Source organism: Lolium perenne, chromosome 3 (genome assembly GCF_019359855.2).
Source record: "Lolium perenne isolate Kyuss_39 chromosome 3, Kyuss_2.0, whole genome shotgun sequence".
In the NCBI taxonomy this organism is placed as follows: domain Eukaryota; kingdom Viridiplantae; phylum Streptophyta; class Magnoliopsida; order Poales; family Poaceae; genus Lolium; species Lolium perenne.
The window spans coordinates 290,383,863-290,455,951 of record NC_067246.2 but is presented as its reverse complement, the minus strand read 5'-3'; the positions used below and the strand labels follow the sequence as shown (position 1 = coordinate 290,455,951).

The window sequence follows — 72,089 nt, the reverse complement described above, 5'->3', positions numbered from 1 at the left end:
GCGAGGATGAGAACTGCGGCTGCGCCAAGAAGATGCAGCAGGTAGGAGTGGGCGATGGTGTAAAAGGGACGTGAATCTATCTTGGTAATTAAGGATAACTGACCAGACTGCTCCGCATTTCGTTTTTGACAGGTTTGTTTCAGCCCTTTCCTCGAGATTCATCAGATTTCCCGTGAAAATCGGAAATCCAGAGTGCAATATTTGGAGGTATTTGCACTGACCATTGTCAACAATTCTTGCCCGCTGGTACCTCGCGTGCTTGCCCGGACACTACTGGAGTATGTTCTTTACTTTTTTTTGGTATGGAGTATGTTCTTTACTTTATAGTTATGAGTTGCCATTTTTTTTAAAGTGTCTATTATTTACCACATGACCACCACCTGCCAGTGACACATAAAATGGCAAATGATAGAAGTGTAAAGAAAGGTGTGACAAATTATAAAATCCTCCTAACTTTACGGTCATGCACTTGGCATGTTGGTTACTTTTGTTGTTGCTTCCCCCTGTGTATGTTTAGAGTCAGTCAATTTTTCTATATTACGAGTTAGAGATGCCTCATCTCTATCTCTACTACTTATAAAGGCACAAACTTGTGTAGGAAAATACGATCTCAGCCGTGCACTGGTTTAATCTAAGGGACATGGATGCTCCGTTCTCCCCACCCTTTTTCCTCAACCGCATCAGTTACAATGACGCATCCCCAAATCACGGGAAGGATTGCATGCATACCTTCCTTGGTTCCTCCAGCACTCAGCACGAATGCCCTCCCCGCCGCCTGGTGCCCTTCTCCTCTCCTGGACCTCCCCGCACCGGCGCGTCCCTAGCCTGCTGTGCTCCCTGCACCAACCCGAAGCGGAGGCGCTCGCCCGTCGTCCTCGCTCGCCGCCGCTACCGGAGGCGGAGTCGCTGCTGCCCCCACGCGATCCAGCGCTGATTTCGCCACCAATCCCCTCACTTTCCCCTCCCATCCTAGGGTTGCCGGTTGTCAACTGCCCAACCTCCTCGTCTTCCGCCGCTACCAGCTCTGCTGCTTTTCTCTCGATTTGCCGCCGACAAGGATCCTCACTGCCGCTAATGGGGCACATTCGGATTCAGCGCCGCCAAACAATTCGATTTGTCTGTATCATCACTTCCTTTAATATAATCGACGACGATGCAGAGACCCTATAGGTAATCGCGTTTCAGGTATAGATGATGACGAAGGACTTTAATTGCTAATTCACTGCAGGTTAATCACGTTTCAGGATGATGATTCATAGTAGGCGCGCATACATGTCTTTATCATCTGAAATCTGAATATTTCGAGTTTCCGCTTTCAGAGCGATTGTATATATAGTCATAATCATTGATCGGCAAACATGGCATGTGGATAGGTACAGAGTGTGTAACTTCATCAGCACTTGACTATTGGGTGATTTCATATTTTCATTACTCCATGAGTCCATTGGCTGATGTGGATAGGTATATTCCTTACTCTATGAGTTCATATTTTCATGCCAGATGCATGTACAGTCTGCCTATATTATGTATTTCAAGTCGAGCGCACTTTATGTTGTTGCTTGCATCACGTTTTCTAATACTTGCGCTAGATTAAATATCTTTTCTTATGTTTGTTTCAGGAGTTCATTGTCATGGCAGCTGCATCAGTTCTGCTTTCCACCACGGTTTCATACTGCCGGTAAACAAACCTGGACGGATTTTCTCCTGCCTTAGAGTACTTCTGATTTCTACAATGTGGGACAAAACCTGTGGATTGAGCTAAAAGGAAGATACAATTTTTTGAAGTATACTATTTGTGACGACCGGCTTTTAAGGTATGGATTCTGGGTGCTTCTTTCTGTTTGAACAACTGTGGAACTCGCTGCACAATGAATCATGCAATATTGTGTGCATATTTACAATAGTGAAACGTGCGAAAGCTTATCAAAGTTCTGATCCATGCCTAAAAGGGCGCGCCCGGATTGGTGCAGCCAAGCAATTTGATTTTTCTGCATCATCACTTCCTTCAAGGTACTCGATTCATCCCCTTTGCCTCAGTTCCGTCTCATGAACAATGTTGCGGACCCACCATTTGAGTCAGCTTAGTCTCTTGGTAGACAGTGTTGGAATCATTGAATTTTTTACTCATTGTTCTGAACAATAATGTGTTCCGTTCCAATAGTATGCTTCCATTGGTTGCTTTGACAAGACTCTTAAATCAACACTTGATTCATTAGGTTTCTCAAAGATTGTTACCCGGTTATTGTTTACTTTTCGGATAAAATTTTACTTTGTAAAAAGTGTGTAAAGCATTTGGACATTTTTAAAATATTATCATTTGGTGATTACACTTTGTCAATTCAGATTTCAACCTGAGCGCACTGATTATTCGCAGTGCCATTAAAATCTCAACTTTAATGTCATATCTTCGGCGTGATTAATATCTGATATGAAGCTCCATCACCCTAATTAGATATCCGTTTATTTACTTTGTCCAGTTTCATACATTATGTGTCATAACATGGAGCTATGGAATATCCAAATTTTATCATGCTAGAAGATATTTGGATCTCCTACAAACGAGTGGCTGCATGTATTTTATTTTGCCTTTTTGGTAGGGAGCATTGATTGTTTTGGGCTCAGGGCTTGTAATCAGAGAGGAAAGAGGGAAACTCTGGAGAATTTGTGTGTTTAGCTTTGCAATTTGTGTATTTAGCTTTGCAATTTTTTTGGATAATTTTTGCCTTTTTGGTATGTTGCTTGTCTGGTTTAGCTTTGCAATTTGTGTGTTTTAATTTATTGATGCCAAGAATTCACTGAGCATGTACAGTCTAAGAGCATCTTGATGGTGCACATAAAAGTTGATAAGGGACATGTATTACTGGTCCAAGATGTGCACATCATGTTGTTAGATCAGGGGTGAGCTACCAGGCATATTTAAGGCATACTGATTTAAGCAGCACAGATGCTCATGTGGACCGGCAAATCTGTTCAAGAAAAGGATGGTAGAGATTTTGGAGGGCAAGGACGCCTTTCATAAATGCATGATACCATCGTATTGACTGAGATGGTTACCTTTTCTATGCAGAAAGTCTTAGTATCTTGGAACAAAATACATCTGATGTATGACTTCTGTGTTGGGAAGACTGCTGCTTATAAAATGAGTTTCATCTACTGCTGCTCGTATTCAGATACCTCTCTGTGGTGTGTTCTATGTTCCAAGTGTAATCAACCGCTGAGAGGTTCTTGGATGACAAATGTAACAAGTATTTAAAGATTGAAGTTTTAGAACGACAGTACATAGTATTATTATCTTCGGTTAACACTAGGAAGTCCTTTCAGTTCATTTCATGTGGTGATTCTCCGGGTGCTCTTTGAGAATGTACACTGTTGTTTCGTTGTTTTTATTTTTTGTTACAGGTAAGTGCAAGTTTTGGGATGTTCTTGGCTAAAACCTAATTCCGCAAAGTGCATTCTGGAGCAAATCAGGTTAGGACTTTGGCTTCTGCATTCTATTTTCCAGAAATTTGGTTAGGACTTGACGCTCCCAAATCAGGAGCTGCCGCCACCAGCAAGAACTCCAGGGCTGCTGAAACTAGCTTGTTTCTGTGGACATGAATGTGAGAATTCAGTTTTTTCCAGGAGGAAGAGATATCTTGATATACGGTAGTGTAGTAAAATGGGTGAAATTTGACTGTTCATGTTCAGGTATACCAGTTCAGCGATGTATCATGTTGGCTGAGAGTTGTACAAAATTGCAGTATCCTAATAAAACTCTTGGCCATATTATGTGATTTTTTGGAAAGATTATAGAATTGATTAGTTGAGACGCGTGTGCGCGTGCATAGCTACTAGTTTGGTTTAACTTCACAAGGTCTTGAACGCATGTTTGCCCTATTTTGGCTGGCCTGCTCAGCAAAGGTTCCCTCATCAGCATCAACTTCCACCTTTGTTCTCACGTAAGCCTACTGGTCTAATCATTAATTCTCAATCTCTTCATATATACATGCCTCAGCTGCTATATTATCAGTTGATTAGATCATGTAACATCCGGTTATTTGCAAGTGAATATTATTTCGTTGGCACCTACATCATGTGTAATACGGAGTACTTATTTTTGGTTTGGACAAACGATTTTTTTTTCCGTCACGCTGCTGCTGTTTGAGTGTTCGCCATCCGCGCAGCTAAACATGAAGCTCCCTCTCACCATTCCTCTTACTGTGTATCTTAATCTGGATAGTTATATAGATTCTTGCCTAAATGTATGTTTTTGTTTTCCAGGTAAGCACTAGTACAAATGCCCGTGCGTTGCCACGGGTCCTCAATCTTTATGTTTCAATGCACATATATATTTCACAACTCACTATAAAAATTTAAAATAAATCAGGGATATCATAATGTACTACATCATGATAGTACCGAAATCAATAACAAGATAGTGTTATTGTGCATCTGCGTGGTACCAAGTTCTAGGACTTCTTGTTATTCTTCCGTGGTAAGTCCCACACCTATGTTCTGGGCCATCATAATTGTCAACTCAACAACATCTCCTTTTGAATGTATTATTGTCTCATAAAATGTAGGTGCTGCAAACACATGTATAAATAAAGGAATACTTGTTTTCTAGTTAGTCCAAAAAACATTTTGATGTTCATATAATATCTGGAGATAGCCCTGCACCGTAGCCTTCTGTGTCAAACATACAAAAGAGGTTTGGCAAATCTCCGTCGACGATGGTGCCGATGCTAATTTTTTTAGGCAGCTTCCTCAAACCTTTTCAGCACATGCAAGACAAAAAAAAGTGAAATATGGTTGCGATCAAGCACAATAGCACATCTTTACATACATCTTTAATTTTCAATCCACAAACTCAACAAATTAGATATTCAAAACATGCACCTCTCCGCCAAATAGATTAAGCTATGATTATGCCATAATACATGATATATTGACGCGAGTGTATTTAACCGTACGTGAAGTAATGTTGAGAGTGAATTTGGCAAACATGGACAACTGTTAAGGTTATAGAATTTTTTTTATTTAGAATGCAATTCTGCATTTTGTAAATTTTCGTAAATTAGCGATACTTAATATATATCAGATGGAGTAGTAAAGATTAAGATGGAGTAGTAAAGGTTAAGACGTTTTGTCACCCAATAGAATATGCTCTTGATTTTTAAATGAATTTTAAACGTATTACAAAATATTAGAATTTTTGACCGAAAATATGCCGCGTACATCTCCATGTTCTATGGTATCACCAAGTTGTTTCAAGAAAGGCAATATCTTATATGTGGAATGTAAAAAAGATAAAATTTAATTCTGAAAAACCTTTTCACGAGATATTTATTTATTTTACACATAACACAAAAATGTCAGATTGTCGTGAAATTTGACTTGCATAGGTTTAATATCGAGATGTACGTGCGGAAGTTTTTGTTCATAATTTATTCAACATTTAAAATGTATCTTTTGCGTGGCAGGTAGATATGCATGATTAAAAGTGAATATCCAGTGTTATATAGTTAAGATTCTAGAAGTCATTTATACGGTACTATATGGTTTCTTTTAACAATAGGACTACGGTTCTCAATGATACATCTCCTTGCAAAAAAATTCATCTAAAGAAACGGATATCTCCTTCTTCCTCGCTCGTTGCCCTCGCTCCCATCACTCCCGTCCAGGGACTTGCTGCCATCTTGTTCGTCTTCATACTGTTCCCCTCATCACATCCCCTTCAACGCGTTCAACTCTCTTGGTCTCCCCTCCCCGCCTTGTCCTCTCCCCACCCCCATCCGCTCCCCCACCTCCACCAGCCAGCTCCAATCATTAGCGCCGGCGCAACTCAGCCGTCGAGACGTAGTCTACTTGAGGCGCCGCAGCTCAGACGCGCGCAGCGCGCCTCCAAATCCCCCCATCTCTCGCAACTTCCTCCTCTGCCGACCAACCGCCACCCTCCTCCAAGGCTCACGACAAGGATACCAATGTCGCCGCTGACGCAGCCAAACTCCACGACCCTGCCCACGGCGACCAACATCGCTAACCCTCGCTCCAGGCTTCATGTCCAGCTCGGTTTATCATCTAGAGAGAAGCTCAAATCCTCCACTTTTTACTCTGTTTTCTTATTTCTTATTTCTTGCCAGAAGATGGAGAAGAATAGTGAAGTTGCTTGTATGTAACTGCCTATAATATCTTTTACCAATTACTTCTATAAGAATGGACATCCAGATCAAACTATTGATGTGTTGGAGAAGATGGTTAGCTACGAGTGTTCAGTTTTTCTGATGTAGTACCACCGCGCCATATGGTGGATGGTTCATGTTATTTTTTGGCGGTGGTAAATGTTTGCAGGTTCTAGCTGATATTTTATCCATTCAGAAACATGATAAATATAGAAAGGGAGGTAATACTTGATATTCCGGCAAATTGATTGTGTTGATACTTTCTACATCGGTAGGTAAAAGGATAACACATTACATGGTCTAACAAAATAGATGTCTCGAAGCAAATTGGGTGCTACTATTTGATTCCATTAGAGACCTAGAACTTGTTTCGGCAAGCATTTTGTAATCGACATATTACATGACTCCTGCAAGCATTGATATCCAATGCTCATCCATGTTTAAACATATGAACCAAGAAGCTCAGAAATTATGAGATATCTAAAATGAAAACACAACAGAGATCTTGTCATGCAAAACATGGTAACATGTTGACCTTGATGTTCCGTGGCACATACAACAGAAATCAATAAGCCCCACATAAACACACAATAAGCCTCATTGGACTGGTACTTGATGGAGCAGAAGATAGAGATTGCCTGCAGTCATGCCATCGTATGCACACATGTAGGAAGTCAAAATTCTTGGGATGGTTCACTCCATAAAAAATATCTAGACTATATTGTTCGCATGTAAAAATGAAATTGACTCAGAATACTCTCTGAGATTGAGTCTGAAAATGAGATCACATATACCCTATTTAAAGGAATAAAAGAAAACCTAGAAATATATCATGTTTAAATTGAATTACAGAGTTCCAGACGATGATAAATCAATTGTCTTATGATGTGCTTGTCTGAGAAACCAAGCCTGACTTGTATTCTATATGAGCATACCTTTGTCAGAGTAGGCTTACAGTTTCGTGGTACATACTACTGAATTAATATGTGTTAACCCTCTTCCCTTCCACCGTCTGCAGCCATAATCACAGAGATACCAAACATTGAAGCACGCAGCCACTAAATTTTGCAAAGAAACTTGTAACGTATGCATCAAGAATCAGGCACCTGCTGCAAATTTCTTTTATCTAATTGATTTTGTATCAATAGAATGTTCATGAGAATATAACATCAAATCATTATAATAGAAATAAGAATGGAGTGAACACTAAAGCGATAGGTCCCTAAACCGGAAGTTCTTTCACAGGAATGCACAGTCCTATCAAACAGGCTTTTGTTACTTGCAAGGGAAAAATGATACACTGGAATTGGTCAACCTCTGACAGGTGTAAAAAAATGCATGTCTCATTCATGTTCTTGGAAATAGAACTCATGACATGGTAAGTAAGCAAGTGTTAAGTAAGCATGTGTTCAAGAGGTAACTGAGAATAAGTATATATTATTTTCTTCCACCTCACAAAAACTACTCTGAACACACAAGAAAAGCTTGATTCATACATGACCTGGGAGAATGAACAACTTGAAGAATAATTACCTAGATTCATCACAGGAAGTACTGTCAAGATTAGATCCATCCAAATAAGTAAGCATGTGTTCAAGAGGTAACTGAGAATAAGTATATATTATTTTCTTCCACCTCACAAAAACTACTCTGAACACACAAGAAAAGCTTGATTCATACATGACCTGGGAGAATGAACAACTTGAAGAATAATTACCTAGATTCATCACAGGAAGTACTGTCAAGATTAGATCCATCCAAAAACAGCCAATCCAATTTACCGGCAAGAAGTAATCCCTCTCCATCACCAAATTGGTATAAATTAAGAAGATATAATATCCAGAAAAAACCCCGCAATCCCATGTACAGAAAACTATAAGGCCTTTTATGTTGGTGAAGAAAGCTAAAGAAACTGAATCTGAGAAGTTTGTTTCATCATCACAAAGGAATTCCAGCTTCTCTCGTGAATATATTGCCTGCAGATAAGATGAGCTACATCAATTAGTCCAAACTAACCTGAACGAATGCACCACTCTATGAACCGATATATGAATACAAAACGTTGCAAGGAAAAGAAATATAAACTATTTGCAGCCACTCAAAATACAAAAAACGGGTCATCTGGATGGTCATTGTTTTAGCGTGTCAATTGGCTGCCACCACTTCTTTTCCGATGAGATGAAGGTCGATGCCTGAATCACCGCCTAACACAAAGAATAAAAAAATAGTAGACTCGAAAATAGCAGCAATAGAACTGAGGAATTAAAAAAAATGACGACTACCTTATGCAATCCACAAAACGGAACATCCCAGAACATGGAGAAACTACTTCCGTCAGAACAAATTGCAGAAAACGATGTACAGAGCAGAAAACGAGTTAGGCAAAACAAATTGCAATGACCATTTTCGAGAAACCCATGTTAGTTCATATGTTTCTTCAGAACATGGAGAAACTACTTCCGTCAGAACAAATACACATAAGCCACTCTAAGATGTTGGAGCAAATCAAATTAAGGCTAATGTTCTGATGAGAAGTGGAGCACTTCCGGGAGTATCATAAAGTGTGTATTAGATGAAAGAAAAACTCCACATTAGTCTCTTCGCCACTGACATAGGCATCCCAAATGGGCCTGCCGAAGATGGTACCCGGGGTTTACTGGAGGCCCAATACCCGAAGAATAAGAAGATTCGGGAGCCCAAGATCTATTAAGGAAAGATAGAGTTGTAATAGGAAGTGTTATTTGTAATCTGGCGGAATGAGTTATAAACCGTTCCGGACTCTGTAAACTTGTATAGCACGAATCCCTCGGCTCCACCTCCTATATAAAGGGGGAGTCGAGGGACGACGAATCAATCGAATCATTGTCTGCAAACCCTAGTTTTCATAATCGTCGAGTACTTTTCGGCTGAAACCTTCGAGATCTACTTACCCTCTACTTCCAACTAAACCCTAGCCTACAATCCATAGGCATTGACAAGTTGATACCTTGTCAATTGGCGCCGTCTGTGGGAACTAGAGGCGTAAGGATCTGATCTCGATGGCACGCTCAAGATCTTCGACATCGTCAACCGCAAGCAACACAATGGATCGAGGTAAACAGATCGCTGCTAGTCTTGTCGATTTTGTTCCTCACCCACCCTCCCGTTTGGATGCATATGCGTATCTGGCGGAGCCCATGGAGATGACGTTCGGAAGGTTTCACTTTCGCGTCGAGAAGGAAGGATCGTATCGTGTCGAGATTCCGATTTCGTCGGGATCGTCGGTGGTCGATTCCGATTTTTCAAGCTATGCATCGTCTATCGAGTCAGGAGAAGAAGAAACCTCGGCGACACGCTACGTCAGCACCAGAGCAAGAGAGAAACTCGCCAAGATCTTCAACAACATGTCGTTTGAGTCATCTGCGGACTCATATATAAGCGATGGCTCAAGCGATGTCGACGCTACGACTTCATCGACAAATCTCTCACAAAGGCAAGGTCTTCATCAATCTCAACGATGATGTCACCAAACCCAACGTAGATCTGAGTACAAAGTATCATCAGATTTACGCCATTGAAGATCAAGAGGAGACATCTGAGGCTTTCGACAGTTTGGGAAATCCATACGTCGATCCCTCCAATCTGCGCCAAGGCCTGGGCAACAAATACGTCGGGCCAGAGCCGCGAGATAGAATTCAACTTTCGCAAGCAGCGTGGGACAGAGCCGCGAGAGCTATGAACGGTACAGAACCAATAGCTACCACGGCCACACCAGAGGAATTGCAAGCATATCAATATAGGCTCGCACGAGCTGCCAGGGAATTGGAAAAACAGACAAATTGAGTTGAACAGGAGAAAGGAGGCAGCTTCTGCATCCAGCAGAAGAAGGGCAGATCTAAGTCGACAATCTAGAACTACGGGTGATAGCCACCGGGAGGCGCGGAACAGAGCAAGATCAAGGCTGCAACATATACCCGAAGCAGAAAGAGAGCACTTGGTCCAAAACCTCGACATGTCCTTTATGTCGATAGATACAAGAGGAAACATCATCCCTAAGACACCAGAGGCTGGGTATATGGCGACACATGCTTTTATCCTTGCATCTAAACCACCTCCGTGTGATCCAAGGGAAACACCGTACAATATGGCGGTAGCAGGAGTTGGAGCTATGGGGACAAAGCGTTTGTATCAACGCCTCCCGAAGGAACGGCAAGACAAAATAGTCCACGACCCTGCAAGAAGAACAGCGGCAAAGACTGAAGGACCAAGTGGCGCAAGGGACACAGCAGCACAAGCAAGGGTCAACAGAGCGCGGCAAAGCAGAAGGGATCATCGGCAATCCCCAGAACTTAACGACGAAGATATGTGCGGCTTACCATGCTTCACAAGGAGAGTCCGAAAAACTCGAGTCCCCTCAGGATTCAAGTTACCCGATAATTTCAAGAAGTTCGACGGTCTTCAAGATCCAGAGGATTGGCTAGTCGACTATCTGGAGACGGTGAAGCTGACAGGAGGAACTAGGGCAACAGCCATGCAAAGCATCCAGGTGTATTTGAGTGGAGCCGCACGATCTTGGATAAAGAAACTCGCTCCAGATCCATCGACACTGGGAAAGTTTCGAGGATGTGTTCGTCAAGAACTTCGCATCCACGTGCAAAAAACCCGTCGTTAGAGGAGTTGAGAGCGTGTCGACAAAAGCCGATGAGCCAATGAGAAAGTACATCCAGAGGTGGAATATCATCAAAAACTCGGCAGAAAATATATCTCGACGAGAGAGCAATAGATGCGTTTGTCGCAGAGTCGCGTGGAGATTTTGTCGAGGACTTGGGAAGGACCAATCCAAAGACAAAGTATCCGCGTTAATGGAGATAGCAAATAAATGGGCAGATGAAGAAGACGCTGTCCATAACAAACGGCACAGGTCGCCGTAGGAGGACCGTGGTCGAAACTATCAACCGAGGCGACGATTTCCTCGGTCGTACTGTAACTATGACGCTCCAGACAAATTTCGGCAGGTTTTCGGACAAATACAGGAGGAAGCAACGAGAGATGATTACCGGAGAGGCAATGAACAGCGAGGTGATAACAGGGATGATTCACGCAACAGGCAAAGTAGCGGGCCTAGGTTCCCAAGACCTTTCGTGTCCCCCGAAGAGATGATGAATAGACCGTGCCGTATGCATTTTTCCTCGACAAAGAACGGTAAAAGACAGTCGGGGCACTTGCAGAAAGACTGTCGAAATTTTCAGGCAATGTTGCGGTATGCAGAGAACGCTAATGCGCGGGCAGCACAGAGAAATCCCCGAGAACCCAGAAGCGAGATTCACTTGCCGCCTCCTCCCGCGATTACAGAAGACAATCGGCATCAGCTCGTAATAGCGGCAGCAAGACTGCACCACCACCTTATGTTGATCCTAATTCCAATGGAGCAAAGTGTCGATGATTCGTAAGGGAAGGCCGTCCAATAGAGCTCGAAAGTAATCTCACGACAGGTGTTTATGGCAGAGAAAATGCCTCCACCAACGATTGAGTACCTTAATTGGTCAGGACAAGATATCGGCTTCACAATAGCAGATCATCCGCAGAAGTTCCTCGACCAGGGCGGTCGCACTTATTTTGCCGGCGATTATCGCGGGATTTGATGTCTCTCGAGTGTTCATAGACGGCGGCAGCAGCTTAAACCTTATGTATGCAGATACATTGAGGAAGATGAACATATCCTTAGCAAACTTGAAACCAACAGACACAAGGTTCCACGGCATCACACCAGAGAAACCAAGTTATCCATTGGGAAAGATCAATCTCGACGTTCAGTTTGGGACCCGAGAAAATTATAGAATCGAGAGGCTCGAGTTTGAAGTCGTGGATTTTCCGTCGCAATATCACGCTCTGTTGGGACGACCAGCATATGCTAGATTTATGGCGGTACCACACTATACATATCTGTTGTGGAGGATGCCTGGACCAAAGGGACCAATCACAGTCAAAGGAAGCTTTGCCTTAGCCGATAAGTGCGACAAGGATTTCCACCGGTTGTCAGAAACTTTCGGGATGCAAGCTGAGTACTTGGCGTCAAAAAGCATGACTGATTACGACGTACTGCCAGACGTTGGAAGGCCAAACAAAGAATCAACTTTCAGTACCGAGAAAAATTCAAAAGAGGTGCAGATTCACCCGACAGACCCGAAAAAGACGACATCTATCGCAAACGACATGGATATCGCATAGGAAAGCGCGCTCGTCGAGTTCCTCCGTGAGCACTGGAAAATCTTCGCATGGTGTCCAGCTGACATGCCAGGAGTACCCAGAGAACTTGCCGAGCACCACCTAAACTTGGATCCACTAGCGAGACCAATCAAACAACCTTTGCGGCGTTTTGAACCAAACCGCAAAGCCATGCTGTCAGAAATCAATCGACTACAAGAAGCTGGATTTATCAAAGAGATATTCACAGAAGCCACATGGGTAGCAAATCCCGTGCTGGTGCCAAAGAAAAACACTAAGGTCCTTCGCATGTGCGTCGACTTTACGTGTCTCAATAAACATTGTCCAAAGGATCACTTTCCCCTCCCGAGGATCGATCAAATTATCGACTCCACGGCTGGATGTGAACGTCTTTCCTTCCTGGATGCATACTCTGGTTATAACCAGATCAGATTGAAAGAAGAAGATGAAGTAAAGACTGCGTTTATTACACCTTACGGCGTGTTTTGCTACAGAACAATGCCCTTTGGTCTAAAAAATGCGGGAGCAACATATCAGAGGATGATGCAAAAGTGTTTGGCGACACAGATTGGGAAGAACGTGCAAGTATACATTGATGATGTCGTCATAACATCAAAAAAGGGGGCAACGCTGATCGAGGATCTCAAGGAAACCTTCGACAACCTTGATAAGTTCTGCCTCAAACTAAACCCGACGAAGTGTTCTTTCGAGCGTCCAGCGGAGAACTTCGGGGTTCCTAGTCTCAAGAAGAGGGATTGAAGCAAATCCCGACAAAATACAAGCTATCGTAACAATGAGGAAGCCAACAAAGTTGAAAGAAATACAACAGCCTAATCGGGCGAGTCGCAGCTTTGAGCAGATTCGTCGCGAGGTTGGGAGAAAAAGCGCTGCCGTTCTACGCTTTGATAAAACAAGGAGATAAATTCCAGTGGAACGAAGAAGCCGACAGAGCTTTCGAGGATTTGAAGCGCACAATTTCGACACCACCAATTTTGGTGGCGCCAAAAGAAAGGGAATCTCTCTTGCTGTATATCGCAGCCACACCCCAAGTAGTGAGCACGGTGCTAGTTGTCGAAAGGGAAGAAGAAGGAAAACTCCACGGCGTGCAGAGGCCAGTATACTTCGTTAGCGAAGTTTTATCGCCCTCAAAACAAAGGTATCCTCAGTACCAAAAGATAGCATATGGAGTGTTCACGACAAAGACGAAAATTGCGCCACTATTTTTCGGCACACCCGATCATAGTGGTCAATGAAGCTCCTTTGTCAAATATACCGAACAACCCAGAAGCTACGGGTCGTGTCTCCCTTTGGGGAATAGAACTTTCCCCTCGGGACATCACGTATGAAAAAGAAAAGCAATCAAGTCGCAAGTTCTGCCGGACTTCATCGCAGAGTGGATGGAGTTGCAAAACACAGGACCCCCAGACTTATCGAGAACCTGGACCATGAACTTTGATGGGTCCAAGAGACTAGAAGGGGCTGGCGCAGGAGTAGTACTCATATCACCTGAAGGCGACAAATTGAAGTATATCCTTCGGATGACGTTCCCTAACGCATCTAACAATGAAGCAGAATATGAGGCTCTCATACACGGGATGAAGATGGCGAAAGCCTGCGGTGCAACTCGACTAAAAATCTTTGGCGACTCACAGTTGGTGGCACAGCAAGTTATGAACCAATGTGACGCAGTCAATGATAGCATGATGGCATACAAGGAGGTATACAACGAGCTCGAGAAGTTGTTCGATGGATGCGAAGTAAATCATATTAGTAGATTGAGCAACGACGAAGCCGACGTTCTTGCAAACATCGGGTCGCAATGCCTTGCAGTCCCGCCAGTGTATTCTGGGAAGAGATAACGAGAGAGATCCACTAAGTCGACAAAATCAAAAAGAAGGAGAAGAAACCCTCGGGGGCTACCAAGGAAAAGCAAGAGGACGAAGAACAAGAACAGGACCTGGTCAGGGTGAGACCGATACCATGGATGCAGCCGTACATATCATACATCCTCAGGAAAGAAATACCCGACGATCCAGTTGAGGCAAGGCGAGTAATTCGACGCTCCAAAGCTTTCACGGTGATCAAGGGAGAATTGTATAAGCGAAGTATTTCAGGCGTCTTGCAAAGGTGCGTCACACCCGAAGAAGGAAGAATAATTCTAAAGGATGTACACGAAGGAATATGTGGCCACCACGCAAGTAGTCGAGCTATCGCAGCCAAGGTCTTTCGGGCAGGATTCTACTGGTTGACAAGCAATCGAGGACGCCAAAGACATAGTAAGAACTTGCGACGCGTGTCAAAGGTTTGCCGCAAAACCTCACTCTCCAGCAGCAGAGCTAGCACCAATACCATTGTCATGGCCCTTTGCTCAATGGGGACTTGATATGGTGGGCAAGTTACACAAATCCTGGCCAGGAGGAAAGGAGTACATGTTAGTAGTCACGACAAATTTACAAAGTGGATAGAAGCGAAGCCGATAAATTCACCAGACGGAGCATCCGCAGAAAATTCGTAAAAGGCCTCGTCTTCAGATTTGGAGTGCCCCACAAGATCGTCACGTACAACGGCAGAACTTCACATCCCATGAATTCAAAGATTATTGCGAAGAGGTGGGTATCAAGCTGAACTTTGCGTCAGTTGCACATCCTCAAACCAATGGGCAAGTCGAGAAAGCCAATGGCATCATCTGCAATGGCATCAAGAAGCGCTTGTTAGGATCACTGGAAAAAGCTCGACATACCTGGCCAGAAGAACTACCAAGCGTGTTGTGGAGCATCCGAACAACACCAAACACAGCAACGCAGGAAACTCCGTTTTTCCTGGTTCATGGAGCAGAGGCAGTACTACCAATCGAGATAGAGCACAACTCTCCACGTGTCGCTGAATATGATGAAGAAACGTCGAGAAGAGCGCTAGAAGACGACGTCGATGCACTTGATGAAGCTCGAGATGAAGTATTATCTCGGGTAACCAAATATCAACAGGACTTGAAGAATTACCACAGTCGACGTTTGCGGCCAAGATCTTTTCAGGTGGGAGACCTAGTTCTTCGGCTCACGCAAAAAAGTCATGAAAAACTCGAGTCACCATGGCTTGGCCCTTACATTGTCACGGAAGTGATCGGAGGAGGAGCATACAGATAAAGGACAAGAAGACAGGGGTGGAGGAGCCAAACCCCTGGAACGTGGCGCAACTTAGGCGGTTCTACGCCTAGAGTCGAAATATAGCCCTTGTAAAACTTCAATGTACTGAAACGCCCGCGAGTTTTCAGACGCACTCTTTTCCTTTTTCGGGGCACCGAGTGGGGTCGGAGAAGGTTTTTAATGAGGCGGGCTCGCGGTGCTGCAATATAATAAAGATAGTGACAATATAACTTTTCTTCTTTATCGACATGATCAAAGTCTTTCAATATAGTTCATCGACAAAAGAAAAGCCTTGCCTTGGTATTCAAATACCTCGTGAGTCAATAAAAATACAAAATAGTACTCAATAAAAAGCTCGGGGGCTCATATTCGCCATAAATATATAAATGCCTTGGTTCAAAACCTCGCAAATATACAAATACAGTAAAGAGTCACCGAAACACTCGGGGGCTAGACAAACAGAGAAATATAATGATTGCTTTACAATATAATCATGGATTACAAAGAAGAAACATCTATAAGAGGAAAATAACTAGTCTTGATTCAATATGTCATCAAGAGTAACTCTGTTTTCTTCAGGAGCAGCACCAAGAAAATCGGCATAATGGCCATCGGCAAAAAGTCGGCGTCCATCCGAAGAAGGTCCTCAATCATTTCTTCGGCTATAGGCGTAACCTTCGTGTTAATCCTGTCAACACCAACTCTCCGACGTTTTACCTTTTGATGAACTTTCGCGACAACTTGGGTAAGGTCAAGATTCGAGTGGCGTATCTCGGAGCATGATAAGAGCAAATCCGCGCCAGCTACCAGTTGAGCTTTGACAAAATCATGGATACTGCGAGCATCCTTGAACCTTTCCATCAATTCAGGAAGAGTTTTTGGTTGGACGTTCCGAGGAAACATGGAGTTGTAAACCATGGACAAGGTCTTGGTACAGAAGTCAAGGAAGTCGCGAGTTTGAGAAGTGCGATCTTGAAATCTGACAATTTGGCGGGTCCTCTCTGGGGTAGCCCAAAACAAAGAACCATGGTCCAGGGAAAGGTTAACAAGGAGGTTCGTCCTAGCATTTACCCTCTCTTCCTCGGCAGCAGCATCAGTAAAGGCACCTATCAAAACAACGAAGTGGAAACCTTTAAGAGACAATAGCATGAAGATGAAAGATATCAGAGGATGAAACAAGCATACCCGACATATCTGCACTGGCTTCATTCATTAATTCAAGCATGAAATTTTCTCGAGTAGTCGCCTTTTCAGCCTCGGAAGCAGCAATTTCCTTGGCAGCCACGGCCTCGCGAGCTTGCTGGAGAGCAACTTTTTCGGCTTCAGATGACTTACGAGATTGCTCCATCATTACAAGTGTTTGCTTCTTCGCATACTGAAGTTGTTGTCGAAGTTCATCCAGTTCTTGCGACAAGGTATCGTCGACAAAAGGTGCGATCGGCAAAGCTCTCTTCGCGCGCGAGAAGAAGAAGGCGAAACATTGGAAGGAGCGGAAGATGGAGTATAGTTATCAAATATCAACTGAAATTTAAACAAGACAACATCAAACAACAAGCAAAGATAGAAGTTTTCATTAATGTCTTGGAATAATTACAAGGGCATTACAGTGGAGCTAAGGAAGTACGTGTCGCCAAATGACTACTTTGGCGACAAGAGCAAAAGAAACAGAAAGAAAAACAGAGGCATGCAACTAGACCTCCGGCCTTGACGAGCTAGGAGTCGACGATGGCTTAATCCCGAGATAGGCCAAGATCTTCTTTGTGTTGGGCTTGGCCGCCTTAATCAGCGACTTCCACCTTGATTGCTCTATCTGCTCGGTGTCGCCAACTTTCATCCAGTCAATAGTCTGTCGACTATCAGCAACCAACGCGACAGTGTTCTCAACGGCAACCTTCATATTTTCTTGGCGCATCTTCAGTCCAAGGTCTTCCGGTGTATTGAACATCTTGGCAAGGTTGAGGAAAGTCGCAGGCTCCTCTTTCTTCGGGAAGAAGTAGGGGAACAGTGCCGACGATCGCGCTAGCATTCGACACACCTTCACGAATCTCGGACCCATGAAGCTCCAGATAGGAAAGTGCGTCAAGGAGCGGGTCATCGACAGGATTCGTCAGATCAAACTCCTGGTTTGTTTGGGCTATCAAGGAAACAAAGCATTAGTGAAAAGACAAGAAACAACAATTCTCAAAAAAATAGCAGGGATCAAAGAAATTACTGAAAGTGCGGCGACTACGAGTTTTCGGGCGCTTGAGGATTCCTTCTTCACGAGAAGCTTGCGCAGCTTTGTGCTCATCTAAGGCAGCTGTAGCATCCTCAAGTTTTTTCTGCAGTTCCTCGACGCTGACAGCTTTCGCCTTGGCTTCATCAGCTTCGGCCTTGGCTTTGCTAGCAGCGAGTTCGGCTTTCTTGCGAGCCGCCTCACTTTGCTCAAGTTTTCGAGCAAGTGCGTCGGCGCGTTCGTTGGCCTCTGCAAGTTTCTCTGTCGAGATATAGAAAAGAGAGAGAAGAAAGATCAACAATCGCGACAAGCAACAGGAGTAAAAAATCAAGGAAAAACAGCAAGTATAAAAGTCGTTACCTTCGGCTCTATTAGCATATTCACGGTACCCAATAAATTGGGAACCGATGCGAAGAAGATCCTTGATCATAGGCTGTTCAAGGTGAACACAAGAAGGAAAACATCGGCATGAAAAAGAGAAAAGGTGTGAAAAAAGCAAAATAAGGAAAATATAAATGTCGACAAGCTTACATCATCTAAGAGTAGAGTCGACGAATTGCCCAACTGAGGGGCAGGTTCAACAATCTTTTCAACCCTTGTCCTTTTTGGCGAAGGAGCAAGGGGGCTTGATGGTGGAGTAGTGGTGACGACGTTTTGTTGAGGAGGCGAGGTTTCTTCTCCTTCAACTAGCGTGTCCGAGGCAGGTACAGTACGTGACGTGCTTGTCCGAGGAGCCACGTCAGTGATTGGTACTTCTTCCTCGTCATCACTGTTGATCAAAAAATCGGCAGCATAAAAAGCAAGACAAGATAAATATTTCGAGTACAAAAATAGGGAGAAATAAAGATGACTTACGAGCTGACGAGGGATTCAACATAAGGATCGTAAGCTGCCTTCGGATGAGAAGGAACAACTTTTTCAGCCTTAGAGGTGCCAGAATCCTCGGCATCAGTCCTTTTCCTTTTGTTCCTTGGAGAAACAGCAGGAGGAAGGGATTGCGTCGACTCACTGGCTTCAGACTCAACTTCTTTTTCATGAGAAGCCGCAGATTTGTGAGAACCCGCGACTTCACTTTCAGGAATAGAAGAACCTTGAGTATCTTCGGCAACGATGGCCTGTTCTTCGACTTCTCCACCCTCCGGAAGAGGAGGAAGGGAAGTCATAGTAGGATGGTTCTCAGAAAAATAGTGACCAAAGGAAAATTAAAGAGATGACAATACAATGAGATACAGAGAAAGTGCGGAACAAGATAAAAACTCGGGAAGAGAAAATACCTCGGGGAGTGGATTGGCGGAGCTGTACGGTTCCACGCGACAAGAGGAAGGAATTGGGTCTTTACCCAGGCGAGAAAGTCTTCGAATCAACTTCTCCAAGTCCTTGGTGGAAAGGTCACCGGAGATTACGTTGGCGTCATTTTTACCAGAATACGTCCAAAGGGGATTTTTGCGAGCTGAAGAGGCTGCACTCTAATCCTAAGGAAGTAGGCAGTGATTTGAACACCAGACAGCTCTTTGCCTCGAGTGTTTTGAAGCTGACGAATACGAGACATGAGTGCCTCTGTCGCCTTTTTCTCTTCCTCGGAAGCTTCGGCATCCCAGGAGCGGCGGCGCTGAATTCTGGCACTTCCGTCGAAAGGAATTATGTTGTGCTCAACGGAGTTGGCGCTCTCTTCGTGAATGTAGAGCCACTTTTTGCGCCATCCTTGGACAGAATCAGGAAATTTGACGTCGAAATAGTCGACATCAGTACGAACACAGATAACAACGCCACCTATGTTATAAGTGACGTTGTGGGAGCCATTGCGGCGGAGGCAGAAAATGCGTTTCCACAGAGCCCAATTGGGAGGGATTCCGAGGAAGCATTCGCAAAGTGTGATGAAAATAGAAATGTGAAGGATGGAATTGGGGGTCAACTGGTGCAGTTGAATCCCGTAAACGAAAAGAAGGCCGCGGAGGAAATCGTGGATTGGGGTCGAAAGGCCGCGGATGAGGTGATCAACAAAACTAACCCGGTACTCCATTGGAGGCTTGGGGTAGCTTTCTTCGCTGGGAAAGCGGATGGCGTCCTCCTTCTTCATGAGGCCAAGCCTCTTCAGCATGTTGGTGTCTTGGTTGGAGATTTTGGATCTCTCCCACTCAGGATCCTCGGCGGCCATCTTGGACTCCGGAGTGCTGTGGCGAGTCAGACGCGCGCGCGGTGGCATCAACGGCAATGGGCAGAGCAATGCAGGTGAGTGCGGAAGATCAGAGAGAGTTGGGCGCAGGGGAAGTTTTGTGAAGAGGAACAGATGAGCGGCGCAAGCGAGGGGATGAACGGAGGTGGAAGAAAGGTTTATATAAGAATTGGGTGAAGCAGCGTGCCGTTGGATGAAGAAATCGTGTGGTGAGAATAGATCTTCTAGATACAAGGGCAAAAAGGTATTTTTACTGAGGTAGGCGTTACCGTACGTGCGCCAGAAAAAGCGGAGGACGTGTGTCCCCCACTTGCACGACGTGTCAACGTGGTGGAAGCAATGGACCCACAGGGCAGAAAAATCACGACTATTCAACAGGGATGAAGTAAATTTGATTAAGGGAAGCATGTCGACAAGAAAAATAAAAAGAAGATTGGCGACAGGAAGAATTATTCAATACTTCGGGAGCCTTTGATCAAATACAAGTTTTTGCCCAAATGCTCGGGGGCTACTCCCATCGGGAGCGCTGTTCGCGCATCCGAGAGATAAAAAAATATAGCGACAAGGTGGACTAAAATGTTGAGCCTACAACCAAGCACAAGTTCTTGGTTGTAGCCTCGGGGGCTACTCCCATCGGGAACGCTGTTCGCGTGCCCGATGAAATTAACAAAGGAAAAATAGAAAAGCAAGAGAGTATATTTCGAGTTATAATTAACTCTACATATACTCCCATCGGGAGAGCAATATAAGTCATATTTGACTCGATAAAATGTGCCATTCCAACAGCCGGAAAAGCACTCGACAATATATTCTCGTAACGCCGGTTGCGATCAATTTCTCGAATGCCGCAAATTTGCGAAGGTAAGACCCAGATCCGTTCTGCTGGGCGTGGCATCGCCAAAGACTGCGCTACGCTACTTTTATCCGTATCAACAGATACGAAGAAAAATCCTAACGGACGCGTTAGGTACCCGATAAATTTGACTGGGACTCGACAGAATGGTAAGACCTTAAGCGGCACCTGTCGAAGTTTACACCAGTATCCCGAGATCATGTCCAGGGACGTGATTTTGAAGTAGGTTTTTGCGGATTGCCACTAGAGCAGTTAACTAGTACCTGATCCGTCAGATGAACTAGCCCCAACTACCATTATCCCTGTACAATATAGAATTTTATGTGAAGAAGTATAAAAAAGTTAAAGCTTTCGAATAAAAATAAACAGTGGAGATTTTCCCTGATTCTACGATTCAAGCAAAATCTCGGGGGCTACTGACATAGGCATCCCAAATGGGCCTGCCGAAGATGGTACCCGGGGTTTACTGGAGGCCCAATACCCGAAGAATAAGAAGATTCGGGAGCCCAAGATCTATTAAGGAAAGATAGAGTTGTAATAGGAAGTGTTATTTGTAATCTGGCGGAATGAGTTATAAACCGTTCCGGACTCTGTAAACTTGTATAGCACGAATCCCTCGGCTCCACCTCCTATATAAAGGGGGAGTCGAGGGACGACGAATCAATCGAATCATTGTCTGCAAACCCTAGTTTTCATAATCGTCGAGTACTTTTCGGCTGAAACCTTCGAGATCTACTTACCCTCTACTTCCAACTAAACCCTAGCCTACAATCCATAGGCATTGACAAGTTGATACCTTGTCAGCCACGCCTACGCAAAACTCGATGGGCGTGCGGTAAAACAATGCGATTTGCAGCAGTTCGAGATCACTACATCGAAAGAAGAGATAGATCAGAGAGTATAATACGATTTCTTTCCTGTTCTCTTGGGCTTGCCGTCGTCGTCGAAGTAGTCTCATGGTACGGCGCCGCTGGCAGTCCACCGAACTCGGCATCGACGTCCGCTCGGGCCATCTCGCTTCTAGACAGGGTGGGGAGAACAGCGGTGCAGCAGCCGATCTTTTATGGCCGTGATATTAACTCCTCCCCTTCTCGAATCGAGTGAGCCGGTGTGGGGGCGGTTGATTCGTGGAGTTCCATGATCCGGTCTCCTTGATCTGCAGCTCGGTGGCGCCACCGCTATGTTGACCGGTGCCGCCGGCCGCTCGCAATGCAGTGAATGGGGACGACACCACAAGTTGATATGAAGGCTTCTCGCGATGCGGGGGGTGAGGAGGCCTTCCCTGGCCGCGCTTGGAAGAAACTGGCGAGATCGCACGGCGGAGCGATTAACACGCCGGCGACCTCCGGGTCGACGAGATCAAGTTGGGGCTTCCCTTGCCACGCGTGGAGGACGCCGATGGTTGTAGGAAGGAGATCGTCCGCGGGTGAGTAGACATGGCGGCTAGGGTTGGATAGGGAGGGATTGCAACTTTGCCAGGGGGAGAGAAGAGCTAGGGGTGACCGGGTGAGACGTACGTGTATTGGATTGTGATGGGCCTGGACCAGTTGGTGCGTCCGAGGCAGAACCATCGAAGGGGACGACCTAGTGCGGGACGACCAAAGTTTGACGTATTGATACGTGGGCAGAATAAGGAACAAGTTCCTTCTTTTTAAGTAGTGTAGATTGGTTTCAGATACCACCAAATGATGCTAAATTTTGTGGGGCTGAAGCATATCATTGATTTCCTTTTGTTGGGTCAAATAAATATTTTCTTGCTGAAAAGCAGGCTAACAACATAGACAAAGCGTGTGTAGCTAAAATGAATTGTGTGGTGTTCATCACATAAATGTGTGTATATATATGTCATGTTGAGTAGGAAAAAAAGGTTCTCTAATATAATTTTGGTAATAGGAGTATAATTGAACTGTATTTGTACTTCATACTATTTGATTCATTGATTCACAAAGAAAATGAACAAGGTACTTAGCAAGTATTATTTCCTTGAACACTGATATTATGTCGATTAATACCCAATGCCTCTTTCATTCTGGTAATTACATATATATACTTATATATTTCCGCAGCAACGCGCGGGGTATCATCTAGTTTAGTAAGTTGTGATAAATATACTTTGAATATACACTTACAGTGAATTTCACGTTTTTACATCCTAGTTGTGTATTTGTGACAACAATCATCCTGTCCGGTTCAAATCTAATGTGCGCTAAGCCTTCAATGTGTGGCCCGATCTCACGAATTGACCTAGAAATGTAGGAGGTGAGGGATGCACACAAAGAACGGCGAAGAACACGATGAACACACGCAAACACTACCCGATACAATTTCGGTTTGATCTCAACGGCCAGAACCACCGTTCCGATAAAATCTCTCGGAAAGCAACATGAGGTCGAATCCTAGAGAGGGAGATCGGTATGCAACCGGTAGAATCATTCAGATGAGAGACCGTAGTAGAATCATACGAGTGAAGGACTGATAACATAAAGATGCCTTGATACAACTTGGTAGTGATAGCTACAAAGAGGTATTCCACGACCTCGGTCTTGAGTCCTCGAGCATCTAGGGTGTCCTCGTACTTGGCGATGTATTCTTATCATGGTCATACGACGGAGGATGAAGTAGCATACCATTCCACATAGGCATTTGTAGGTACGTATAAAGAAGAAGATTCACCTTTGTGTGACGTCGACATTGACACACATGATGTGGCGAGGATCGAAGATTGGGCTACATCAAATTTTCTCCATAGTTTAGCCATTTTATAAACTTAGTATATCCACTTTTTCTCCATAGTTCATTAACGTTGAAGGAACGGCAAGGAATAGAGTACATGGGCAAAAGAAGGCTGGACATAATCCTTGATGACGCTATCTGAGATTTAAACATTGTTATGCATGGCACCGACCTAATATCTCGGTTCTGACATAACGTGCAAGATGCTAAAATAGGGTATAACCAGGGTTTTTTCTGGAGGGGGTATAACCAGGTTACTCACGTAATCTTTTGATTAGTAAGGTAATACTCTCCTCCGTCCATAAAAAAACATCCCAGAATTTCTAAAATTCGAATGTATCAGTGTTTAGATACAACTCAATTTAAATAAACTTACAACATTTTTTATAGACAGAAGTATATATCATAGCAACATAACTGGGAGCTAAAAAAAAAGGAGTTCCCTCAACTCTTTAGGTATGTTTTCACACGGGGCTCCATGGAAGCCGGGAACCTAACTGCCACGGTCGTTTTTCTGCGCCACGAAACACAAGCCAAAAGTAGTATATGTTGGGACAGAGATTTGATGCACATGAGCACGAGTGATCCTTTTTCAGGAGAGTAATTAAAGATTATATTTTTAAGTTTTAGAAAAATCTAAAAATAAATCATGATGTAATCAGGATTGTATCTTACAAATGTGTAAATTTTGAACTGGAAATAATATGTATTTTGGGCTGCACAACAATAATTTAGATTTTGTCATTTTTATGTAGCCCTCAAAAATAAAATAATTGTAATTGAGATTTTATACGTTAGTGGAATACATCATTAGCTACTTTTAGAATTTTGTTACATAAAATTTTAAAATATATAAATATATTTTTTGTATTTTTAATATAATAAAAGCACTGGTGCCCATGATCCAAAAGGACTTTTGCTATACGTTGCTGATATTTGTGCTATCATATTTGGACTCACACACACTCTGATGCGTATTTTTATTGGACAAAGAGTAAACATAAAAAACTAAAAGGCTCCACACAACACCTATAAACTCGAAAATGGGCGATGATCATATCAATGACGCCTTATGTCTGGAAAGCAGCCAAATCCTTCACCAACTAGAAATAAAAAAATTCGCAAATCTGCCATGCTCTCTAGCCAAAATGAGAGCACTCAAACTCTTAGCGAGCACCTCATGTACACGCTACAGTCAAATCACCGATCAACTTCCATGGTTTAATATTCGCATAAACTTCATCTATCCTACCGATGACACCACCATAGCAGCAGACTGCACCTTCTCCCACGGGCGGACGCAACGCCCCTCCAGCTCGGACGCGTGTCCGGGCTTCGCTGCCGTTCACCTCCTGGGTGAGTGCATTTGGAGTGACAAAATCAGATTTGACTAGGGGCACAATCCATGGCCTCATGGGCACATCTGCTGGTGAGGGCATGGGCCGTGTTCGAAGTGAAAAAAGAGGCCGTGGACGACTTAATTTATCATGGGAAAACAACGCACGGATGAGCACGTCTGCGACGGGATGGCCACGAGTCCACGAAAACTCATTATTGCTCTCTGCTTCTTTCCGCATGTGTCTGCTTGGTTCATTTCTTATCCTTTGATCTTTTTAGCTCAAAATTTTTCTATTTTGCAAATTTCCCGACAAAATTTGAGTCATCCGTTACAGCGAATTCACATTGTGTATTTGTGCTCGTCTTTCCCCTAGTTGGCCTAGCGCTGCAACACCTCGTTTTTGCGATTCTCCCTCGCAGCAACCCAGGCTTCCATGAAGACCTGCAATGACTTTCAACAGCAGTACATCGCCAGAAACATCATGTTGTTGATGAGGTCCTGTAACACCCCGACCACCCCCGGTCGGGCATGACACCCCTGGCAGCTCTCTAGGATCTCTAGACAAATTGCAACTTGTTGGTATGAGTATCCTATCTATCCTATTGAGCCCTGGGCTAGGATGTCACAGGCCCCACCCGGGTTCTTGCCATGATCGCGGGTTTCGACATATGGCACAAAGGACAGGAACCTGGCGCAAGCGCCACGGCTCCGCGGTGCGGGATATAACTTTCCTGAGGCGCGCCAGGCTTCGACAAATTCCTGGATCCGCCTCTACCTCATCCCTATGGCGCACCTTATCACGCGCCCTCCATCGAGACTCCGTGGCGCCACGCCGCTGAGACCCATCGACGCGGTAAGAACCACACATTTCACCTTAGAACATCTCCAGCTAGCATCTGCTCCAAACGCGTTGTCCTACAGAAGAGAACGCCGCCGCCCGTCGTCATCGTCCGATCCAAGTGACTCTGAGCAACCTGAGCGAGGAGACGAAGACTGCAGCAATAACACACTGCGATGCTTTTTTCCTTTGAGAACCACTGTAGACATTTTAAGTAAGCAGTTGACTTTGACCAGTGGTATGTACTTTCATCATGTCTCTCTGTCCGTTCGCGAGGAGAGGCATAATTTGTTTCACTGGCACACGACATGCAGTAAATCGCTACCTACGTGAATTCCCAAATCCGTGCCACCGACAACCAGCAAGGCAGCATAAAATGGGAGACAGCTGAACAAATACTCCCTGTATTTGCCGTGTTCTTGTGGGCGGCCGCCTGACAGAATTTATAGGCGCACAAAGTACTGCAGCGGCCAATGAACAAGACAGCGGTGATGTTCTTCAATTGTGGGCATCATTGCGTTTCTAGCCATAGTAAAAAATAATTTGACGGTAGCCACAGTAAAAGTTAGAGCCTCAAGACGAAAATGCAAAAAAGAAGATCGTCGACAGCAGGATTCGAACCTGCGCAGGCAAAGCCCAACAGATTTCGAGTCTGTCTCCTTAACCACTCGGACATATCGACCAACTTGCTGAGTTCGGTTAGTATAGCTTAATGACGATTACCGCACACAACCACGGAAAACCTAGGCTGTCCTGCCTCTGTTTTCCAGCCACCATCAGCTTGCCTACCAAAACTCCCGCGCCTCCACGACACACACGCCGCCGCCGCCATGGACGTCGCCACCGCACGGTAAGAGATCCTTTGCTCTGCTCCTCACCCTCCGGCACCCGACCCGACCCCCCTAACTCCGGCGCCCCCTTGTCCGCGCAGCCGCCGCCTCGGCGCCTTCCAGCGCTGGATGCGCAAGCACGGCGTCGTCTGCAGCGACGCGCTCTGCCTCGACGCCTCCGAGGCCGGCGGCGTCTACGTGCGCGCGGTCGCCGCGCTCCGGGAGGGCGACGTCGTCGCCACCATCCCGCGCCGCGCGTGCCTGACGCCGCGCACGTCGGGAGCCGCGGCGGCCATCGAGGCCGCGCAGCTCGGCGGCACCCTCGCTCTCGCCGTCGCCGTCATGTACGAGCGCGCGCGGGGTGCCGAATCGCCCTGGAAGGACTACCTCCGCCTGATCCCCGACCGTGAGCCCGTGCCGCTCGTCTGGCCCGACGACGAGGCAGACCGCCTCCTTGCCGGCACCGAGCTCGATAAGGTGAAACCTTCTCCTGTAATAAGTTGCAAACCGCATACGTATGTAGCCATTACACTGTATGTAGCTTAGTGTGTGATTGATGTTGCAATTAAGAAAAAGTTATCTGCCTTTAGGGACTGGGTTGATCTAGTATGATTTATCTTGCAACTGCTCAAGTAGTTTGAATTGCCAGGAAATGAGGCTTGTTTGCCCAAAGTATCTGTAACATGAACTACCGTGTCTAATAATGCATTCCACCTAGCTGTGGAATCATATGAGCTAATCTCATCATATCCTGTTTCACATTGTTCTTCTGCTATAATCATAGAGATTTCTCTAAAAACGGCAAATTTCTAGGCAGACAGTGAAACAAGACAGGGGATTCCTTTGTGAGGACTGGAAAGAATGTATCGAGCCACTCATTTCGTCTGGAGAACTGGGGGTTGAGCCAGAGGATCTTAGCCTGGAGAAATATTTTGCTGCTAAGAGTCTTCTCTCGTCAAGGAGCTTCCATATAGATAGATATCATGGATCTGGAATGGTTCCCCTGGCTGACCTGTAAGCTACAATCCACTTCTGTCATTTGATCATCTTACCTTTGTATCTTGCAAATGCTGCATAGGTTTTGCATGCATTTGGTCAGCTAGTCTTACATATAGTGGTGACTGCTGATTGTATAGTGGTGTGAATATTAACATGGATATACCCTTCACCCTATTTGGTTGTCAGTTTTAATCACAAGACTGATGGTGAACATGTACACTTCACTAAGTCAGAGGAGTCAGACTCAGATGAAGAAGAAGATGGCGATGGTCAAAGCAGTGCAGACTCAGATCAAGAAGAAGATGACGATGATCAGAGCAATGCAGTCCCAGATCAAGAAGAAGATGACGATGATCAGAGCAATGCTTCTGCTGAACAGTCAACTGTAGAAAATGCCACCGCCAAGCCTTCAGGTTATCTTTATTAAGATATCCATGTACATGGCTTTAAGTTATCAAGATTTATAGTTGACTGATGGATAGTTTTACTCATGATTATTGGTTGTACTTAAGGTGAGGGACATAATGATGAAGATTTGGAAATGATTATTGTGAGAGATGCCGACCCAGGGGAGGAGGTAATGCACAGCCACTAACTTGCCAATGATTTTGAGGTCCATGATTGCTTTATTTTGTTGTTTTCGACCTCCATTAGGTTCATATATTATTGGCCACAAGTGTTATCTGTTGTGGAGAAACGACTTCATAATACTCCCTCTGATTCATATTACTTGCCACTAGTATGGATGTACCTAGAACTAAAATATATCTAGATGCATCTATATTAGTTGCAACTAATATGGATCGGAGGAAGTAGGCAATATTTTAACTTTGCTTCTTCTCTCTTTTCAATTTTAGGTTTATAATACTTATGGTACCATGGGAAATGCGGCTTTGCTTCATCGGTATGGTTTTACAGAACCTGACAACCCATATGACATTGTCAACATCGATTTAACACTGGTCACAAAGTGGTGCTCATCCAAGTACTCCCGTCGATATGCAAAAGAAAGGGTAGCATTATGGCGGAAGCTGGGGTATTCAGGCTGCACTGGCGAAGATGCTGACTACTTTGAGATCTCATATGATGGAGAGCCCCAGCTTGAACTTTTAATCCTCCTTTACATCATCTCTTTGAAACCTGATGCTTATGACAAGTTGGTCTGCATAGCTCATGATCTGATCGGCGATGATGACCAGGAAGATGGGGAGGATACTATCAATAGTTTTGTTAAGGTTGTCAGAGTAACAAGACCCACTAAAAATTCAGAGCTTAACGGGGTTCAAAAACTAACTGATGTGAAGAAAATACTGCATAGTGAGAGCATTTGCTCTGCGCTTGCATCCCTTGCTGACATTAGGGAGAGCCTCTACGGTTCCAACACATTAAAAGATGACAAGGAACAGCTGAGAACATGCTCTCCTGTCAGCGAAAGGAATCGTTATCATTCTCTGGTGCTGCGGGTGTGCGAGAGGAAGATACTTGGCAGGTTGAGGAAACATGTCTCTATTTGGTCAAAGACCAAGAAGAGGAAGCATCTCTAGTAGTATTTGAAACATTATTGCAATCATCATGCAGATGTAATTTTGCCCTACTAAGATGAGTTTGATTCTGGAAATTTAGTATCGCCGATCGAATTTAAGCCTGGCATTTGTTGTTCCTCCTGTAATGTCGTGACTTGCAAAACCTTCTCACTTTTTGAAAGTTGACATCATTTTGAAATACCACCTTCAGAGTTTCGATAGCACGTGTGGTGTTTACCTTTTTTTATATGTGCAAGTTGATATGATTTTTTATATGTGCAAGTTGGTATGATTAGCTTGGTTCAGGATTTTGTTTATTCCGTCCTGCCGTCCTGGTGCTTACCGAATCCCCCTATTCTACAACCTGACCAGCAACGTGGAAAAGAAAAACAACGTGACCAGCAAACCAAACTGGGTGGGCAGAGGAACGATACTGACCACGGACCAGCCCAGCTCGCCGAACAACCTCTGGCCATGCCATCAGATCGAATCCAAGCAACAGCGGTCATGTGCAGCGTAGCGATGTGCATTACAGCGCAAGGAGAACATTTGAACAGGCAGGGAGGGAGTAAACAGATATGCTATGATCGAGCGTCAGTGGTGATGCGAACGGACGCGTTCTTCGTCCACACACGCTCTCCGTCGATGACTCGCCGCCGATCGGCGCACCCTACTGCAACCAAACCTAGAATGCTAGAAGGATAGAAGTGCCTGTTCGGGACTGAACTCCCGTGAGCAATTCAGAACAGGCTGCATTGCACGAGAACGTTTTAAACAAAATGGTCCGGAATGAGAGTGGCATGAGTATAATGGAAAGCCCGGCGATGTCGAAGGGGCAAACCAGACGCGTCACCATTGGCGCACGGATTGCAAAAACCAAATGCAATAGAATCATCGGACACGGTTTTGCTCTAATCATGTCTGACGGATAGGCAATTTCACACGGTTAGACACAAAAATCTTATGGAACGTTGAGAACGAGTAGGTTTGGCGTAATATTTTGGATGTATTATTGAGTATCTCGAGCGAGTTTATATAGAGCTACAAGGGACCATTTTGGAGTAGAAGATATCCTTCATGGTCTTCAACCCAAATGACCAAGGTAATAATCGTTTTCAGGTCACTCTTCGTGACAATGTGTCATTTTTTGTGGCATAAACATGCCTTCTAGCATACAATTTTCAATGTGGCTACAAGGGAGTGGTTTTTTTTTTAATAAAGAGCATATATTAATACCCCAGAGATACCAATTACACTCAGCCTCTGCACCAACGACCGCATCCACCAACCACCAGATCGAGATCCGTGGCTGGGGAGGTGAGACGGGCACACGGGGAGGAGCAACAATCTTCACATGATGCCAGAGGCCCAGCAGGGTGGCCTCCGCACCTCAACGACGCCCACCGCCTCCTCACTGCCCACACGCCCGAGAGCCTACCCGCCGCCAGGTCGACACCGTCTCCATCATGGCCTCCGCCCTTGCTTCCGTGGTCCTAGACCTGGACGAGAGGAGCAGCACCCTGCGGCCACCTAAGCACCGGCGAGGCCGAGCCGAGGGTGGGAGAGGAGGGCCCCCGCACCGCCAGATGCCGGGGCCATCCCCTGGCGCGGAGGCCTGCCTCCATTCCGCCGCCCAAGGGGACCCGTGAGCAGATCCCCGCCGTCCCCATCACCGGTTGTGCCAGGCTTCGCTGCGCGGCAGCCTCAGGGGACGGCAATGAGAGAGAGGGAGGGAGGGTGGGGGAGGCGGCCGTTGGTGTTAGGGTTTCCGCCCACTCGGTCGCCTAGAGGAGACGACCCTAGGGGCACCTTCTCGATCTCCCTACCATTGCCTCATTGCTTACGGCCTGCTTCCGTAACCAAAACATGGAAGGCACGAAGAAGTACGCGTTTTGGGCATCTCATACCAACTCTAAACTTCCAACCATACGACATGGTCTGCTAACTGCTTCTACCCCACCCGACACACGGACGATTCTTGTCTAAAAAGGAATGAGACGACTCCAGAACTCAGAAGGTCAGAGCTGCGACACCAACCACGATCGCTGCCGGCCCGCGCATAAGGAGAGGCCCTCCCCCGATGGGGCAGACACAGGGCAGGCACAAATCGCACGCGAAACACGCGACGCTGGGCGACGACCGGGAGCCAGAACCCACCGCAGCGAGGCGCCGCCCACCGAGCACCGCCGCCATGGACACCTTCTTCCTGTCGCACGGCTCGCCCACGCTCTCCATCGACGAGACGCTCCCGGCGCGGCACTTCTTCCAGTCGTGGCTGCCCGCGGCCGTCGCGGGGCCGGAGCGGCCGCGCGCCATCCTCATGGTGTCGGGCCACTGGGAGACGGCCACGCCGGCGGTCAACGTCATCCGCGGCAGCAACGACACCATCTACGACTTCTACGGCTTCCCAAAGTCCATGTACAAGGTCCGTCCCTCCCTCCCTTCCCTATTGCTCTCCTCTCTCGCGCGCGAGGGATTCCGTGGAGGGAATTCCCCGGCCGGCCCCTCGTTTTGGTTCGATTCAGATGTGGCCATAGCTGATTTGGTCGGTCAGAATTGGACCCTTATTTGGCAAGTACTAGATTGCCCTTGCCTGGTATAGGAGGGTAGTACCACTTTCAAATTTGGATAAACCTTCGACATTCTTTTATAGACGGATAGAGTACATCTTAAACTGGCATGCCAGTTAAGAGGATTTACGCTTTGAGTACTTGAATTTCGCGCGAGAGAAAAACAGTGTTATGTGGTTCCTGCAAAATAGTTAGCCGTTGAAATTGTGCATCTTTCATGGCTGCTACAGGGAAGTCACAAGACCGCTCCGTCCTGGTGCATTTTATTTCAGAGATTAGATTTTTGAGTAGTACTAGACAAATATCCTTTGTAAAAGCGGATCGTTTGCAGAATAGGGTTAGTCACGGTCTTGCAAACTTTGCAAGATCCGAAGCGCGAACTATGGTGTGGCTTGGTTCGGGTCGTGATTGTGTTGTTCAGGAGCTAAACCTTGACCTCGATGTAACCCCTACTGCTTAATATATCCTCTTTTGCCCGCAAAAAAAAAAAAAAAAGAAATTGTGCATCTTTCTGAAATCTGAATTGAGTTGACAGTACGTTCACCGTTCACCGCTAGGATACATTTCGGCTACAATTAACAAACGTCTGTACTCGGTTTCGATGGTTAAGGTGTTGACCTATCAGATCATCTTCCCTGCAGTTGCTAGGATCATGTTTATGCAGCAGATTATTCTATTATGTAAACTGCATTATAGTAGTGCCACCGAAGCATGATTTGGTCAACTAGAGACATCGAGTACCCGTGACACAACAAGCTGTATTGAACATCTCCCGCAAAAAAAGAAGCTAGATTGAACATCACTTATGATAGACAAGAAGGGGTTGTTGCATTACATGCGAGGAGACATGCATGGAAATTTGCAATTGCAACATCATAGGTGGTTGGAAAGTCTCCGGTTGGTCTGACTCCTGAGCTTGATCATTTGGTAGTCACCGCAAATGGAGTGGTACGCAACACCTTCCGAATCTGAGTATCACCATTCACCAACCCCCATGGCTGCATGTGGCCCCCATCGCCTCGTCTGCCTGCGAGAGAATCGATGACTTCACCAGAACAAGGTTGCTGAAAGGTGTGCTATGCACTATCATTTGCGGGTTGATTGACAAATAAACGCATCCATATATGGTTGCGGCTGCTCAGTCTTGCTGTGGCTTTTTTATGGTTTTCAGAACCACTACTGTGGTACAGCATCTGAGTTGTCCCATTCCCAAATACAGAAGTAAGATAGTTCTGTCGTGGTGGGTAACACAATAGATATGGCATGGAAGATTTGCCGTTCTGGATCTCATTCAATGGTATCGAATCCGTTTGTAGAACAGAAGATGCATACATTGCATTTCCACCGCATGTTTATTGCGGTTACATTATTCTCGGGTGATGATACACATTGATCGTAAAAGCTTGCACTCTGCAGTTCATTTTCCACCGCTGATTTAGCATTCGGATTTCAGTTTTCTCTAACTGAACTGTAATACTCTGAATAATCCAGCTAAAGTATCCTGCACCCGGCGCCCCTGATCTGGCCATGAGGACGAAAGAGCTCCTGGAGCAAGGCGGGTTCGGGCCTGTCAAGGAGGACCGCAGCCGCGGGCTCGACCACGGCGCGTGGGTGCCGCTGATGCTCATGTACCCGGACGCCGACATCCCGGTGTGCCAGCTCTCGGTGCAGACCGACCGCGACGGCACCTACCACTACAACCTCGGCAAGGCGCTGGCGCCCCTCAGGAACGAAGGCGTCCTCATCCTCGGCTCCGGCAGCGCCACCCACAACCTCCGCAAGATTGGGCCTACGCACTCGCCGGTGGCGGAGTGGGCCTCCGAGTTCGACAACTGGCTCAAGGACGCACTTCTCGGCGGGAGGTAATGTTAACGAGGTTACTACGAGACCTGCAAAGCCAAAAGCATCAACTCGATCATGCTCCTACATTGTTTTCTCTTTCTGAGAATCATTTGTTCTTTTTCGTTCTTGGCATTGTCAGGTACGACGACGTGAACCACTTCCAGGAGAAGGCACCCTACGGAAAGATGGCTCACCCGCAGGCGGACCATTTCTACCCGCTGCACGTCGCTATGGGCGCCGCCGGGGACGAGTCCAAGGCGGAGCAGATCCACCAGAGCTGGTCCAACGCCACCCTCTCCTACTCGTCGTACCGTTTCACCGCCAAGAACTGACGGCCTCGATCGGGCGGTGTCGGTCGAAAAGAACCTCGGTCGAAGCAGCTGCTTCAGACGCACGCGCGGCCGTGTTTCTGTATTTGTTTATACTACTTACCATTTTACTCCAGTGCCGTGGCATGTGTTGGTCAGCATAAATTGATTGGAATTGTGGCGTGGTTCTTGACAGTGTGTTGTCACTCATATCATATATCATACTCACTCCGTTCCATGAAAACTCGTCTTAGGTATGCATGGGACGGAGGGAGTACATTACATGTTTCACTTCTTTTCGTTAATATAGAAAAGCCCACAATTCCCAACTTTGATGTGGACATAATAGTACACACGAGAAACCTTTTTTAACAGGGGAAATTTCCATACCCAACAGCTACGAGAGGAAAAGGAGAAGACATAGGCGATCCCACATGCAACTAGGGTTTCCGTCCCCTACGCCGGTGCCGCTGCCGGTCTGCCCGTGTACGATGGCCTCTCAAGCCTAGGAGGTACGGCGGACCCTGGCCTCTTGTCGGTGGGAGGTTCTTATTTTTAGTTTTAGGTTTTTATGCATCTTCTTCGGGTAGTGAGGCGTCCATGACATTTCGAAATCAGAATAAGGTCCTCTCCACCCTATCCTCGCTACGGTTGTGCATCTAGCACCGACGTAGGGCGTGTGTAGTTGTGTGTGCGGCGGATCTCCTAGGATCCGGTCAGTTTTCGTGTTCGTTAGTGTGGTTTCATGTCACTCTCTTCCGATCTATGGTTGTCATTATTGCCGTTGGTTACTTTTGGTTCTTTGGGGTCTTAGCACGACGACTATCCGTCTGTCTACTACAACAAGCTCTTCTATGCAAAGCTTCCTCTAGTTTCGGTGATGGAGGGGCAAGGGCAGCTGCGCGCCTTTAGCTTGCGCTACTGGTTGTAGTCGTCACTAGGTGGTTCATTGACCTAGTTGTATTTTTGTTACTTCTAGGACTCTTTGTACTACCATTGATGTTTATTCTTAGAGCGGTGTAATGGACCAATATGAGAAGATGCTATTGGCTAGAAATAACTAGAGTTTAGTCTAGGGTTTTCTCTGTAATTTTTTATTTGATTAAGCTCCGTTGTAAATGACCTTGTAAATACTGTATGATGAGTAAGAATAAAATTATATTCCTTGTAAAAAAATTCTCACATTTTTATGAATTTTATTCTACTAGTTATGATTATTTGAAATTGAATTATTCAAACATCAATTTTGGATTCAAAACTTTATTGTTGTATTGTTTATGTCTAAGTGTGTTAGTTCAATTTAAATGACTTGTTCCCTTTGAAAATAGAAATGTCACTTTTGAAATTTGAATCCAATTCCTAGGGTTGACCTAGTCAAAATCAACTTTAGAGTTCAAATTTCAATCTATTTGCACTTCAAATCAAAAAGTTTGAAATTTCCATATTTTATGAATGCATCACATGAAAATGCACATATCACATTTCTACCCCTTTCCTCATCCTATTCCTAGATGTTACACAAATGTTGCTTCGTTGTTGAAGAAGACTAATAACTAATAAGACCTAAAAAAGAGGACTGGTACCATAGCCCTTCATAGAACTAATATGTAGTTGGATGGTTAGGAGGGCACCAGAGTTTAAACGCCAGCCATTCACAAAGATATGCTGAAGTGTTGGAAGGTCATTAGCATGGGTGGACACATGTTTAGGGTGTCGATTATTCTTAGACTTGGTTGGGTGGGGCACAATTTTCACAATTTTCCCACCCGCTACTTTGAAGTCTATGGCTGTCCAGATCCTATTTTGTGTGACCAACCAATCGAAAAACTTGCATTTTAGGGGAGCCCAAACTTACCAAACCATGGCACTGAGAGTGGTAGACTTAAATTGCATATTGTATGTTGTGGAGGTCTGAACCAATAGAGGATAAGAATTAAGCTTGAAAAGTCACTACAAGAAAACGATCACCTAGAGACGTTCGTTATGAGACGCATTTGATTTCGTCTCTAGAATGGGAGAGCACCCTCGTGGCGAGACGTTTTTTGAGACGTTCCATTGAGCGTCGAAAAATGTCTAGGTAAAAGTAAATGAATCTATAGGGCCTATACATGGACGTCTTCCCAAATTTGATTTTGGCGCTTACATTTTTTAGTTTTACCGCTTAAGAAAAACATGCGCTTCTGTTGAAAAAAAACCTAAAAATAAAAGCCGCTCACCTTTCCCTCCTCGCATCCATATCTTTGGCCGCCAGCCCAGATCTTCAACTGCTCATGGAAAGATCTATTCCGTCGTCCTTGTGCTTCAGCTCAGGTTATTTCTCCGTCAACTTCATCTCAATTAGATGTTGCAGTTTCTGGTACTAAATCAATCTAGGTTGTCTACTGCAATTTTCGATCCCTCTGGATCCGGTCAGCGAGACCGCCATGAGGTGAACGCCATCGCTGGATTGTCGGCCTGCCGCGTGTGGGACGGCGGCGTGAATCCCATCGCCTGGTAGCGGCACGCCTCCTCCGTGAGTGCTGTGCAGGACCGTGGAGTGAAGTCCATCGGCATGCCATTGATCTGTTTCCTCTATGCTCGTAGGCTGGAAAAAACACACCCAGGTGAGACCTTTTGAATCGTATTCTGCTACCGGTGCTAATGGCCAAAAACCTGATGAATTTTATGTTTCTTGTATCAGAAAAAGAATTATGGTCTGGATCGGATTTAATTGTCTTCAAACGTATATTTGGCTTTCGATGAGTGTAGTCACCGAGAATTGCACAGGTGCTTGTGCTATGTTGCTCTATTAATAAATTTTATCAACAATTGCCACTTTTATGTTTGATGTGTTGTTTTCTTTCCCAACGTCTGCTAGACATCTAAAATCTGCGGATCCATACTGTAATCAAGCTAGATCTACTTAGCTTCATGTATCAGTGTCACATTTACAGAACAAACGGGCTGACTAATTTGTCTTTCGTTAGGAAAACCTACCATGGTAGGTGTGCTCCGCCAGGCAGTGGCAACAGGTATGTACGGGTGCCAAGCCAGAGATGGAGTGCACCACGGTAGTAGAGTGATTAATTTGTGCCTCACATCTGGAGCTAATTCTGGTATGAGTTAGCCTGCTGTTCTGTAAGACAAGATTATCTTGATTTCGGTAGCTACCTCTCTGAATTAAATGAATATTTATACATTCCATTTAGTTTTCTTCTAATTTCTAGGCCCATTTAATCATATATACCATGAGCATTCCCTCAAAAAAAAATATACTCATTTATCTAACTGCATCCATGTATGTTATGTGCCCAAGACTTTCCTTATTTGATCAAGTACATAACCAAGTATCAGATACGATGTACATGCTTCACAATCTGAATCCATAGTGTGGTTTCTGAACTAAGTTCTAATTATCCTTTTGTTTTCTACACAAGTAAGCAATATGTTTTCTTCGGAACCAGGCTATACTTCTCTAATTTGATTTCTACACAAGTAAGCACTCTATGATTCTGCACGGATGCGTAGCATTCAGTAACTGTTTTTCCTGCAGCAGCCAATAGGTACGCAACATTATGCCAACAAGAGGCTGAAATATCAGTGTGAAGAGGTGGTGGTCCATGATCCATCATACGGATACTGCTCTGATGGTAAAACACCCATGGTATTTGCTTCATCCGTGCATGTGGAAAGTAGAACTTGCTATTAAATTTACTACCAATTTATTTATCTATGTTTCAGTTAACTTTTTCTACAGAGAACTTTTTTCTGAAGGTTTTCAAGCAACAACACACAACACTGCAAGTCAAATCAACACTAGTGGCGATGAAGAGCTGATGTACCATTTCTCCATGCGGAAGCTTGTAGCCATATTTCAACTACTAGAAGAAAATGAAAAAGATTTGGAGGAATTTTGCGTCATCAAGTCTGTAATTGTTTCAACAAAATGTACAGATCAATTGTAAAGTACTGTTGTTCTCAAGAAATAAAGTTATTTTTTCAAGGAATACACTATTTTTCTATTGGGTTATGGTCTCTGATAGCATGTATATGATTATTCTTATATGCGGCGGGAATTTGGCCACAAAAATAAAATAATCATATGTAAAAGAAGAAAACGTCTGAAGATTCGTTAGGACGCAAGAAAGTACTGCAAGGACGATATGTAGAGGAATATAGCTCAACGTCTCTAAAAGGATATACACGCTTTATGAACGTCTCATGCCATATAAACACATTTCTAATGCGTCTTTACAAAACTTGAGATGGTGCATAAGGAGACGTTCCTATGACGTTTTACACCAGCGTCTGTACATGCGCGTAGTGACGCTTTAAAGCGTTTTTAGCACCACAATTGAACGTCTCTATATGTCATTTATGTTGTAGTGAGTCCCAGGCACTGCCGGATAAAGTAACTAACGACCGCAAGCACAAACTGCGTCTACATACCGAAAACTATTTTCCAAAAGCTCAGCAGATAACCAGCAGTAAGGCATTCACAGATAACCAGAGCATCAGAAGCACGGCAGGAAAGGATCTACATGAAAGCACCCCGTCCTCCTCTCCTTGCAGTGGTTCTCTCATAAGTAGTGTTGAACTTCTCGACCAACTCATTCATTGTGCTGCAAGTCAACAGGGAGTATTATCACCATCAACATCAATACAGGTGTAAGTGCAGTCTGGAACCAGAACTATGATCTGAGTCTCTACTATCTAAAAAGGAGGAACTGGTTCTGTTTCCTCCGATCGGAGGTTTCGTCCAACATATTTTTAGTGTGACCTTTTTACCCTTCCACCAAATCTCCGGTTCCGTTTTCTTCCCAATCCTGCACTACGTCAAACTTTAGGCGCCCATCCAATTGGGCTGGTAGGGCACGGCCCACTCCACCAAGATTGCACACATGCGCTCTCACATGTGACGCGCACGCAGCCGTCGCCCATCTCCATGTCTCCCCGCTGCGCCGCCGCCCCTACCACCGCGTATCCGCACCAGCTTCCATTCGCGCGCCCCAAGCCTCCATCCTCTGGCTTCACCGACGGTAGGAGACCACGACCCGTGTCACGCGCTCGCCAATCTCGCCACCATCGGCGATCTGATGCGGTCTAAGGCCATCTGATACACCAATGGGAGGGAGTTCGTGGATAGGATCGACGGATCTGACCGCCATCCCTAGCTTCCTCCGCCCCGACAAGCCTCTACGGTGCTGCTACGGCCCCTTGGTCGTCGTCACTGGATGCACTTACGGGATTGGCCATGCCATCGCCCCCGCCTCGTGGCGACCAGAGCGAGGCACAATGGCGGTGGTGCTCGAGGACGGGCGGCTCCCCAGGAGGAGATTGCGGGCTTCTGGAGACCATCTAGAGTGGATGAGGTCGTGCCTTCACTCAATTTGCTGCAAATAACTCCGGGAAGGATAGGTTGCTGGAGGACAACACGCTAGCCGGTTCAGAGGAATGCACTGTCAAGGTGAACCCAGAAGAACCGGTATGGACAAAGAGGTTAGTGGAAAGGATGTGGATGTAGGATTTTGTGTCTACTCGTTAATAATGCCATGTACTGTTTTCCTGGCCTGATATTAAATCATATTCATGGGATTGCAAGAGAATTACTCCGTTCTTTAATTTTACTATATGATGCAATACATGTTAGGACAAATTCAGATGTCATCCCAGAAGAGGAATGGTAAGGAACAAGAAACACTTGCGGGAGATAGATATGAGTTATTTTGCATTGTGTGTGTGTGCTGCTCTGGGTGCTTGATTCTTTGTTGACATATAGCTAGCTACAAAATATTTGCACATTTTCCACATTTACATGTCAGTGGTGGCAAATTTGCATAGCCCCCGGCTACTGTGTGCTTACAATCTATATGATGGTTATAATTGTTGTATTGGAGTTGTTGTAAAAGCGGCATCCCAATATGGTCAGGTTACTGTGTATACTTTCTTAATATATGTTGCTATTGTTTAATATTTATTTTCATTGGTCTTATTTAAGTACCAGTAGGATCATTACCGGCCATTCTATTATTTGCAGGTTTTGACAAGCAAAATGAAGATATTTATAACCTTGGAGTTGTTCACTGGTGGTGACCTATTTGACAAAATTGTAAGACCCCACTCTTCTTAGTGATGTCTGTCATGGTCATTCCTGACTTCAATTTACAGTTAGAACTTTCATCTGTTTGTAGCTTGGATGTCTGAGCGTGTGGTGGCTCGGATGTACCTTGAAACATATTTTTAAAACTTCATTCTGTTGAATTTTACTTCGTAAGACACTCAAAATTAACAGATCTTTTTTATTTCATTGCACCAGTAACTCAATTATTTATTGGACCAGTAACTCAATTATTTATTGCACCAGTAACTCAATTATTGCTATTTGTAAATTGTAATCCATGTTGTATAGTGCAAATTGGAAGAGCATTGGATTAGACCTGATCATGGATGCTTTGCAATCACCTTCTAGATGGCCTTTGGAATTTGAGAAGAAACAACAAGAGATCATTGAGAAGAAACAACAAGAGAATTATTATTTCTTGCTATTCAAAGGACAATCAACTACTCCATTTACATGGAAGTTGAGCTTCAGAGTCTATCGTTCCTTAGATATACTTGCTCTATGGAAAGCACTCCCAGCAATGTGTTCATAGTCAGGCTCAGTTCTTCCCCAGTTTTGAAGTAAGAAATTCCTAACGCACTATTGGTCTGTACTTTTTTTTACATAACCTTGGTGAGAATGAGAAAAGCAACTCAGGGTGTCTGATCTATGCCACACAAGGAAGTTTCTGCGCAAGAGGGAGATTCCTAACGCACCTCTTTCAAGTGGAGCTGGAGCAGTTAATCTCTCTTTTTTCTGACGAAATATCCTGTTGGAATCATACGATGGCTACATTGTTAATAGATTAAAATACATTCATCTGATGATTTGCATTCACCTTAAACTTCCTTGCCTGCTTTAGGTATCTACAGACTAGATGAAGTAAGGTTCTACTATGGATGTTTCATAAATAATATGCATACAGAAGCTAAACATCGGATCAACTTCAGCACGAGGGCAAGAGTTTGGATGTTGCTTTAACTTATTCATATTGTTCACCTTTCAAATCAACTTCCGGGTAGATGTATTCTAACTGTTTTTTGCAATAAATAGCAGGCAAACCTGGATAAAAAAATTGTTCAAACCATTAGATATGTTACTATCAGTAATCATTAGATTTCTTTGTGGCTGGAGGTGTAAGCAAAGGAACTCCTATCCTTTATCAAGTTACACAACATGTCTGTGTATTTCTGTAGAGGTTGGAGTTAAGCTAGGAAGTTTTTATTCTTTTTGATCTGATGTGAAGTTGATGTATGTTGATTTCTTCTAGGAAGGGAGGTGATGGAAGAAAGAACAGTAACAAGATGTTTTAGGTGATGTGCAATCGTATAGTTTTGTAACAAGAGAACAGTAACACAGTATGACAATAGGTTATGATTTCAAGGTTACAAAATGTATTGGAGAAGAATCGTAGGATTTCTTTGACTACAAACAGGATAGTGCTTACATTGGTTAGGATTCCTTCTACTATTAGAAACCTGGACATGGCCAGTATAATAGCGGTAAGATATCAATATTCACTCGTATGACGGCAATTGGTGAAAAAACACCATATGTGGTAAGATATCAATATTCAGTCGTATTCACTCGTATGATGGCAATATTCACTCGTCGCCGCCTCCTTGCGGCACTGTGGCTGCTATAAGGATGACCCTCTAAACGCATCTGCGCGGCCCACGTGCCTCCACACCTGCTGCTCCAGTCCTGGTGAGGAATAGATTGTCTCATATTACTCATACTTCCTTGTGCTTCCTCTCGCCCAGGTTAACCGCCACCGCCCGTTCCATTGAAGCCTCCGACACTGTGGATGGCGCCACATGAGGCTGGATCGGCCTCCACTGCTTACACCAAATCTGTCGCAGTCCGAGGACCAAGCGACCAACGACCACACTCGCGGCTTCATCTGGGGACTGGAGGTGGAACCGCCGGGCAGGCTGTGGCGTCCGCAGTGTGACCATCGAGGGGCTCCCGACTACAGCGCAGTGATGTCGACGTGTTTCTGGCAAAACACCCAGCGAACTGTTGCCCTGTGCTGCCAGTAAACTGGTATGTCAACTAAACAGTGAGCTATTTTTTCTCTGGTTGCTTGGATAGTGGTATCAAATTAAGCTCAACAACTACCTTAAATGTCTAGAATAAATTTATATCTAGCACGATCTGATGATCGTAATATATCTGATTGCAGTTGTGTTCAAGGTGGAAGAATATGGCGATGATAAGATGGAGAGAGAGCCTGTGAAAGTACCGCTAAGTTTGAGCTTAGTATTGAAGAGTTGGAAATTCTTATTGAATCTTACTTTGTGCAGACGGCGTGATGAAAACTTATTTTGTGTACGTCCATCTCCTATTATTTACTACTTGTGATTGGCCTAAATGGGAGTCTCGAAAACTTGAGTTTTCATGATAAAATGTGTGCTACTATCAGGTTCATGTTAGATTTTGTCTATGGTTTGTCAGTAGGGCACTGCTATTTTCTACAGTTTAATTTCGGCATGGACTGAGTAATTCAACAACCATCTGTGCGTGCAAGCTTAATTAACCTTCTCTCCTTTTTTTGATGTTGGTAGTCAACCATAGTTGGTACGGTTGTGTAGGCAAAAGGGTCTTTGGATTCATTGTCTAATGGGCTCATCTTGTATTCCTCTTTACACAGATAGACAGATTGCAACTTTGTTTAACACTCTCTTTCACCACTTCATATATTTGTGATTATTCATCAGTTTGAATGCAAATCAGCGTGATAGAAGATTTGAATGTAAATCAGCATAATAGAAAGCAGTATGCTAGCTCTGTCTGCAATAAGTGGAACTTTTCCATTTGTTTCCAAAATTAGAGGTTGTAGTTTTGTGACTTTAGTGTGACAGAATCACGGAACACATGATTTTCTACTTATTTTGTTGTAAGGTCCCCATGTCTATTTTGAGCATTGCATGTGTTGAGCAAGTTTGTTCTATCCTCTCAGGAAGCTCCCAAATTCTGAATTTACAGGATATCGGTTTTGATCACTAGGAAGGATTAAGCTGGCCCATCTTTGATTTTAGTGTTGTTAGCTTCTCAGCGCTGATAGATTGGAAAGAAATATCCCTAACCAGATGTACTCGGCGCTGAAGATTGATTGAAGACAATATTTCCTGAATATGAGATCCTTGTGTGTATTTGTAGTTGCGGTGCTTCCCTTGACCACCTTACTGTAATGAAAATTGGGACGACTTTCGAGCTATTCAAAATATAACAGTAGTGCAGGCTTAGAAATAGATAGTGAATTAGTGATACACTACACCGTTCGTCCTAGCTTGTGACTTTTGATCATCTTCCAGCACCTTGAGATCTTCAGAAGGTAAGTCAACAAATGTGTGTATTCTTTCTTATTTTTCCTCCAAGCCATTGTTTTTAGAGATATGGCTATTATGTTAAAGATCAGGTGAAAAATATCTGGTTGTCAAGGTCCATGTGAATGTAATTGGCTTGGCAATAAGATGATAAGAGAATAAAAGTGATGAATATTTGTGCACCGCCCAAACATTCCCTGTGAATCATTTTTCGTGTCCATGTGTGGGTAGAGGAAGAACAATATTTTATATTCTCGAAGATATGATGGAGAGGAACAAGTGAATACCAATCTGAGAGAAAAATGGAAGGATTAGATGGAAGGAAGATTATGCCTTCGATGTCCATTAGCTCCAAGTTGAGCTCTAGAGATGGATGAAATCGAAAGGAGGGGAGATGAAGAAATAATGGACCATGTGTTCTGGTCTCATGCTAAGATATCTTCAACTATCTATTTTTTTCTGTGGAAACACAAGGGAGCTATTACTGTTTTAACTCCTTTTCTTATTGTTCTGGCATGAGTAGAGGGGCAGGATGGCCGATTGAAGAGAAATAAGAGGCAAGATTATCTTCCTCAAATGTTATGGCATGAAAAAGATATCACTAAAACGAGAATGTTGTTGTGGTAAATAAGAAATGTTTAGAAATGCCGCCAATTTATAGTGCTAGAAAATACCCTTTTGTTAAGAATCTGATTTTTTTTTTTACTATAGCAATGCATGGAGTGGAGGTGCAAAGATAAGTCTTCCAAGAGATGCGTTGGGAGGTCTAGCGATAACCATAGGGAAGCCAACTCTTTTTCAATCAACTAATCTCAAGGATGGGATGCCACGAGTGAGCAATTTAACAGAGGCAAAAACGGTGAGTGGCATGACCAGACCAAGCATAATGGGCTGACTAATAGGTCTAACACCGTCACACAAAATTGTACATTGCAGGGGTGATGTATGTAAAACCTATTTCTTGAAGTAATGTTCAAGGCAGGAGCTAAATACAATCTTAGTCAATAAGAGATAGATGTATAATGTTAAACTATAGATTTTTATCAAATTGTATTTTATGTAAAAAAAATATTCTTATTATTTTAAAATATTATGTGCCTTTATATGTGGGACAAGGAAATACTCGAGTACACCTAGCAACGCACGTGCATTTAACAACTGGATCTTGGATGGAATTGTTACCGGATTCATTTGGTGTCCTGATGGCTTCGATAAACCTTATGTATAATGATGCCACTTTGGATGGATACTGACCCCACGTCAACGCATTTTGTGAATCATATACTAGGTGTACAAATATCTAAGGAGTATTAAGGAGTAGATATTTTTATTAATACAAATGTATTAGTAGAATGCTTATTTCATATTTAAATGATGCCAATTATATCGGTTGTCAAAATATGCTTTAAACAAGATAGAATCTTATTAGTTTGTGGAATATATTATGGTTTTTTCAGACATGTGAAGTTTTGCATGTATTGTATTGACATGTTACAAGGAATAATAGTGGGCCACCCTTTTCGTCGATTCGCTGCATTTTAAATTTTCATAGTAAGTTGTGCATTATATATGTGTATTGAGAAATAAAATTTAAAGACCCGTGGCAAAGCATGGGCATTTGTACTAGTAAACATAAGAATACCAATATGCAGAAAAGGAACTGTATCTGACAGAACTTGAGATGTACAGGTAATTTCTTTTCATATTTTGTTGTACATGCAATATTCTTCCTTATGGACCTTATCAACAGGTTTCATTGAAGAAACAGAGGCATACCTTGAACAGAGCTCGGTTGGGTTGGGTGGGGGCTGATGTGGCGCGTCGCGTCGCGCTGTAACGTGGACGGCGGTCGGCGATGTGGCACGGACCCTCAAATGTATGCTGTTAGTTCAACCTCATTTATGTTGCTAAGCTAATTTGACAAAGATGATTCCGCTTGCTTAGAGCAATTCCAATAGTACAACCAACTGCTGGCTATAACAAGATGCCATGTCATTTGTAGTCATCATATAGCTAATATGTACAATAGTTGGCTATACTAATGAAGTACTTTACTAACATATGGCCCACATTTCACTCTCACATAGTGCCTAGGAGCACGTGCAAGAGCTGGCTATTGCATAGTAGCCCACCTCCCTTCTCTTTCCTCTTCTCTCTCTTCCAACTCATCTAAAATATATTATTTAATGTCTTATAGTCAGCTGACTGGACCCTATTGTACTTGCTCTTAATGCTACTCACCATGTCCCTTTAGCCTCTCTTTTTTGCGATGAATGTCTGTTTAGGTTGTCTGGTAATTACCGGTGAACGCTAGTTTAAACGCTTCGACGCAAATTCTTGCTCCGGGCGCTAATTGGCTTTTGACTTCGGCAGAATACTCTGGTTGTGTTAGAGCAACTCCAATAGTATAGCCGGTTGTTGACTATAAGCAAGATGTCATGTCATCTATAGCCAATATGTAGCCAACAAGTACAATAGTTGACTATAAAAATGTACTTTTTTAATGGATGGCCCATCTTTCATTCACACACCTTGCCTAGGAGCACGTGCTAGAGCTAGCTCTTGCATAAGAGCCCACTCACATTCTCTCTCCTCTTCTCTCTCCTCCAACTAGACACAGATATATTATTTTAATCCTTGTAGCCAGCTGACTAGGTCTTATTGTACTTGCTCTTACTTGGGGAACAGGCGCCTGGAAATTCGATCCGTGTGTTGGAGCTTCAGACTCTTATGCTGACGCTAGGATTTATTTTCCAAGCCATTCTCCACTCAAGCGTCTGGATAGGCTCTCTTTTTTGCGATGAATGTCTGTTTAGGTTGTCTGGTAAATTCTTGTCTACCAAGTAACGAATACCGTAGTAGGTCAGAAGATCCACTAGCAAATCTTCATAGAAGCCTTAAGTGTTTTTAACCCACATAGTCAATCTATTGATTCTTTTCATCGACGCTTTCTTCAATGGATTACGTAGAACATACTGTAGTATATTGGAGGTTCAACTCTTGAATGGTTACTTCTTTATTACATGTTTCTCGGTGCTCTTGTTACTCAGTATTCTTTTTATAGTACTAGCTCACATAGTTGATCTGGTGATATTTTTTTCCCTTGGACCAATTCGCGCTAAAAAGTCGAATCCGAACAGGACATTTTTCTTCGGTCTGCTCCAAACCACTCCTGCTCCACACGAGAATGTCAAAAGAAGAAGTGCTGGGACGAGCCAGAAGTCAGAACTAGACCCAACAACGACCATGCTCGCGCCTGCCCATAAGTAGTGTCGCCGCTGCTAGCGATGGGGCAGCACCACGCCAAAGGCCACCTCGCAGAGTGCAGACACCACAGTCGGATTAGCCATGGACACCTTCTTCCTGTCGCACGGCGCGGTCACGCTCTCCGTCGACGAGACGATCCCGGCGCGAGCCTTTTACAAGTCGTGGCTGCCGGCGGCCATCGCGGGCAAGCAGGCGCCGCGTGCTATCCTCGTCGTGTCCGCCCACTGGGATACGGAGGCCACGCCGACCGTCAACGTCGTCCACGGCACCAACGACACCATCTACGACTTCCATGGCTTCCCGGAGGCCATGTACAAGGTCGCCTTAATTCCACTTACTCGCTGAAATGTCCATGTCAAGAACACAATCTGACACAGTTCAGTCGCACGAATATGCAGCTGAAATACCCTGCGCCGGGCGCGCCTGACGTCGCCGAGAGGACCAAGAAGCTCCTGGAGGACGCCGGGTTCGGGCCGGTGAGCGAGGACCACGGCCGCGGGCTCGACCACGGCACCTGGGTGCCGCTGATGCTCATGTACCCGGACGCCGACATCCCGGTGTGCCAGCTCTCCGTGCAGAGCGGCCGCGACGGCACCTACCACTACAACCTCGGCAAGGCGCTTGCGCCGCTCAGAGACGAAGGGGTCCTCGTCATCGGCACCGGCACCGCCACGCACAACCTCAGCAAGATGGGGCCTCACGATGCGCCGGTGCCGCAGTGGGCATCCGAGTTTGACACCTGGCTCAAGGATTCGCTCCTGGACGGGAGGTAATATCATGGAAAAAAAATAGCGCTATTTCGGCGCTAAAAGCACGCTATAGTGTTTTTAGACATGCCACGCTACATATAGCGCGTCATTAGCACGCTATAGCACGCTAATAGCATATTTTTCGACCGACGTTTCTTTGTTATAGCGTGCTATTTTTTTCCTTGGATAATATAGACCACGATGACAACGAAGTTAATTGCAAAGCCGACCGCCGTGTCGATCGTGCTGTGAAGTTTTTATTGACAAGTTATCAATCGTTCTTGGCATCTCCAGGTACGACGACGTGAAGCAGTATGAAGAGAAGGCACCCTATGCCAAGGTGGCACACCCTACGCCGGATCATTTCTACCCACTGCACGTCGCGCTCGGCGCTGCCGGGGACGAGTCCAAGGCGGAGCTGATCCACCACAGTTGGACCAACGCCAGTATCTCCTACGCCTCGTACCGTTTCACCGCCAAGAACTGATGATCTCCGCATCAAGTTATTTGAGTTTGTAATAAATTGGATGCTGAAATTGTGGGATAAACTCGTTTATGTTGTATATCTTAATACAACAAACTACTGATGAGTAAGAACTTTTATTTTTTTATCCATAATTCATAAGATTGTACTCCGCAGATAGCCCAGAGGCCTGGTCCTCCCCTCATTCGTTTGGGGTGCGTGAAAGATCCAGCAAGATGCCCCAATTTGGTCCGCCCTAGCCATTTTGCCTTTTTTTTCTCATTCCACCCAATTAGCATATAGTATCATCAAAAAATGAATTTAATAGCTAATAAATTACAACTAATTAAAGAATCACATAGCTCACATGCATAGTAGCTCACATGCCATAGTACCGAACCGAAGTGCAAAATGGTAAGAGTTTCATACGGAATACACAAACTAAGATATATAGGTGTGATCACACATTCATTATCGAATGATCATTTGCTTCTTCTCAAACCAAGTCATGGTTTGCCACCTTCATGATGCTCAAGTCGGTGAACATGATCTAATTCTCCTGGACGGACCGGCATCGCTTTCCATCCTTGTTGGCATTATCCTCCTTATCGGCCATCAACCACCTCAACATCAGGCAAAGAAGCATCACCCTTGAGATCTTGATTTTTGACGTTGTGGCCCCTTGACTGAACCGCACAACCACCATTGCTTGGGCCACCCGTGCTTGGACCATTGTCTTCAACATCGATGACCGATGATTTATTGCCACACTTCTTCAGGCCTTCTAGACCCATTTTGTATGAAGTATAGGTTACTTCATTTGGGACACTTCTTGATCTCCATCCAACAATGGGTCAAGGTGAAGGGTTTGTTCTTATATTTCTCCTTGAACTAATCCAAAGTTTGAGGGCCCTACACATGGATGAGAATCCATTATATATACTCACATATGCAATGTACAATGACATATTTAGAATAATCGAGGTTTTATCATGTCCTAAACGCCGATGTCGCTCACATGTTGAGCTAGCACATGCTCGTATGCGCCGCAAAATCTGTTGCACTTCACTTGGATGGATGACTATCTCTTTCGAAGAGAGATGTCACATTGGTCACTATGAATGTTGTAGGGCTTGAATTTCCTACTTTCATGAAAGAACTTGCCAACATGCCGCCAATATATCCCTCTTTTTTTCTTAGTGCCGCAAATTGAATCTTGGATAATCATCATCCATGCCTCTCAAAGGCACTTGTCTTCCTTGACCGTGTATCCTCTAGTCCTTTGGTTTTCTTTTTGTGTTGCCACGTCAAGTGTGTCAGCATAATCCATAGCGGCATCATCAACCTCATCAATAGCTACCTCCGGAAATATTCCGATAACACTGAAAGGACTCTGATACTTCACCGAAACTATATTAATGTCCCCTTAACTATTCTGGGCATTCTCTCAACCACATACCATGTTTATAACAAATGCATCAAATACTAAAAAGAACAGAAAACACTTCAACATGTGACCCTGACATGCCCAACACGGACATGATTATGAAACTCTTTCGGATCTAACCACAAGTCCGGGACATCCATAATAGCTCATGTTCATGATTGAGTAACCTTCTGTGATATCTTCTAGTATCAATCCCATTGCTTCGCGATATTATGAATACGCGAGGTGAGACTTTGGTATCTTCTTGATTCAACTCTTGATCACTATACCATTAACCTCGACCAGGTTTCATCCCCTTTCTCGTACGGTAGTATGATATCCTTGTAGTTCACATTACAAAGTGCTGGCCGGATGATTGGGTGACATCGTAATACCGAGATGGCCCCTGAGTATATCTCTCCTTATTCTAGAGGAGCTATTCCCACTCTTGAGTCACTAAATCGTCGGACATTCTTTCCAACATATATGGCTACCACCTTTATCACCTCCTTTTACGGTAGACTTCTGATGGTAACCAATACACGCCTTTCGGAATGAGATCTCTTGATACTCTAATGGTATAATGATTTGTTTCATAAGATTACACATTAATTGTGGTGACCCGGCATACCACTGCATGGTGTAGTATGCAAGTCTGATATAACACCAATGAAACACCGTTCCACGAGTATTATATCGCTCAGAGTGGTACAACAGAAACATATGCGGGTCCAAGGCATGTCTATAGAATTACAACACAGACTCTTTACAAAAGATCAGCACAGCCTCCTACTTTACAATGAGGTAAATCTGCAAATAAACTCCAGAAGAACGACTCGTAGTCTAGTCCTATCACGAACTCTATTTGTAGAGTATTTAACTAGCTATAGAGGCTAAGAATAGATTCTAGCTAAATAGGAGCTAGGTTTAGGAAGCTAGTTCCTTTCTATGGCTAAACTAGGTTTTCTCTTTGTTGGATGTGGTATCTGACCATCTGACAGGTTCCTGTCTCTTGAAGAAGTTGTTGACTCCTCGGCCTTCGAGTTGCTCTGTAGATCCTCCTTCGATGCCTCCATACCTAAGCAGGGGATTTAAGAGTGGGATGAGTACGAGCGTACTCAACAAGTTCATTATAGGAAAGAGGTGTTTAATGCACTAGCTACGGCATTAGACCAGAAAGTCTAATACCAATGCAGGTTTTCATAATCATTTCTTCAAGAGGTTGCTTTTATTCAGAAGAACTATGCCCGTCAGCCTTCACCGGTTTACTAGAACTTCATGGAGCTCCTTTCCGGCCGCGTTCGCAGTTCCATATCCCGGAACAGGGAGTGACAGGTCACGGTTCTTTACACTCTGCAGAGGTGTGTTGCTTTACCCATAAGAGATCTTAACCTTGGTGCCAACCGGGCGCGCAACCCGTCCACACTTCCTATGGTGTGAGGCCCGGTATAAGGTCTAGCCAATCATGTTCCTCTGCTACCTCGAGCACCCACCCTTTGTTGCATGCCCCGACCCTGGGTCCTCGCCGGTCCCATTATTCCCACTCACGGGTGGACCCCGACCACGACGACAGTTTGGGATCGAACCAAACTCCTTCGCCGGTAGCTGCAACCCATCATAGACCACAATACCGTGGGGACTTAAGGCTTCCCCAGCCAACCGCTTGCACTTCGAGCGACAAGTGTCTACGGACTATGCCGTGGGGACTTAAGGCTTCCCCAGCCAACCGCTTGCCCTGGCAGATACAAGTGTCTATGGTAAAGCGCATCCATTGATGAACGAGAGGTGGAAACACTTTTGACTACTCCGTCCCACTCCGGATCTTATGGTTAACACGGGTATTACGGCACAAGAATCACTGGTGACATTTGTTGTTTAATCCTAGATGGATATAAGCCCGTGCAATGGAACCTCCACCATATCAACACAATCCATGGTTCCATTGCCCACCACATAGTCATATTCATAGTTATGAAAGTAGTGGTTTTGGTTTTTATGCAATAGTGATAACCATAGTACTTTGCAAGTAATTTGATAGAAATAATTAAATGACATGAGCAAGTGATGAACTTGCCTTTCTTGACTGCAAGATTATGCAGGCAAGGCCTTTGTTACGCAATAACTCCAAATTCTGAAATAGCATCATCATCCGGTAAGGACGATGTTTAAAAGATTGGTAAGGATGCAATAATGCATAAGAATGAGATGCAATCGCTCTAAGCGTGACCTAACCCCGATGATTTAGGATTAGTGAGTTGTAATAATTAGTTCAGGGTGTGTTGCACTTTTAGAGTGATTCACAAACAAGGTTCTTATTAGGGTTGAATACTTGGTATCATAAACATGTGCTGGAATATATCATAATAATAGCATTAACAGCACACAACAATAAGATTTGGTGTAATCCTAATATGTGATGAGTAGTGGTTGGTTTTAGCACTATATATCATGGTTAATGATTGATTATTATATACTTAAAAAGAATAACTTTTGAAGAACATGTTATTTAATAAAGAAAAAGTATAATAATCCGGGTTGTGGAGTTCCATGGGTTATTATGGTTCGAGTTGGTTTCTGGAGTGAGTAGTAGATGGATCACAACAACGTTGGATTCATCGACACCTAGGTTTGTAAGGTTGAGTTAAGTCTAGGCATCCTAAGCAATTTTTCATACAAGGTTGCTATCAGGACTGGTTCATCTTATTGGTGATAGCTAGCTAGGGTTTATAGGTCCTATAAAGCAGGGTTGATGATGATTCCTTATTTTCTTCAAAAGAATAACTTTTGAAGAACATATTTCTTAAATAATAAGAAGTATAGCAACTAGGGTTGAGGTTGTCTAGGGTTGGCTATTGGATCTATTAAGTAAGGAATGGTGATTTCCTAAATAGGATGATTCATAAGTATCTCACACTAGTAGGGTTTAGTGAAACAGGGTTATGTAATGTAAAATAGTAGGTATGGCTGCTATTAGGGTTCATCACAATGGTGTGATGCTAATTAAGGATGAGCAAGGATAAGATTCTTGGTAGTAAGGATTAGGGTTGATCCTAATTGATTATCTTGGTTGAATGGTATGTATACATGGAATACTAGTTTGCTGGTGATAGGGTTCTATATTATAAGTGGACATAGATATGTCTTTAGTTGCTAACCATGGCTCTGTGATTATGAAGTAACATGATCACATGTTAACTTGGGGTTTAGGTTGGGAAACAATTTTAGGGTTCACATGAAATAGTGGAGCTAGGGTTTCTAGTTGAATTAGGGTTTTGAGTTTACACATGAAATGATGAATTTCCTGTTTTTCTACCATGTGGAACTAGGGTTTTCTGGTTACCCTATACTTCTTTGATTAATAACTTCATTAAGGAAATTGAAGTTATTAATAACTTAGAAATAAAAATAATGTTGGATTTGGCATTTGATTATTTTTAATGAATTAATAATTAAGGTAATTATTAATTAGGGTTTAAATTTCCACTAATAAAGATTTATCAAAATAACAAATAAAGACAAATAGCTTTAATGTTTTCTTTATTTTCTTACTGGTTTTTATTTATTTTAGAAGGTTTTCCTAATTATTGAATTTTAATTCAATTTAGAATTAAAGAAAAGGCTTATTTAATAAGTACTAAATAATTAAATTTTTATTAAAAATAAAAATTTCATTTTATATTTTTATTGGGTAGATTTTTCTTTTATAGGAATTTTGATATTTCATTTGTATTTTTCGGAGCTTTTATGAATTTCCTATAATTATCTAAAGTTGCAGCAATTTATTGAATTGAATTTAAAACAAGGAAATCACTAAAGCTACCCGGTTAAACCTACCCACAGCCACTGGCTAGTGGGCCAGTGACCATGTCACGCGCCACGGTGGCCTTTGACCGAGGTCAAAATCACCGAGATGGCGTTGAGGTGGCCGATCGGCGGCCAGGAAAGGTTGCCGCCGGCGATTCGGCGCTCCCCCGGAGGCGTGCGTGTGCACAATCGAACGAGGGCGATGCGACTATGCTACTGGTGGTAGCGCCGATCCGGTTTGGTCACCGGAGCATGCTCTCCGGCGAGATACAGCGGCGGCGCCCGCAGACGTACGGCGCTACAACGATGCAGGGGGTTTGGGAGAGGCTTTTGATGCGCTATGGAGCCAGTGACTCACCGCGAGCACGCCGGGCGTGTCGGCGAGGCCAGAGGTGGACGGCATCGCCGGAATTCGTCACTCCCGGCGTCGGGGAAGACGAGCTCAACAGCGATGTTCTGGGACGCCCCACCTCGATTCCTCGCGCAGTAGTAGCAAGTAGAGCACGGCGACGTTGATGGTGTCTACGGCGGGGCTTGGGGAGGTTCCTACCGGCGGCGGGGCAGATGGCCGGTTGAGCTAGGGTTTCGGGATTTCCAGAGAATGAAGAAGAGAGAGGGGAAATTGGGCTTCCGCACGTTTTTATACTACCATCGGCGTGCGCTGGAGGTCAACAAAGCCGGCGACCGCGGGACGTGGCGTTGGGCGACGCGGTGGTGAGCTCCCGTGCGTGCACTGGAGGAGACGAAGACGAAGACCCCCTCCTCTTCGGTATTATCCATACAAAGGGGTACCTGGGCCACTTTGGGCTGTGCTGGGCTGGGGCGGTTGGGCCGTGGTGCTGGGCTCCTCTGCAGGCTGCTGCTGGGCTGTGGTAGCCCAATAGGTATGTCTCTCTTTTTCTTATTTTCTTTATTGTTTTCTGTTTTTTCTGTTTTGTATTTGCTATATTTGAATTCTGTTTTTAATTCGAATTTGTTTTGCAGGATTTTAAATGTATGGATCCTTTTGGGAGTATATAAAGATAATAACATAACTTCCTATAAAATCTTAAAAATATTTTATATGTATAATGACACCTTTGTTTAATAAATGGTATTAGGGATTGGAAATGAGCATCTATATAGTTATAATTTTCAATATCAATTTGGGTTGGTCCAAACTATTTTTAAATAGGCCCTTTTAAGTACCTATTGATAGTTAGGTTTAATTATAGCCCTATTTCAAGGTTAGCACTATTATTGTATTTTTAATGACACCCAAAAGATACTAGAGTAGATATTACTCTATTCAAGGTTAGGCTTGGTTTACAGATATGAGTGGTTGACCACCACACATGGATTTAATTGGGAGTTTAAGCACTAGATATTTCTTGGGTTTAATTAGTGAAGCATAGGATTTAGCTAATGAGCAATTCTAGGGTTCACATCATATTCCCCTAATGGCAATTGGTTTGAATTCTCAATTAGGGCCTAGCTTTATATTATGATCACCAGAGTGATAGATAAACTAAGGTTGAGATATAATTCTAGGTTGTAGAGATGAGATGACAACATATTGCATGTGCTAGGGTTTAATCTCCCCTAACCAAGACAAGATGGTTACTTGCTTAATATTTCATGTGCTCCTCTTGTTACTAAGGTTTGAGAATTAGATTTATCTTCTACCAATTGGCTTCTATTATTAACCTCAATTTATCATTTAAGTAACTACATTGGTTATAGTTCTTTTTATAGTTAACTTTGGTCATATGAATGGATGATTTCTCACCATATTAAGTATGGAGTTTTACACTTAGGTTTTCTTATGTTTCTTAGGTGAAGAATAAGTGGAATGCATATGTGGTAGAATACTACTTATGATCACCAAGTGATTCACAAGTGAAGGTTAGAATATAAGCCTATGGTTGCTTACTAGTTACCTATTAGGGTTTAACTTATCCTCACCTATCTCAAGAGCATGATCATGGATTAAGCATGATCAACTTGTTCTTAATATCTCTATCTCAAGTTCTTAGGGTTTATGATCATCACTCAATTTATAATGATCAAGGTTTGGCTTCCTAAGTTATCTCTCAAGAATTAGGGTTCTCACTTCTAAGATCAAGTGTTGCCTTAACTAACTTGAGTGTAACACCATAGCTTGAGCTCTCTTTCATAGGAATAATTATTCTAGGGTTTATGGTGTACTCCTAATATCTCAATAGGTATTAAATCTAAAACTCCACTTGGCTATCTTGATTGAGTTAATCTCCTCCTTACTTTATCAATTCATGGATATGATATTATTCCATGTGATATTAGGTTGTCTCACCACTCCAAGATGAAATTGTTAATCTCCTAATACTTTAGTTCAAGGGTTGTCCTTTATTCTTAAATAGGTAAATCTTGGATTAGTATGAATGGTCTCACTCATTTGGGAAGGACTTTAATACTAACCTAAGGTTAGGCTCTATAGAGATTGATGTGATCATCAAGGTTTATATATAAAGGGTTTATCTCACTAGGAATTGTCTTGGATAACATCCTAGGGTTTCTCTTGGAGATAATGTTTTGAATACTTGAATATATATCCAAGGTTTAACTCCAGGTTTGTTATTGCTTCTCTAATAAATAATATAGAACTCTCACCTCTCTGGGTTTGATGTATAATAATTTGGAATAGAGAAGATTTATATTCCTTAGTTGGACCTCCATGTCTTGTTTCCAAGGATGAAGTAAAATGAATACTATGAGGTTCATGGTAGGATCAAGGATTAGTTTAAGACATGGAAAAGATAAGTTAGGAATAGTTACTCCAATTATTGTTACTTGATTTCCAATTAAATGGATGTTCATATGTTGTGACAAGGATTACCATATTATAATACTTTATAAGATCAAGCAATTGATCAATGAGTAAAGTGTTGTTGAGTTAATTATTAGTTCCATTTGATCTAACCCCTTAGATCAAATCATCTCTACCCAAAACAAATTTTTAACTTAGTAACCTTGAGGTTTATAGCGCTTGACTTGATGAGCTACTTCAATTCCACCAAGGTCAAGTGAAACTTCAGTTACTGTGACTGTTTTACTTTAAAGCGCGAAAATTCCCCAGATTTTCTATGCATGAATGCAATGCACACATCTGTTTCCTCTATTTTTGTAACCCCATTACCTGGGATATTACAGTCTCTACCCCTTAAACTAAACTTCATCCTCGAAGTTTGAACTCTCTCACGTTTCCGAAGTGTGGGTCTGACTTGTGCAGACTACGACTTTTCTCGAACTCCGTGGTGATCTCACTGGATATAATTGAATATATCCCTTGTCCAGATTCTTCCTGGAATCCATTAGGGTTTGTCTCTGAACCATGGTTCTTACTTTGATTCTTTGATCTCTTCCAACTCTATAAGCTTGTTTCTTTTCTCATTGAAGATTCAACGATTGAGACTTCTTCTAGTGCTGCTAGTCTTAACTGAAGACTAATTTAACAGCATACTCCTAATTGGTAAATAGGTCTTTGTTTTCCCTTACTACCAAATATGCAATAATGGTACTAAGTAAGGTACTTAACATGGAAATGATCGCGATGGTTTATTCCTCTAAGAATGGATTAAACTCCTTTAGTCCATCCAATCATGGTTTATAGTTGATACCTATAACTATTTTGTGTTCTTTGGGTTCCATGAAAGGAATCATTCTATTAGTCTTTGATATTGGTATGTTCAATATTCTTCATTCTTTGACCATCTTGGGCTTTATTGGTCTACGGTATTTCCTTCGTCCAACTTCATTAAGCTTAGCTTACTTGAACTTTCGTACTTCTGAGTAATTATTTCTCACTTTCTCAAGTTATAGTCCACTTCTTGCTTCCTCGAGGTATAAATCTCGGCTTCTGGTCTGACATCCTTCTAGAAGTAGTGTTCAACAATCTTATGAAAATAAGATCGAACTTCCTCTCAGTTCAGACCTTCATCAACTATCTTGCTCTAAATATTGAGTTATTATACAGCCAACTCAATATTTACTCTACCCCTTAGGGTTTTCTTATGGTCTTCAACTCCTTTTCTTCCAACTATTGGATTGATGGTTAGAATATTGGTCTAGGTGTAGCTTATGGTTTATATTCTTCTAAGGTCTCGTGAAGAATATCTGTGGTATATCCACTCAATTTGTGGACATCCAACATGAATCCTTTGACTGAATGTTTTATAGGTCATTGTTATTTGGCTTACAAAATTTTATTTGTTCACAACTTCTTGGTACAAATAATCCAATAGTGGACTACTTGATACCAATTGTGGCTACTTGTTATCTAAAATGGATTCTATTATAGGTTCTGATCAACTGGACGAGACATCTTCTACTTTATCTCGCAGTGTTGATCCTATACCACAATTGTGGTCTTCTTATATCAACTATGGTCTTCTTATATCTGCTATGGTTTCATATAACATCTTCCTTCATTCAGGGTTTATTTTGCAAGAGAACCACTAACTGACACTATGAATATAGTATCCGAAGTGATTTCCCATGCATTCCCTTTTCCATAATGACTATGGTTCTACTTCTACTACTCACTAGTCACCGTATTTCTCACCTTCATGCTTCTCATGTACTAAAATACTCCTCTATTGAGGTAAAGCATGAGTTTTGATTGGTACTTCCTTCTGAATATTGTGGTTGCTTCCCACAACTTTGTTTCCTTTATTTGATGAACCTTCATCTTGTCTTTAGAATCTTCCGAATTCGTCACTTCCTCACACGAATACCATTACCCTCTAGATCTATAGCATCAAGTAAGGACTTGATATTGCAACATGCATTTGCATATCAACGTCAAACTTCATGTATGGATCTAGTCAAACAATGAAAATCCAAATAAAATCCAAGAAGATTCAGCTTTGTGCTTATAATACACATCATCATAAGCCTGAATATACTAGTTGAGTAAGACATCTCTAAACATCAGGTTGAGATGTGTAGTATATAACACCACTTAAGATAGGTTTGTATCGTGATACTTAGCACGAATATAGGGGACTCTACTATTTGTCTCAACATTTACCTTAATTGCACAATTGCAATGAGATAAACTTGACACAAAGTGGTCTGGAATAGTTGAAGTTAACCTAGTTTTGTTTGGAAGTACTAACAAAGTATTATACCATATATAATTGCTATTGAGGACTATTTTTATGATACCACTAGTTCTAATATGGATACTCTGAATACATATTTATTAGGATATAGTTCCTATACTTCTAAGTGTTTCTACCATAAGCATATGGTCATGATGTACTTGGCACACTTCCCATATTTTTGGAACACAGTACTTGCACTATATGTTTAGCACTTGGCTTCTTATTGTATTCTTCCTAAATACCTTAGAGGTTCCATTTCATCACATAATGATTCTCAAGTGAATCATATATGACTAGCAACTCTACCATGCAAGTACACAAGTTTTATTCCTATCACTCTTCCTTATGTTCCATGATTGACTCATCATGGTCTATACTACCTTAAATAACTTATATTTTTCACTTACTATCAGTTGTTTCACATGTCTAGATAATTTTACTTACTCATTACTTATCTGGGTCTACATCTTCTATTAGGATATCTTTATTATCTTTATTACTTGATATTAATCCTATTACATGTCTGGATAATTCTTACTTATTCATGACATGTGTTGGTACACCTCTTCCAATAGGATATCTTCCTTATGGTTGTATCCTCTCTTTGGACTACCATGTATTGTATACCAACTGTGATCTACTCATCTATTGTTTTAAGGACTTATTGATGTGCTACATGTTTTGGATTAGCTAACTAACTTCACTTAGGAAGGATAGGTAGGAAATGTTGACTCAAGTGTGTCAGGATTATTCTCAAGTGAATATCCATCTCAAGTCATAAGAATTATTTGGTTTACCTAGGACAACTTCCTATAGACACTACCAATCCTATAGGTCTCCTTTAAAGGGTTTTACTCCTAAGGTCAAAGCATTTGCTCTGATACCAACTGTGGTGACCCGGCATACCACTGCATGGTGTAGTATGCAAGTCTGATATAACACCAATGAAACACCGTTCCACTAGTATTATATCGCTCAGAGTGGTACAACAGAAACATATGCGGGTCCAAGGCATGTCTATAGAATTACAACACAGACTCTTTACAAAAGATCAGCACAGCCTCCTACTTTACAATGAGGTAAATCTGCAAATAAACTCCAGAAGAACGACTCGTAGTCTAGTCCTATCACGAACTCTATTTGTAGAGTATTTAACTAGCTATAGAGGCTAAGAATAGATTCTAGCTAAATAGGAGATAGGTTTAGGAAGCTAGTTCCTTTCTATGGCTAAACTAGGTTTTCTCTTTGTTGGATGTGGTATCTGACCATCTGACAGGTTCCTGTCTCTTGAAGAAGTTGTTGACTCCTCGGCCTTCGAGTTGCTCTGTAGATCCTCCTTCGATGCCTCCATACCTAAGCAGGGGATTTAAGAGTGGGATGAGTACGAGCGTACTCAACAAGTTCATTATAGGAAAGAGGTGTTTAATGCACTAGCTACGGCATTAGACCAGAAAGTCTAATACCAATGCAGGTTTTCATAATCATTTCTTCAAGAGGTTGCTTTTATTCAGATGAACTATGTCCGTCAGCCTTCACCGGTTTACTAGAACTTCATGGAGCTCCTTTCCGGCCGCGTTTGCAGTTCCATATCCCGGAACAGGGAGTGACAGGTCACGGTTCTTTACACTCTGCAGAGGTGTGTTGCTTTACCCATAAGAGATCTTAACCTTGGTGCCAACCGGGCGCGCAACCCGTCCACACTTCCTATGGTGTGAGGCCCGGTATAAGGTCTAGCCAATCATGTTCCTCCGCTACCTCGAGCACCCACCCTTTGTTGCATGCCCCGACCCTGGGTCCTCGCCGGTCCCATTATTCCCACTCACGGGTGGACCCCGACCACGACGACAGTTTGGGATCGAACCAAACTCCTTCGCTGGTAGCTGCAACCCATCATAGAACACAATACCGTGGGGACTTAAGGCTTCCCCAGCCAACCGCTTGCACTTCGAGCGACAAGTTTCTACGGACTATGCCGTGGGGACTTAATGCTTCCCCAGCCAACCGCTTGCCCTGACAGATACAAGTGTCTATGGTAAAGCGCATCCGTTGATGAACGAGAGGTGGAAACACTTTTGACTACTCCGTCCCACTCCGGATCTTATGGTTAACACGGGTATTACGGCACAAGAATCACTGGCGACATTTGTTGTTTAATCCTAGATGGATATAAGCCCGTGCAATGGAACCTCCACCATATCAACACAATCCATGGTTCCATTGCCCACCACATAGTCATATTCATAGTTATGAAAGTAGTGGTTTTGGTTTTTATGCAATAGTGATAACCATAGTACTTTGCAAGTAATTTGATAGAAATAATCAAATGACATGAGCAAGTGATGAACTTGCCTTTCTTGACTGCAAGATTATGCAGGCAAGGCCTTTGTTACGCAATAACTCCAAATTCTGAAATAGCATCATCGTCCGGTAAGGACGATGTTTAAAAGATTGGTAAGGATGCAATAATGCATAAGAATGAGATGCAATCGCTCTAAGCGTGACCTAACCCCGATGATTTAGGATTAGTGAGTTGTAATAATTAGTTCAGGGTGTGTTGCACTTTTAGAGTGATTCACAAACAAGGTTCTTATTAGGGTTGAATACTTGGTATCATAAACATGTGCTGGAATATATCATAATAATAGCATTAACAGCACACAACAATAAGATTTGGTGTAATCCTAATATGTGATGAGTAGTGGTTGGTTTTAGCACTATATATCATGGTTAATGATTGATTATTATATACTTAAAAAGAGTAACTTTTGAAGAACATGTTATTTAATAAAGAACAAGTATAATAATCCGGGTTGTGGAGTTCCATGGGTTATTATGGTTCGAGTTGGTTTCTGGAGTGAGTAGTAGATGGATCACAACAACGTTGGATTCATCGATACCTAGGTTTGTAAGGTTGAGTTAAGTCTAGGCATCCTAAGCAATTTTTCATACAAGGTTGCTATCAGGACTGGTTCATCTTATTGGTGATAGCTAGCTAGGGTTTATAGGTCCTATAAAGCAGGGTTGATGATGATTCCTTATTTTCTTCAAAAGAATAACTTTTGAAGAACATATTTCTTAAATAATAAGAAGTATAGCAACTAGGGTTGAGGTTGTCTAGGGTTGGCTATTGGATCTATTAAGTAAGGAATGGTGATTTCCTAAATAGGATGATTCATAAGTATCTCACACTAGTAGGGTTTAGTGAAACAGGGTTATGTAATGTAAAATAGTAGGTATGGCTGCTATTAGGGTTCATCACAATGGTGTGATGCTAATTAAGGATGAGCAAGGATAAGATTCTTGGTAGTAAGGATTAGGGTTGATCCTAATTGATTATCTTGGTTGAATGGTATGTATACATGGAATACTAGTTTGCTGGTGATAGGGTTCTATATTATAAGTGGACATAGATATGTCTTTAGTTGCTAACCATGGCTCTGTGATTATGAAGTAACATGATCACATGTTAACTTGGGGTTTAGGTTGGGAAACAATTTTAGGGTTCACATGAAATAGTGGAGCTAGGGTTTCTAGTTGAATTAGGGTTTTGAGTTTACACATGAAATGATGAATTTCCTGTTTTTCTACCATGTGGAACTAGGGTTTTCTGGTTACCCTATACTTCTTTGATTAATAACTTCATTAAGGAAATTGAAGTTATTAATAACTTAGAAATAAAAATAATGTTGGATTTGGCATTTGATTATTTTTAATGAATTAATAATTAAGGTAATTATTAATTAGGGTTTAAATTTCCACTAATAAAGATTTATCAAAATAACAAATAAAGAAAAATAGCTTTAATGTTTTCTTTATTTTCTTACTGGTTTTTATTTATTTTAGAAGGTTTTCCTAATTATTGAATTTTAATTCAATTTAGAATTAAAGAAAAGGCTTATTTAATAAGTACTAAATAATTAAATTTTTATTAAAAATAAAATTTTCATTTTATATTTTTATTGGGTAGATTTTTCTTTTATAGGAATTTTGATATTTCATTTGTATTTTTCGGAGCTTTTACGAATTTCCTATAATTATCTAAAGTTGCAGCAATTTATTGAATTGAATTTAAAACAAGGAAATCACTAAAGCTACCCGGTTAAACCTACCCACAGCCACTGGCTAGTGGGCCAGTGACCATGTCACGCGCCACGGTGGCCTTTGACCGAGGTCAAAATCACCGAGATGGCGTTGAGGTGGCCGACCGGCGGCCAGGCAAGGTTGCCGCCGGCGATTCGGCGCTCCCCCGGAGGCGTGCGTGTGCACAATCGAACGAGGGCGATGCGACTATGCTACTGGTGGTAGCGCCGCTCCGGTTTGGTCACCGGAGCATGCTCTCCGGCGAGATACCGCGGCGGCGCCCGCAGACGTACGGCGCTACAACGATGCAGGGGGTTTGGGAGAGGCTTTTGATGCGCTATGGAGCCAGTGACTCACCGCGAGCACGCCGGGCGTGTCGGCGAGGCCAGAGGTGGACGGCATCGCCGGAATTCGTCACTCCCGGCGTCGGGGAAGACGAGCTCAACGGCGATGTTCTGGGACGCCCCACCTCGATTCCTCGCGCAGTAGTAGCAAGTAGAGCACGGCGACGTTGATGGTGTCTACGGCGGGGCTTGGCGAGGTTCCTACCGGCGGCGGGGAAGATGGCCGGTTGAGCTAGGGTTTCGGGATTTCCGGAGAATGAAGAAGAGAGAGGGGAAATTGGGCTTCCGCACGTTTTTATACTACCATCGGCGTGCGCTGGAGGTCAACAAAGCCGGCGACCGTGGGACGTGGCGTTGGGCGACGCGGTGGCGAGCTCCCGTGCGTGCACTGGAGGAGAGGAAGACGAAGACCCCCTCCTCTTCGGTATTATCCATACGAAGGGGTACCTGGGCCACTTTGGGCTGTGCTGGGCTGGGGCGGTTGGGCCGTGGTGCTGGGCTCCTCTGCAGGCTGCTGCTGGGTTGTGGTAGCCCAATAGGTATGTCTCTCTTTTTCTTATTTTCTTTATTGTTTTCTGTTTTTTCTGTTTTGTATTTGCTATATTTGAATTCTATTTTTAATTCGAATTTGTTTTGCAGGATTTTAAATGTATGGATCCTTTTGGGAGTGTATAAAGATAATAACATAACTTCCTATAAAATCTTAAAAATATTTTATATGTATAATGACACCTTTGTTTAATAAATGGTATTAGGGATTGGAAATGAGCATCTATATAGTTATAATTTTCAATATCAATTTGGGTTGGTCCAAACTATTTTTAAATAGGCCCTTTTAAGTACCTATTGATAGTTAGGTTTAATTATAGCCCTATTTCAAGGTTAGCACTATTATTGTATTTTTAATGACACCCAAAAGATACTAGAGTAGATATTACTCTATTCAAGGTTAGGCTTGGTTTACAGATATGAGTGGTTGACCACCACACATGGATTTAATTGGGAGTTTAAGCACTAGATATTTCTTGGGTTTAATTAGTGAAGCATAGGATTTAGCTAATGAGCAATTCTAGGGTTCACATCATATTCCCCTAATGGCAATTGGTTTGAATTCTCAATTAGGGCCTAGCTTTATATTATGATCACCAGAGTGATAGATAAACTAAGGTTGAGATATAATTCTAGGTTGTAGAGATGAGATGACAACATATTGCATGTGCTAGGGTTTAATCTCCCCTAACCAAGACAAGATGGTTACTTGCTTAATATTTCATGTGCTCCTCTTGTTACTAAGGTTTGAGAATTAGATTTATCTTCTACCAATTGGCTTCTATTATTAACCTCAATTTATCATTTAAGTAACTACATTGGTTATAGTTCTTTTTATAGTTAACTTTGGTCATATGAATGGATGATTTCTCACCATATTAAGTATGGAGTTTTACACTTAGGTTTTCTTATGTTTCTTAGGTGAAGAATAAGTGGAATGCATATGTGGTAGAATACTACTTATGATCACCAAGTGATTCACAAGTGAAGGTTAGAATATAAGCCTATGGTTGCTTACTAGTTACCTATTAGGGTTTAACTTATCCTCACCTATCTCAAGAGCATGATCATGGATTAAGCATGATCAACTTGTTCTTAATATCTCTATCTCAAGTTCTTAGGGTTTATGATCATCACTCAATTTATAATGATCAAGGTTTGGCTTCCTAAGTTATCTCTCAAGAATTAGGGTTCTCACTTCTAAGATCAAGTGTTGCCTTAACTAACTTGAGTGTAACACCATAGCTTGAGCTCTCTTTCATAGGAATAATTATTCTAGGGTTTATGGTGTACTCCTAATATCTCAATAGGTATTAAATCTAAAACTCCACTTGGCTATCTTGATTGAGTTAATCTCCTCCTTACTTTATCAATTCATGGATATGATATTATTCCATGTGATATTAGGTTGTCTCACCACTCCAAGATGAAATTGTTAATCTCCTAATACTTTAGTTCAAGGGTTGTCCTTTATTCTTAAATAGGTAAATCTTGGATTAGTATGAATGGTCTCACTCATTTGGGAAGGACTTTAATACTAACCTAAGGTTAGGCTCTATAGAGATTGATGTGATCATCAAGGTTTATATATAAAGGGTTTATCTCACTAGGAATTGTCTTGGATAACATCCTAGGGTTTCTCTTGGAGATAATGTTTTGAATACTTGAATATATATCCAAGGTTTAACTCCAGGTTTGTTATTGCTTCTCTAATAAATAATATAGAACTCTCACCTCTCTGGGTTTGATGTATAATAATTTGGAATAGAGAAGATTTATATTCCTTAGTTGGACCTCCATGTCTTGTTTCCAAGGATGAAGTAAAATGAATACTATGAGGTTCATGGTAGGATCAAGGATTAGTTTAAGACATGGAAAAGATAAGTTAGGAATAGTTACTCCAATTATTGTTACTTGATTTCCAATTAAATGGATGTTCATATGTTGTGACAAGGATTACCATATTATAATACTTTATAAGATCAAGCAATTGATCAATGAGTAAAGTGTTGTTGAGTTAATTATTAGTTTCATTTGATCTAACCCCTTAGATCAAATCATCTCTACCCAGAACAAATTTTTAACTTAGTCACCTTGAGGTTTATAGCGCTTGACTTGATGAGCTACTTCAATTCCACCAAGGTCAAGTGAAACTTCAGTTACTGTGACTGTTTTACTTTAAAGCGCGAAAATTCCCCAGATTTTTTATGCATGAATGCAATGCACACATCTGTTTCCTCTATTTTTGTAACCCCATTACCTGGGATATTACATTAATATAATATCATTACCAAGGAATAATTTATCATAGTATATCTTATATTAATTGGGTCGGTTACCATTCTTCTTCCCAACAATCTACTCCCAATATTGTCAGTATTACCAATACTCATGATCATGAAAACATGATAATCAAGCAACACATGAGCTTGTCCTAGAGGCGTGACTAGGAACACTTGTTTGTTCATTCTTCTACACGTGCTCATGAGTTTTCCTTTGAATCTCGTATTCAAGAAATAGAGTCATTATAGCATATTAGAATAAAATTAATCACAAAACTTAGAGTCATAATAATAAGCACTTTATTATTACCACTCGGGCATAATTCTCACTTATGCATTGGGCAACACACTTCTGGGTCTTGAAGAGCACGCTCCATCGGTGCCAACTATTTTTGCGGCTTGACCAGGGCCTTGTCTTTGCGTCCAGCGGTGGTGATGGCGTTGTCTGTGCGAAATGGGTCGCCGTGGACTGCGCCCTTCGGTTCGTTTGAGTTGTACTGATGAGCGGTGTCATCTGTCCAGGCACCGTTTGGGTTGGCCTAGTGGAGACACCGTTAATGTGCATCCGGGTAAGATAAGAGCAACATTGCACTTTCTCCTTGTTCGGATACGATAACCTCCATCGCACACTCACACCCGATGGTGGCACGTCGTGTTGTTAGCATAACCTTTACACCGACCATGTCGGTGCTTACAACGCGTTGCACACCTCAGCGGTGGCATGGGCATGGCCCATATATATTGGGAATCCGCTTTCCGTCAAGATTTTCGCTTGTCTTACCGCTTTTTTTTGGGTTTTCCCGGTCGTTTTGTTTTATTTGCCTGGATTTTTGGTTTCAAAAATGTTCACATTCAAAAATTGTTCAAATTTGAAAAAAACATCAGTTTTTGAAATTTGTTAACATTAACAAATATCAAAATATTTGGATTCAAAAATTGTTCAAATTTAAAGTTCAGATTTAAATTTGTGGAACTTCGATTTTTTTGCATAATATTTAGATTCGAAATTGTCAAAGCTTAAAACAATTCAGATTCAAAAATTGTTCAAATTATGAAAAGGTTCGGATTCGAAATCTATTAAAATAAAAAAATTGTTCAAATTATGAAAAGGTTCCGATTCAGAATTTATTGAAATTCAAAAAAAAATTCAAAATTTCCAGATTCCAAAAAAAAGTAGAAATAACAAAAAAGCAAAAGAAGAATACTGGACCAGCCTAACACCCCCCCACCCCTTCCTGGGGTGTGCGACATGTAGTAAATGGTACCTCCGTTCCACTAGGTTAGGCCTAATATCCCTAGAATATTAATTTAATTAACATAATACAAGTTAGAAAGCTGAGATGTTATATTTTCTAATGATATAATTTCTACGTTCTACAATTTATGTTAATCAAATTGATAACCGAGAGATAGGCGTAGGGCTACTCCGGAGAGCATCTATATCGTGCAGACTGGCCCGAGCCTGATGTGGCCTGAGGCTACTGCTTTTTTTTTTTTTTGAGGCAACCTGAGGCTACTGCTAGGCAGGGCCGTGCTGTGCTAGCCTGATCCGTCCCAAGTCCCAGCACTAGTTCCAGCCCATGAAACTGTGGCCCAACTACCCGCTGGAAATTGGACCGATCTGTAGCTGTAGGACATCTTTTCTGCAACTAGGTGGCAACGTGGCATACTGGTCGCATCCACTGATCCACGTCAACATAATTGCGTGAACGCCTTGGCCAGCTTGGCAGCTGCGCCTCCGCACCGCACTACTAGTGAGCCGGACTACCTCCTGGCTCCCGGTTCCGAGCTTTGCTCGATCGGGTGCCCCACGGAATGAGCCAGCCAGAACTTATCCATAACAGCTTGCATCCATGACTCCATGAGCCACTGCGTATAACTGTATTTGTCACACGAACTGACGGACACACCGGCGGATACCGTGGCTGGCACACGGTGCGTGCGTACAAATTCTTGGTTTCGCGATTGCAGCGGCATGTCTGTGCTGTACGGATATGTGAGGATGCCTCGATGAGATAATGTACAGTCAGCAGAAAGAATGTGCAATCAGCAGAAACAATGTGCTGTCTGGACTGAAAACCCTTTTGATGGCGTCAAGGGATCCATGATCTCACGGTGATGGATCGGACAGCCGCTTCATCTGGGCTCTGCACTTGTGCCTAGCTACGTGCCATCCGAGTAATGAGCCAAAAGTAGCTTTCCTCATTTGCAACATCAAGCAAGACCCAAGTCTTCAAGAGAAAGTTGTTTTCCTTCTTTTGAACAAGAGTGAGATAACGCTTGGATGCTCCCTTTTTCCATACGAATGGATTAAAGTAGCACAATATGGTTTTAGTTTTGTGAACTGCTAAGAGCATCTCCACTCGTGACCTCCAAATAGTAGCCGGCAACACACATACCAGCTACGTATTGAAGTCGCCGGCCACACATGCCAGTTTTTTTTAGATTGCCACACCGGTTGTGCCCAAATCAATTCCCAAAATGAGGAGAGAGATGGTAGGTGGGAGATGTGAGTGTGACGGGTGGGCCAGGCTAGGAGAGAGAGTGGAAATACAACGTGGAGTTGTTGTCGGCGCGCCCGATAGCATCCCTTCCCACATGGTTCCTTTTGTGTCCGCCGACTCTTGTATTAGATTTGGGATGACGTGGATTTTTATTGGGAGTGCCGGTGTGAGCAGTTTCTCTCTCTAAAATCCTCAAATCGTTGCCGACTATGATTTGGGGCTCGCCAGTGTAGATGCTCTAAAGGCATGTACAATGGGGTGACGTCAGTCTTCCCTACACTTACCACATCAATTTTTTTGCTTAGTTGGAGGAGAGAGATTGAAGAAAGAGAAAATTGTCTTTCCTTAGCTAAGGAATGATCTCTTATGAAATAAGATAAAGCTATTTTCTTCATTGTACGACTTGCAAGGCATAACAATAAGAGATAATGAATTGTACCATTTATACGTGGACTACTAAGAGAAGACATGTCCTCCCTACCATTGTACATGCCCTAAGAGCATCTCCACCGCCTCACATAGGCCTGTAACTATATCTAGCAATGGCGCCGACAAACGTGGTAGCAGCATTGGGAGCCAACTGCCCACAACTAAGCCCCGTAAATGGTCGGTCCCGAACACAAAATATTAGCTATTTGAAAAAAATCGATCACACCATAATTCATATTTGCAAACAACAATTCGACCAAATAAAATTATATAACCAAATAAATAACATTATTCAACCATAGCACTAGAATTGCTCATGCTTCCTTTCCTATCATCATCCACAAATGTTTCACTAGATCATCTTGAAGTTGTTGATGAACCAGTTCATCATGGATTTCGTGATGTATGTGATGTATGGACAGAAAAGCTCGAAAGTCGGCTCACAGTTGGTGATCAACTTCGTCGAGAGAGCCCTGGCAATCATATGGATGATCATCTTTCACCAAAGATGTGTGCTCACTCTCGACGATCATGTTGTGCATGGTCACACAAGAATTCATGAACTCCCACATCCGGTTGATGACCATTGGAGAGTAGGGTCCGGAGATAATAAAAATTGGTTGTAGCACACCAAAAGCCCACTCAATATCCTTCCTACAACTTTCCTGGCACTTGGCAAACCAAGAGTTCTTCTCCACAATTGTCGTCAATTTTGGGAAATGCCGTCGGCTAGATAGTATTTGTTGTTGTATGAATGGCCGTTGAACTCATAGTTGACCTCGGGAGCATGAACTTCAGCAAGTCTAGCAAACACCATAGAGCACTGCAACATGTTGATGCTATTGTGAGATCCAGCCATTTATAAGAAAGCGTTCCAAATCTACAGATCATATATGATCCTCCACAGCTTCATGAACAACACTGATGTGTAGTATGACCTTTGTACATCCCCTGCGAAGCGAATGGGGAGTTCTGTCATCCCAGTGCATTTAGTCGATTCTTTCAAACATCCCAAGAAACTCTCGTTATTTTTTGTTCTAAGATCCGAGTCGTACCTTCTTAATTTGGCGCTCTGAGATAAGCTGGTCGAAACTTTGCCATGGCTGACCGGCAAAACTTGTATACAATGTTGTGGCATGTCGACTCATCCATGTGAATATAGTCATCATGTGTATCACGTGGAGAGTGCTGGCGTGCAGTTGACGTGGGAGTTAGAAATCTTTGTGGTGTAACTTTTTTTCAGATCCCCGGCAACGGCGCCAGAAAACAGTCTTGATGACGCGTCAAGCACACGCCCGTTGGGAACCCCAAGAGGAAGGTGTGATGCGTACATCAGCAAGTTTTCCCTCAGTAAGAAACCAAGGTTTATCGAACCAGTAGGAGTCAAGAAGCACGTTGAAGGTTGATGGCGGCGGAGTGTAGTGCGGCGCAACACCAGGGATTCCGGCGCCAACGTGGAACCTGCACAACACAACCAAATTACTTTGCCCCAACGTGACAGTGAGGTTGTCAATCTCACCGGCTTGCTGTAACAAAGGATTAGATGTATAGTGTGGATGATGATGTTTGCAGAGAACAGTAGAACGAGTATTGCAGTAGATTGTATTCGATGTAAAAGAATGGACCGGGGTCCACAGTTCACTAGTGGTGTCTCTCCCATAAGATAAATAGCATGTTGGGTGAACAAATTATAGTTGGGCAATTGACAAATAAAGAGAGCATGACAATGCACATACATGTTATGATGAGTAGTGTGAGATTCAATTGGGCATTACGACAAAGTACATAGACCGTTATCCAGCATGCATCTATGCCTAAAAAGTCCACCTTCAGGTTATCATCCGAACCTCCTCCAGTATTAAGTTGCAAACAACAGACAATTGCATTAAGTATGGTGCGTAATGTAATCAACACAAATATCCTTAGACATAGCATTGATGTTTTATCCCTAGTGGCAACAGCACATCCACAACCTTAGAACTTTCTGTCACTATCCCAGATTTAATGGAGGCATGAACCCACTATCGAGCATAATTACTCCCTCTTGGAGTTACAAGTAACGACTTGGCCAGAGCCTCTACTAGCAACGGAGAGCATGCAAGATCATAAACAACACATAGATAGATTGATAATCAACATAGCATAGTATTCCATATTTATCGGATCCCAACAAACGCAACATGTAGCATTACAGATAGATGATCTTGATCATGTTAGGCAGCTCACAAGATCCAACAATGATAGCACAACAAGGAGAAGACGACCATCTAGCTACTGCTATGGACCATGGATCTCACACATCAATCCGGATGAATGCTTAAGTAGGCGGAAGGGTAGATCAGGGGGCGCCACGAGGGGCCCACAAAGTAGGCCGCCGCGGCCAGGGCCTGGGCCGCGCCGCCCTAGTGTGGCGTCGCCTCGTCGTCCCAATTCGTATCTCCCCCGGTGTTCTGGAAGCTTCGTGGAAAAATAAGATCATGGGCGTTGATTTCGTCCAATTCCGAGAATATTTCCTTACTAGGATTTCTGAAACCAAAAACAATACAAAACAGCAACTGGCTCTTCGGCATCTCGTTAATAGGTTAGTGCCGGAAAATGCATAATAATGACATATAATGTGTATAAAACATGTGAGTATCATCATAAAAGTAGCATGGAACATAAGAAATTATAGATACGTTTGAGACGTATCAAGCATCCCCAAGCTTAGTTCCTACTCGTCCCGAGTAGGTAAACGATAACAAAGATAATTTCTTAAGTGACATGCTATCATAATCTTGATCAATACTATTGTAAGCACATGTAATGAATGCAGCGATTCGAAGCAATGTAAATGCAATGAGTAAACAATTGAATCATATAGCAAAGACTTTTCATGAATAGTACTTTCAAGACAAGTATCAATAAGTCTTGCATAAGAGTTAACTCATAAAGCAATAAATTTATAGTAAAGGCATTGAAGCAACACAAAGGAAGATTAAGTTTCAGCGGTTGCTTTCAACTTATAACATGTATATCTCATGGATATTGTCAGCATAAAGTAATATAACAAGTGCAATATGCAAGTATGTAGGAATCAATGCATAGTTAACACAAGTGTTTGCTTCTTGAGATAGAAGGAAATGGGTAAACTGACTCACAAATAAAAGTAGAAGTTTTGATATTTAAGTTGTGGTGTTATTCTTCTAGTGGTGTCGTGTGAACATCGACTACACGACACTTCACCTTTATGGGCCTAGGGGAATGCATCTTGTACTCGTTTGCCAATTGCGGGGTTGCCGGAGTGACAGAAACCTGAGCCCCCGTTGGTATATCGATGCAGGAGGGATAGCAGGATCTCAGAGTTTAAGGCTGTGGTTAGATTTATCTTAATTACTTTCTTGTAGTTGCGGATGCTTGCAAGGGGTATAATCACAAGTATGTATTAGTCCTAGGAAGGGCGGTACATTAGCGTAGGTTCACCCACACAACACTTATCAAAACAATGAAGATTAATTAGCCGTATGTAGCGAAAGCACTAGACTAAAATCCCGTGTGTCCTCAGGAACGTTTGGTCATTATAAGTAAACAAACCGGCTTGTCCTTTGTGCTAAAAAGGATTGAGCCACTCGCTGATGTCTACGTTCCCCCTCCTTTCCTGTAGACAGTGTTGGGCCTCCAAGAGCAGAGGTTTGTAGAACAGCAGCAAGTTTTCCCTTAAGTGGATCACCCAAGGTTTATCGAACTCAGGGAGGAAGAGGTCAAAGATATCCCTCTCATGCAACCCTGCAACCACAAAGCAAGAAGTCTCTTGTGTCCCCAACACACCTAATAGGTGCACTAGTTCGGCGAAGAGATAGTGAAATACAGGTGGTATGAATAAGTATGAGCAGTAGCAACGGTGCCAGAAAATAGCTTGCTGGCGTGTAGTTGATGGTGGTAGTATTGCAG

At 43.1% G+C, this 72,089-nt stretch overlaps 3 protein-coding genes and 1 non-coding gene across 4 annotated transcripts; 3 read left to right on the top strand and 1 right to left on the bottom strand.

Annotated features, from left to right (window-relative positions):
- Positions 1-26,259: 26,259 nt before the first annotated feature.
- Positions 26,260-26,341, bottom strand: TRNAS-CGA (transfer RNA serine (anticodon CGA)). The gene has a single exon. It is a non-coding gene; the product is annotated as a tRNA-Ser (tRNA).
- Positions 26,342-26,452: 111 nt separating this feature from the next.
- LOC127345202 (ribosomal lysine N-methyltransferase 3) lies at positions 26,453-29,215 on the top strand. The gene is made up of 6 exons (XM_051371644.2): positions 26,453-26,509; positions 26,591-26,966; positions 27,307-27,503; positions 27,675-27,901; positions 28,001-28,065; positions 28,346-29,215. The coding sequence occupies exons 1-6, from the start codon at positions 26,490-26,492 to the stop codon at positions 29,030-29,032; spliced, it is 1,572 nt and encodes a 523-aa protein (XP_051227604.1). The 5' UTR covers positions 26,453-26,489; the 3' UTR covers positions 29,033-29,215.
- Positions 29,216-31,044: 1,829 nt separating this feature from the next.
- Positions 31,045-33,941, top strand: LOC127345203 (extradiol ring-cleavage dioxygenase). The gene is made up of 3 exons (XM_051371645.2): positions 31,045-31,436; positions 33,073-33,443; positions 33,563-33,941. Exons 1-3 carry the CDS (start codon positions 31,092-31,094, stop codon positions 33,753-33,755), a joined length of 909 nt encoding a protein of 302 aa, XP_051227605.1. The 5' UTR covers positions 31,045-31,091; the 3' UTR covers positions 33,756-33,941.
- Positions 33,942-46,481: 12,540 nt separating this feature from the next.
- On the top strand, positions 46,482-47,719 carry LOC127345204 (extradiol ring-cleavage dioxygenase). The gene is made up of 3 exons (XM_051371646.2): positions 46,482-46,724; positions 46,805-47,175; positions 47,450-47,719. Exons 1-3 carry the CDS (start codon positions 46,488-46,490, stop codon positions 47,640-47,642), a joined length of 801 nt encoding a protein of 266 aa, XP_051227606.1. The 5' UTR covers positions 46,482-46,487; the 3' UTR covers positions 47,643-47,719.
- Positions 47,720-72,089: the final 24,370 nt, after the last annotated feature.

What these genes read in the sequence shown, in the direction of transcription:
- LOC127345202 (XM_051371644.2), top strand. Translation starts at nt 26,490, where the DNA reads ATGGACGTCGCCACCGCACG. An exon ending in ATGGACGTCGCCACCGCACG is followed by an intron (nt 26,510 to 26,590) that starts GTAAGAGATCCT and finishes TTGTCCGCGCAG; the next exon opens with CCGCCGCCTCGGCGCCTTCC. An exon ending in CCGGCACCGAGCTCGATAAG is followed by an intron (nt 26,967 to 27,306) that starts GTGAAACCTTCT and finishes ATTTCTAGGCAG; the next exon opens with ACAGTGAAACAAGACAGGGG.
- LOC127345203 (XM_051371645.2), top strand. Translation starts at nt 31,092, where the DNA reads ATGGGGCAGACACAGGGCAGGCACAAATCGCACGCGAAACACGCGACG. An exon ending in TCCCAAAGTCCATGTACAAG is followed by an intron (nt 31,437 to 33,072) that starts GTCCGTCCCTCC and finishes TGAATAATCCAG; the next exon opens with CTAAAGTATCCTGCACCCGG. An exon ending in GACGCACTTCTCGGCGGGAG is followed by an intron (nt 33,444 to 33,562) that starts GTAATGTTAACG and finishes TGGCATTGTCAG; the next exon opens with GTACGACGACGTGAACCACT.
- LOC127345204 (XM_051371646.2), top strand. Translation starts at nt 46,488, where the DNA reads ATGGACACCTTCTTCCTGTCGCACGGCGCGGTCACGCTCTCCGTCGAC. An exon ending in TCCCGGAGGCCATGTACAAG is followed by an intron (nt 46,725 to 46,804) that starts GTCGCCTTAATT and finishes ACGAATATGCAG; the next exon opens with CTGAAATACCCTGCGCCGGG. An exon ending in GATTCGCTCCTGGACGGGAG is followed by an intron (nt 47,176 to 47,449) that starts GTAATATCATGG and finishes TGGCATCTCCAG; the next exon opens with GTACGACGACGTGAAGCAGT.